We start from the raw sequence: 70520 nt of genomic DNA, 5'->3' as shown, positions 1-70520 counted from the left end.
TCAAGCAATCTAACATGAACGTATCTGGAGCCCAGGAAGGAAAGGAGAGAGAGAGAATGGGTAAGAAAAATATTTAAAGAAATAATGGCTTAAATCTTCACAAATTTAGTGCAAGACATCCATTTAGAGATCTTAGAAGCCCGGTGAACCCCAAGCAAAGTAAATATGTAGAAAACCACACCTAGGCACAGATGGTCAAACTGCAGAGGTAAAGAGAACATACTGAAAGCTTCCAGAGAGGAACAACGGTACAATAATGGCCAACTTCTCAGCAATGATGGAGGCCAGGACACAACTGAGCAGAATCTTCAAAATGCTGAAAGAAAAAAATCCCTATGAACTCAGAATTAAAAAAAATTTTTTGATCTTCTTTTTTCAGAATTCTATATTCAGCAAAATTATCTTCAAAAATGAAGATAAATAAATTTTAAGAAAAATGAGGTGAATTCATTAAGCATCACACTTAACACTACAAAAAATGTTAAAGGAAATTTTTCAGACTGAAGGGAAATGATACCAGATGTTAACTCAGATTTATAGGAAAAGTGAAAATCATCAGACATGATAAATATGTGGGTAAATATAAAAGACTATAAATATTTTGCCTTTTCTTCAATTATTTAAAAGACATGATTATTTAAAGCAAAAATTACAACACTGTAGTGAGGGGTCTATTACATATGTAGATTAATATATATGACATGCAGTGAAAACTATGATGGCAAGTGTAAATGGAACTGTCTTGTTGCAAGATTCTTATATTTTATGTGAATCAGTACAATATTAACTCTAAGTAGATTGTGGTAAGTCAAAGATGTATATTATAATACCTGGAACAACTCCTACAGATGCAAAGATATATAGCTATAAAACTAATAGAGGAATCACAATAAAATATTTTAGAATATTTTATTAATTCCAAACAAATCAGGAAAGGAAGAACAAATGAACAAGGAAACAGATGAAATCAACATTAAGCAAATAGGAAGTGGAAGACCTAAACCCAAATTTATGAATAATTATATCAAATGTAGTTTTATGAATTATTGATAAAATTGATGAATTAAACATTTTAATGAGAAGGAATAGATTGTCTGACTGGGTCTGACAGGACCCAGATATGTGTTGACTCTAAGAGGTGTACTTTGAATCCAAAGAGACAAAGTGAAAGTAAAAGGATGGAAAAATATATACCATTTGTGATCATTAGTTTTATGTGTCAATTTGATTAGTGCCCAGTTATTTAATTAAACACGAATCCAGGTGTTGCTGTGAAGGTATTTTGCAGATGTGATTAACATCCACAATGAGTTAACTGACTTCAAGTAAGCGAGATTACCCTCTGTCATCTGGGTGGGCTTCATCCAATCAGTTGAAAGGCCTTAAGAGCAAAATGAAGGTTTCCTAAAGAAAGAAAATTTGCCTATGAACTACAGCTTCAGCATCTGTCTGAAAGGTTCAAGCCTTCCAGCCTGCCCTACCCTACAGATTTCGTACTTACCAGTCCCCACAAGCACATCAACCAACTGCTTGAAATAAATCTCTCTCTATCCATCTCTCTTTTCTTTTTACACATAAGAAAACATGGATAGATAAAGAAATATTGTTATAGATCTCCAGTAGGTTCTATTTCTATTAGGTCTCTAAGGCAGCATTTAAACACAACACATAGGAAAGCTGGAGTAACTATATTAATCTCAGACAAAATAAACTTCAAGTCAAAGATTATTACTGGAAATAAAAGGAATATTTCATAATGATAAAATGGTCAAAACATTAAGAAAGCATAATAATTATAAATCTGTACTAAGATATAATAATACTTAAAATAATTGTTTATAATCTGTACCAAATCTAGTAACAGAGCTTCAAAATACATGAAGCAAACACTGACAGAAGAAAAGAGAGAAATAGACAAATTCACAATCATAGTTGCAAATTTTATCATCCTTCTCTCAGAACAACTGGACAAAAATTTAGTCAGAATAGAAGATCTGAAGGGCACAATAGACTCCCTCAGTTGAATTAACATTTATAGAATACTACCCATAACAATTGCTATACACATTTTTCCCCCAAATGCCCATGGAACATTCACTAAGATGGATCATATGCTAGATAAAATAGCATCTCGATAAACTCCATAAGACTGAAATAAGATTTGAGGATGTTTTCTGACCAAAATGGGATTAATTTAAAAATCAATAAGATATTTAGAAAAATTCCAAATATTTGAAAATTTAAAAATACAGTTTTAAATAACTTGTGGGTCAAAGAAAAAATTAAAAGGGAAATTTAAAAGTATTTTGAACTAAATAATAATGAAAATACAACATATCAAAATTTGTAGCATGGTATTTAGAAGAAACTTTACAGTTTTAAATTCTTCTATTAGCTAAGAATAATGGCTTAAAATCAATCATCTAAATTTTTACCTTCAAAAACTGGAAAGAGAGGAGAAAATTAAACTGAAAATAAGTAGAAGAAAGGAAATTATAAAGGGCAGAATCTATAAAATAGAAAAGAGATGATAGAGAAAAACAATGAAACCAAAAGTTTTTTCTGGAAATATTAATAACATTGATATTGTCAGTCTCTATCAAGACTGACCAAGAAAAAGAGAGAAAATATCAAGTACCAGTGACTAGAATAATAGAGGAATATCCCCACAGATCCTATAGGACATCAAAAGGATAATAAGGGACTATTATGAACAACTTTATGCCAATAAATTTGACCACCTAGATGGAATAGGCAAATTCTTTGAAAAAAGCCAACAGACCAAAACGGACATCAAAGAAATAGAAAATCAAAATAGTCCTATACCTATCCAGTACATTGAATTTGTTATATAAAACTGCTCTACAAAGGAAATTCCAAGCCCAAGTAGTTTTACTGTTGAGTTCATTACATATGTAAGGAAGAAATAGTACCTGTGGTCTTTCAGAAAATGTAGAAGAAGGAACACTTCTCAGTTCTTTTCATGGGTCCAACATAACCTTGAGCCCAAATTTGACAAAGACAAGAAAATTATAGACCAGTATCTTGCACAAACATATATACAAAAACCTTTAACAAAATATTCACATTGAATCCAACAATATATAAAAAGGATCATATATCTGACTATATGAGGTTTATCCATTTCATACTTGTAAATCTGTTATTATAATCCACCTCATTTATAGAATAAAGGAGAAAATTCATATGATTATCTTAATAAATGCACAAAAAGCATTTGACAAAATTCCACTCAGTCATGATGAAAACTCTCAGAAAACTAAGAAAACAAGAGACTTTCCCAGTCTGATAAAGGACACGATATGAAACCTACAGCTAAAATCACCCTTGTTAGTGAAAGACTGAACACTTTCCCTGTAAGATCAGCATGTCTACCTTTATTACTTCTACTTAACATTGTACTGAAGATCATAGTCACTGCAACAAGGCAAGAAAAAGAAATAAAAGACACAAATATTGGGAAAGAAGAAGTAAAATAATATGTTTTCACAAATGACAAGATAGTTTATGTGGATAAACACCTTACTAGAACTAATGAATGAATTTAGCAAAGTTGCTAGATACAAGGTCAATATATACACATAAACTATATTTCTACTTACAAGCAGCAAACAACTTGAAAAATTCCACTTAGTATTATAAATAACAAGATACTTAGGAAAGTCTTTAACAAAAAATATGCAAGAATTGTGCACTGAAAATTACAAAATATTCCTGAGTGAAATTTAAAAAGACCTGAATAAATGGAGAGTTATATAACATTTATAATTGAAAGACTCAATCTTGATAAGATGTAATTTTTGCCAAGTTAATATGGAGATTTAATGTAGTTCCATTCATAATCCTAGAAGGGTTTGCTAATAGCATTTTATAGGCTATTCTGAAATTTATATGGAAGTTCAAAGGACCAAAATAATCCTAAAAAAGAAAAACAAAGATGAAGAGTTTATAGTAGATTACCTTTTTTTTTTTTCGGTACACGGGCCTCTCACCGTTGTGGCCTCTCCCGTTGCAGAGCGCAGGCTCCGGACGCGCAGGCTCAGCGGCCATGGCTCACGGGCCCAGCCACTCCGCCGCATGTGGGATCTTCCCGGACCGGGGCACGAACCCGTGTCCCCTGCATCAGCAGGCGGATTCTCAACCACTGTGCCACCAGGGAAGCCCGGGAAGCCCTCTAGTAGATTACCTTAAGATTTATTATAAAGCTACATCAGGGACTTCCCTGGTGGTCCAGTGGTTAAGAATCTGCCTTCCCATGCAGGGGACGTGGGTTACACCTCTGGTCGGGAACTAAGATCCCACATGCCGCAGGGCAACTAGGCCCGTGCGCGGCAACCACTGAGCATGTGAGTCACAACTAGAGAGAAGCCTGCGTACTGCAACAAAGAGCCCGCATGCCACAACGAAAGATCCCACATGCTGCAGCGAAGATCCCATGTGCTGCAACTAAGACCCGAAGCAGTCAAAAACAAAATAAATAAATAAATATTTTTTTAAAAGCTGCGGCAATCAAGACAGTGTTGTATTGACATAAGGATAGACAAATTGATCAACAAAACACAATAGAGATTCTAGAAACAGACTTGCACTCACACAGTTAATTAATTTTAAACACAGGTGTCAAAGCAATTCTATGGAGAAAAGAAAATATTTCAACAAATGGTCCTGAAACAACTGTACATGTTTCTCCAGAAAGAATAAGCCTCGACACCTGAACTTTATATCATATATCAAAAAATTAGAGTTGGGGCTTCCTTGGTGACGCAGTGGTTGAGAATCTGCCTGCCGATGCAGGGGACGCGGGTTCGTGCCCCAGTCCGGGAGGATCCCACATGCCGCGGAGCGGCTGGGCCCATGAGCCATGGCCGCTGAGCCTGCGCGTCCGGAGCCTGTGCTCCGCAACGGGAGAGGCCACAATGGTGAGAGGCCCGCGTACCGCAAAAAAAAAAAAAAAAAAAAAAAAAAAATTAGAGTTGGATCATAGACCTAAATATAGCAGCTAACACTACAAAGTATTTTGTTAAAGCAAGCATAGGAGAGAATATTTTTGAGACCCAAAAGTAGGCAAAGAGGTCTTGAACAAGACCCAAAAGTCAATAACCAAAAAAGAAAAAAGTGATAAAGTAAGCTTCATTAAAAAAAAACCAAAAAACAACTTTTGCTCATCAATGAACACTTCTGCTTTCATCATGATGGAGTAATGGGGACCAGATCTACCCTGTCACCTTAAATAAGTAGAAAATTGGAAAAAATATATGGAACAACGTTTTTCAGTTATTAGATAATAGCACAGGGCTGTGATCCTTCAGAGATCGGAAAAAATGAAGTGAGCCCTATAAATACCTTACTTTATTGCCTGGAGGCATTTTCTAGGTCACAGAACAGGGAGAGAGAAGCCAAGCAGTGCCTGGTGATCTCATTGAATTGAGGAGAAATTGACTGGAGGTCAGGAAAGCCAAGGAGCAGAACTTGCAGGGCAGGGTATCAAAGAGGGGGGAGCTACAGAGGAGAGAGAGCTCTGGAGATCTTCAGAGGTGTCCCTTGAGTCTTTGACTGGCTATTGATTTACAATGTGTGAGAGGAAATGACCCAAAGCTAGGGAAAGGATTCCCAGAAAGGAGTGGGCAAAACAATTTCTAGAGCCCACATAGAACTTGGAACATGTGTTCTCGCCAACCAGAGTTGAGAAACCTTATAATGCATGGGACATTGGGTTAAATGCTCAGAAAGGTATTGCCTTAGGAGTGGAGCTAAATCAATTCTGGTCTAAAGGTTGCTGTGGACCCACTTTAAAAAAACTTAGACACAAGTCTTGAAAGGCTTCAACTGATTACAAATCACTTACTTGTGCATCAGAATAAAGTCCAGCACTTAAAGGAATTCAACACCCAACAGATAAAATTTACAATGCCCAGCATTTAATAAAAATTTCCAAGCATGAAATGAATTAAGAAAAACATGACATAATCAGGAGATAAATTGGCCAATAGAAAAACAGAGAAAATAAAATGAACAAACAAGAGTATTAAAAGCATATCATAAATATGCTTCATAGATTCAAGAAGGTAGAGGAAAACTAACATAATGTGAGAAAAATGGGTAATCTAAAAAACCCAATTGGAACTTTTACAGATGAAAATATAATATCTGAAATAAAAAATACTTTGGAAGGAACTAAATGCAAGTTAGACACTGTGGAAAAAAGGAGTAATGAACTTGAAGATCCAGCAATATAAATCATACAGAATGAAACACAGAGAGAAAAATATTGGGGGAAAAAATGAACAGAGCTTCAATGCTCTGCAGAATAATGTCAAGCAATCTAATATTCATGTAATTGGAATCTCATAAGGAGAGGGTGGGGCAGGGCAGAAAAAGCTTCAATCCAATGCAAGAAATAAGAAAAATGAGAGCAGAAATTCCTGAAATAAAAAGAAAAAAAGAGAAAAATCCAAGAAACCTAAAGCTTACTCTTCGGAAAATATTTTGATTTCCCCCTATTCACCCAGTTGGTGAGACAGGGATTCTTGCCCACGAGTTAGGAAAATGGTGGAACATGTAACACCTGACACCAGACAGATGCAACTGACAGGAGTTTATTAGTCACATATACTCACAGTCAGGGGGAGGAGGACACTGCATGCTATTCAGGGCTGCATAGGGGTTGCACCTGGGAACAGTGAACACCAGGGGCTGTTGGGAGGCAGGCTTTGCAGTACCAAGAAGTTGAGGTGCCCCATGATTCCTAGGATGTGATTGGTGTGTTTGAATAATTCTACCGGCTGTCAGGGAACTGAAAATTACTATTCAGGGACAAATAGGAACTGTACCTGGTCCTCTTGATAGGGTGGGTTGTTTGGCTAGAGGACCTTTTTCACAGGAACATAGTGGGAAGGGGAAGTTGAGGTAGGGCCAGATGAGGCCCTCCTGATTTCACTAGGTGTCAAGGCAGCACATAATATTGGACCTGAATTTTAGGCCTTACACCATAGAAAGATCAACATAATTGATAAAACTCTAGCCTGACTGATCAGGAGAAAAGAGAGAAGACACAAATCACCAATATCAGGAGTGAAAGAGGGGAAATTGCTATAGATTCTACAGACATTTAAAAAACCTAAGGGAATATCATAAACAACTGTATGCCAATAAATTCAGCAACTTAGATGAAATGGACATATTCCTTGAAACACAAGCTACACAAGTCACACAATAAGAAATAAATAATTTTGGGCTTCCCTGGTGGCGCAGTGGTTGAGAATCCGCCTGCTGATGCAGGGGACACGGGTTCGTGCCCTGGTCCGGGAAGATCCCACATGCCGCGGAGCGGCTGGGCCCGTGAGCCATGGCCGCTGAGCCTGAGCGTCCGGAGCCTGTGCTCCACAACGGGAGAGGCCACAACAGTGAGGCCCGCATACCACAAAAAAAAAAAAAAAAAAAAAAAAAAAAAGAAATAAATAATTTTACTATCCCTATATCTATTAAATAAATTAAATTAATAGTTAAAAAAAAAACCTTTCTATAAAGAAAACTCCAAGAATGGCTTCACTAGTGAATTCTACCCATAGGTGTGCTGGTAAATGTTTCACCTGTGATTTTCCAAAGGGAAAAAAATTCCCTGGTTTGTAGCATTTGCCAGTTTCCATGGTGTAAATATTCCCACCATGACCAATTTCAGGTTACCAATGTGACGTCACTGATCATGGAGCTGGGGAGAGATGTGCAGTAGAACACCACATGGATAAAATAGTCATAAATGTCCTCAAGAACACTGCTACTAATAAAATGTAGCAAAAATAATTAAGACGTGATCACATTCAGGACTTATTATCTTTGTTTTTAATATAATTTATTTAATTTTTAATAATGGCTGTGTTTAACAACAGTTCACAAAATTCCTAAAAATTTAACAATAGGCTATCATGAGCCAGTACAAGCCAGTTCTGGTATACCGATGATTCTACTAAACATTTAAGGTAAAAATAATACCAATTCTATAAATAATTTTATAGAAAATAAAAGAGGAACGAACATTTCCAAACCTTTAGGAGGCCAGCGTTACCTGGATACCAAAACCATACAAAGACATTATAAGGAGAAAAAAAAAAAAGCTAAAACTACAAACCACCGTCACTCAAGAACATAGATACAGAAATACTTAACAAAATTTTGGCAAAGAAATTTCAGCAATATGTAAAAAGAATAACAAATCATGAACAAATGGCCTTTTTCCCAGGAATTCAAGGTCGTTTTAATATTCAAAAGTCAATCTATGCTTTATCATATGTGATAGACAGAATATCCATTTCTTAATCCCAGAACCTGTGAATATGCTGCTTTCTGTAGCTTAAGAGATTTTGCAGATGTGATTAACTTAAGGATTTTGAGATGGAGTGGGATTCTCTCCTAGAGCCTTCAGAAGGAAGATATCCCTGCTGACATCTTGACTTAAGCCCAGTAGGATCCATTGTGAACTTCAAACCTCCACATTGGTAAAATAATCTATCTGTATTGTTGTTAAGCCACTGTTTTTAAGCAACAGTAGGAAACTAAGTAGAAAACTAATGCACCATTTAAACAGTCTTAAAAGAAACAACATACAATCATGTCAATTGAAGCAAAGGAAGTTTTTGACAAAATTCTACATAGACCCATGATAAAATTTTAGCAAACTAGGAATAGAAGGGAACTTACACAACCTGAAAAGAAAGGATGTCTATTAAAAAAAACCTAAATAAAGATGTTTAAAAATTTTAAAAAAACAAAAAAGAAAACAACAAAAAAATACCTACAGCTAACATCATAGTTAGTGGTGAAAGACTGAATGATTTCCCTCTCAGATCTGAAACAAGGCAAGGAAATCTGTAAAAACTATTCCCCCCTCCAGTTTTATTGAGATATACTTAGCACATAAGATTGTACTAGTTTAAGACGTATGACATAATAATTCGATGTATATATTGCAAAATGATCACCACAATAAATTTGGTTAATTTATCCGTCACCTCACATAGTTACATTTTTTTGCTTGTGATGAGAAATTTAAGAACTACTCTCTTAGTAACTTTCAAATATACAATACATTATTGTTAACTATAGTTACTATACTGTGTATTACATCCCCAGAACTTATTAACACTATAATTGGACATCTTAGCCACCTTCACCATTTTTCCCATGCCCACCCCCCTTTTGTAAATATTTCTATTCAACAGTGTACTGACGATCCTAGGCAATGCAATAATTCAAGAAAAAGAAAAAAAAGGCTTGTTGTTTTGAAGGGAAGATTCAATATTGTCTTTGTTTACAGTCAACATGATTGTCTATCTAGAGAATATTAAGGAATGTACAGAAAAGCTAGGGTACTAGAACTAATAAGTTAGTTTGGCAAGATTTCAAGATACAAGTTCAATATACAAAATGAATTGTATTTCTATAGACTAGAAACTAACAACTGGATATTTACATTAAAAATAACATTTATAATAGCATAAAAACATGAAACATTTAGGGGAAAATTAGCAAAATTTATACGGTAAACTGAAAACTACAAAATATTGCTGGGAGAAATTAAAGAAGATCTAAATAAATAGAGAGATAGACCTTGTTCTTGAACCAGAACAATTGATATTGTTAAGATCTCAATTCTGCCCCCAATTAATCTATAGATCTAATGCATTCCCAGTCAAAATCCCAGCAGGGTTTTTGAGAATTTCACAGCTGATTCTAAAATTCACGTGGAACTGGAAAGGAAAATAACAGCTAAAAAAATTTTATGATAAACAAAGAACAAAGTTGGAGGAATTACCACCTGATTTCAAGACTTACAATAAAGTTACAGTAATTAAGACAGTGTATTATGGTGTAGAATAGAGATTTGGATCAGTGGAACAGAGCCTAGGGGGATTCACTATAAAGGAGCACAAGGGATCTTTTCAGAATGATGGAACTTTCTAGATTATGCTTCTCATGCTGGTTATATGACCATACACATTTGTCAAAATTCTTGGAATCATATGCCTTGATAAATCTGATAAAAGGACACCATTAAGAAAATTAATAGGCAGGCCACAGCTTTGGAGAAAATATTCAGAAAACATATAACCGACAAAGGACTGACTACAAGAATAAACAAAGAACTCCTATGATTCTATAATGAAAAGACAAGCAAGTCCATTAAAAATGGGCAAGAGGCTTGAACAGGTACTTCACAAAAGTCGTAGGAATGCCAATAGCACACGAAACATTGCTTGACATCATTAGAGTAATGCAAATTACAAGCAGTGCATACCAGCCAGCACGGCTAAATGTTAAAAGCCTGACAACCACCAAATGTTGACGAGACCACAGAGCAACTGGAACACACACACGTTGCTGGTGGGAATGCAAACCAGTACAACTGCTCTGGAAAAGGGTTTGACAGTTTCTCATAAACTTAAACATACACCTGCACACCTACTCTTTGACTCGGTAATTCCCCTCGTAGGTATTTATCCAAGAGAAGTGAAAATATATGCCCACAAAAACAAATGTTCATAGAAGTTTTATTCACAATAGGCACATACTGGAAGCAGCCCAAATGCTTACCAACAGGAGAATCACTAGACAAATTCGGATACATTCCTACAGTGGAGTACTGGTCAGCAATGGAAAAGAAACCAACTACTGATGTATGCATCAAGATATATGAGTCTCAAAAATAATATGCCGTGAGAAAGGAGCAAGGCACTCGGGAGTACATATGGTATGATTCCACTTATGTGAAGTTCTAGATTAGGCAAAACTATTGTTAGCTACAAATTAGATCAGTTTGGGGTGGAGGTAGGTGGTGGGATTGACTGGGAATGAACATGGAGAACTTGCCCGTGAGATGGTAATATGTCATATTATGACAGGGATGTGGGTTACTTGGATATAAACATTTATCAACATTATACAGCTATATTTGTACATGTTAACGTATGTAAATTTTCCTAAAAGTAGTCATGTCAAAAAATAATAAAAATTGAGTGGGTGAAAATATAGTGAAAGGAAGAATGGCACGGTGAGATAATTGTTACAGCGAGGCCATGTGTGCATAGGGATTTAAATTATACCATTATGTTTACTCTGTGTATTTTTGAAGTTTTCCATAATAAAAAGTAAAATAAAATAAAAGGAAAGAACAGGATAATGATACCTCCTGGAGCTGTTGTGCGTTCATTTAAGCAGTGCCAGGGAAAGGGTTTTGGAATCTGAGAAGTATGTTTTGACACGAGCCTTCTCCACCAGATCTGCCTTTCCCTCCCTCTCATTTACTCGCTTTAGTTCTTGCTGTCTGCTGCGCTCTTGTTCTGTTTTCTCCTTCCTGCCGCTCTGCTTTCTTTTTTTCTTTCCCACCTGCCTAGCTCCCTCCCTTCCCCTGCCTGCCCATAGCCCTCTGTCCACTGATGCCTCCAGATCTACTGCGCTGGGGCTCTGGTGGCTGCAGACTGGGTGAGGGCGGCAGCTTGAACACGTGGGTGCACAAAAGCAAGCAGCCAGCTTGGGGAGGTCAGGGAAGGTGCTACTTCTTGCTTTCTCTTCTTGCTCCCCGCAGCTGGGCCACCCTGTGTCTCCCAGGCTGCTCTGGTTGCCTTGCAGCCTGAGAGCCAGCGTTCTAACCAGATGGACAGGCTGCCATTACCCTGACAACGTCTCCTCTACTTGGCTTCCCTGAAAAGTGTCAGATTTGTGGGAAATTTGAGTCAGGTTCCCCAGCCCTAAACCTTTACCAGCTCATTTCCTTTCTGGAGCTGCCCTGCCCTACTCCGACCTCCACGGGGTAACTGCCTCACGGCTGCCGTCAGCATCTCAGCACTTGTACCCTGATCTGTTCTTGCCAAGCCCCAGATGAGTGCCTGGCGATGCTCTGGAAACTGTGGGCTTCAGGGCAGAATCCACAAGATGCCTACAGTCTGCTCTTTCTTTTGTTCTGTTTTAATCATCTGTTAACTCAATGGATATTTATCAGGCCCCCACTGTGTGCTGGGCGCCGAGTGAGACGCTGATGGCCGTAGAGCTGGTCTGGTGGTGGGAGGAATGAAAGGTTACAAGGCAGCGTGACGGGGTCAGCCACCAGGGAACTCGGAGGACCGGGGTTGGGGGGTGGGGGTAGCGGGAGGGGAGGGGTCGCTTGGCCAGGATTGGGGTGACGGGGTGTCAAGAAGCAGTTCTTGGAGGATATGCCAACTAAGCGAATACCCAAAGTGGGTGGAGTGGCAAAGAAGCAGCATGTGAAACAGCCCCAGGGTGAGTGCTCCTTGCAGGGCCTTCCGGGAGCTGCAGAAAGTTCAGTCTGGTTAGACTTTGGATGTGTGTGGGGGGGTCCAGCCCACACGTGAGGCCTGAGACCCCCCTTCTCCCCGGCCAGAGCTGCCGACCAGCCTCCCCGGCGCCCCTCCCCGGGCATTGGTGCTCCCGCCTGGACCAGGAGGACTCCAAGGTGGCTGGCGCCGGCCTCCCCTGAGCAGCACAGGACTTGAGCAGGATATGGTGCCCATCAGGGGCCTGGGCGCTCTCCGTCTTCCTCGGCCATCCTCTCCCCGTGGAGCCCTCAGTGACTCAGGCAGAGCTGACCTCGCCTCCTTCCACGTGACTCACGCCTTGTGCCTCTGTGGGGTCAGGCAGCCTCCTCTGCCCTCTTTGCCTTTCAGCGAATGCTCTGGCTTCCCTTCCAGTTCCGGTTGCAATTCTTGTTCAGGTTCCGGCTCTGGTCCTGGGCTCAGCTGTACCCACAGGTGGGGCCATACACGGAAGCCAGGCCTTGCCAGGAGAGCCGATTCTGACCTCAGAGCCTCCTCCTGGGGAGGGGCCTCCCCCCATCCCTGAGCTAGGTTGGGGGCAAGGGTGGCCATGGGGTGATGAGACAGACCGTGGATGAACTTCTCAGAAGTGGAGGCTGGAAAAACATGGAAGATATGGAAGGAATTTTTAGTGACGTCACAAAGGTAGCCATTGGACTCTAAAATCAGTTAGCATGCTTGGCTCAGAAGAAAAAAATTTAGCAGTATAGTTTAAGGGATTAGAAGGGGAGCTCTGGAGTCAGATTATGTAGAATTCAAAACTCAGTTCTGCTACTTATTAACCTTGTGACCTTGGGCAAGTTACTTGACCTCTCTGTGTCTCAATTTCCTCCACTGTAACATGGGGAGAATGACAGTACCCACCTGGTACTGTCATTACGGGAGCGCTGAGTCAGATAATTCATGTTAAGCATTCAGCCTAGTGCCTGTTACATGGTGAAGGCTTCATAAATAATAATAATAATAAATAATAATAATGCTATTTATAGGTATTATTCTCTCCAGCCCCTCTGATAGACGGGTGAGTGACCCTTGCCTGACACCCACTGGGGGCTTCACAAGGGTTTACTCCCCCCTCCCCCCACCACGGGGTGAGAGAGCAGCAGAACGGGGGTTCTGCTGAGATGTATGCCATCACTGGTTAACAGCCGAGCGACTGAGGGCAAGTTGCTCAACTTCCTGGTCTTAACTGGTCTTAATTTCCTCACCAGTGAGATGGGGATAATGCTGTCTCACTTGTGACAGGTAAAGTTTGTATGGCATGGATGGATAGCACAGAGCTGAGTTTCAGCTCTGCTGTGTGAACTTGGGCAAGTTGCTTCACCTCTCTGGACCTCTGTTTCTTGGTACTATGTACCAGGGAGAGTTGTGCAAGTGGGGATAACCTATGTAATGTGCCTGGCAGAGAGTATGACTTCAATAAAAAAGTCGCTAGTATTGTTATCCTGATGATGAAGATGGGGAAGAAGTTCAGGGTTCTGGGAGGGAACTGGTTGCTTCTGGGAGGGAACTGGTTGGATCTACGTGTTCCTTGGGAGAGAGAGCTACTGATCGCAGCCTCAGAATGAGATGTGCATCTCGCTTTCCTTCACGTCTTCCTGAGATGTTAGCACTGCCTGAACCAGGGCAGGTTCACGTTCAAGCTGTGTGGAAGAGACGGGGAAGGAAGGTGACCTTGGAGCTCTTAAGAGCAAACCCAAAGCAGAGGCTTCTCTGTGGCCGACACCCCCCTCACTTTGTGGGGCTTGTGCTGACCGACCCCCTCATCCCCTCCAGGCCTCCCCGGCTGACAGGCCGTGCAGGGCAGCCGAGTGCTGCTGGACCAGCCCTGCCACACCCGTTCCATCTGCTCTCCAGTTTGTTTGTTTGTTTGTTTCCTTTCCTTCTATCTTTCACAATTCTGGGGAAATTAGTTTCTAGAATTCAAACAGCCAGGAGGAAAGCCGGAGGTTATCCAACACATTTCCTACCACAAGGCAGGTCTGCAGCAATCCCATCCCCCCATCCCTCCCCAACCCCGCGCCCCCCAAGTCCTCTAAAGGAGATGGTGTCTTGGGCGAGGCAGACAGCCTGTGGTCTGTCTGACCTCTGTCCCTCTAGCTGGGCTGTTAGCCTGTGCCCTCTCGTTTGGCCCTGTAGAGAGGTGGAAAGAAGCTGGCCAGCCTACATCCAAATAACCCTCCTGAGGTTAAGAAGGGTGTTATTAAGGCATCCCTTCTCCAGAGTAAATAATCCTAGTGCCTTTAACCCTTTCCTCTCAGGTTCTGTTTTCCAAGCCTCTAATTATTTTCATTGTCCTCTCTGTAGTTTAGGATGGCACCCTATAATCATAGAATTTCAGAGCTGGAGGTTTCTAGGAGAGGTGTGGAGGGGAGCCAGATGCAGAGGGTTCAGGCCTCTCCTTGCCCAGTCGCCAGAGTGGGCAGCAAGCCCAGGAGGCTCCCCTTCACGACGCCGCTCCCCATCCCTCTCCCAGCAGGGGAGAGCCCTGCTCATTTGTCCTTAAAGCAAAAATTGATCGCGCCGTTCTGGTGAGCTGTGCGCTGTCTAGGCATTTTCAAAATTGTGACCTCCTTAACCCCTCCGCTGTCCTGCCAGGGAGCCTCATTTTGTAGGCAAGGAAACTGGCTCTGAGAGATTAAGTAACTTACCCAAATTCACACACGAAGAAAGTCCCAGGCCCCTCCATCCAAACTCCCTTCTCCTGCTACTCGCACCCCAATCCCAGTGGCGCCCACAGAGTCACTTCCCACAGACCTTTATGGAAGCATCTCTCTCCTGGAGAGTCTGTCAGGCTCCAAGGAGGCCAGAGCTGGGCTGCGGCAGGAATTGTCAGGATTCTCTCTCTCTCTCTCTCTCTCTCTCTCTCTCTCTCTCTCTCTCTCTATATATATATATATATATATATATATATATATATATATATATTTATATAAAGAGATTCATTTATATATCTTTATTTGTATATGAAGAGATTTATTTCAAGGAATCGGTTCATGCAATTGGGAGCTGGTAAGTGCAAAGTCCAGAGGACAGGCTGGCAGGTTGGAAATCAGGTGGGATTTGATGGCACAGTTTTTGAGGCAGAATTTCTTCAACAGGAAACCTCAGTTTTTACTGTTAAAGCCTTTCCACTGGTTCGAAGAGGCCCAACCACATTAAAGAGGTTAATCTCCTTCACTTAAAGTCAACTGACTGTAATGTAACCGCATCTACAAAATACCTTCACAGCAATACCTGGATTAGTGTTTGAGTAAATGACTGGGTATTACAGCTTAGGCAAGTTGACACAAAAAGCTGCCCATCACACGCTCCTTTATGGGTGTTGATGGGGAGAAGTTGGCTTGATCCAGCGGGCCTTTTCCCCAGAGTCCCAGGCAAGTGCTGGGAAGGTGCCAAGGAGGGCAGAGCCCTCTGTGAACCTCCCCATTATGAAGGTGCTAGGTCCCGGGTCAGGGTTACCCCACCAGAACGCTTCCCCCTGGGGATGTGCTGCCTTCATCTGCTTGAGAGCTGCATTGAAGACCCAGGGACTTTTCAGGGGGCAGAAGGCTTAGAAGGAGCAAAGGGCAATCCTCGGAGTAGGAGCAAGAGGACTGTTGCCCGAGTCCCAGGGACCGGGTAGGCCAAGAGCCCTTGAGGGTGCGGACCGTGTCTTATCTCTCTGTATCCCAGGGCTGGGACCATGGTCCGCGGGAGACGTGCTACAAATGTCTGTTCCTTTCTTTTCATCAGCCTCCCCGGTAGGTGCCTAAAACATTCTAGGCAGGTGGAAATCAGACCTGTTTTTAAAGTTCTTCCAATAAGAAAATTTACTGATAACAGAAATAGTATTTCCCAGTCTAGAGAGTTCTTCTTCTTCTCCTCCTCCTCCTCCTCCCCCTCCCCCTCCCCTCCCCCTCCCCCTCCTCCTCCTCCACCTCCTCCTCCTCCTCCTTCTTCTTCTTCTGGTCAGAGGGTATAACCTTTTCTTTTTAAAATAAATAAGTCCTGGGCTTCCCCGGTGGTGCAGTGGTTGAGAATCCGCCTGCCGACAGAGGGGACACGGGTTCGTGCCCCAGTCCGGGAAGATCCCACGTGCCGCGGAGCGGCTGGGCCCGTGAGCCATGGCCGCTGAGCCTGCGCGTCCGGAGCCTGTGCTCCGCCACGGGAGAGGCCACAACAGTGAGAGGCCCGCGTACCGCAAAAACAAAAATACAAAACAAACAAACAAAATAATAAAATAAATAAGTCCTGGTGATGTAAGGTACAGCATGGTGACAGTAGTTAAGAATACTGTAATCCGTATTGGAAAGCTGTTAAGAGAGTAGATCTTAAAAGTTCTCATCACAAGAAAAAAAATTAGAGAGTTCTTCTCAATATAAAATCAAAACGCCTCCAGTTTCAGGTCAAACTCTGTAGGGCTAGGATGCAGAAATGAGTAAATTAGACTTCAGAGATTTTATTGTTGCTCTGAAGTTTGAACCACCACAGCCTTCTGGCTGCTGTTTACAACTAGAGGCACACCAAAGGACAGAGACACCGGCACTTCAGAAGCCCCGTGCAAGCACTAAGATTGGACCAGAGCCCTCCTCTCACAGACACAATTGCCCCTCATCTTGTCTTTCACAGGGCTTGAGGCTCAGATAGACTCAAAGAAGAAGTTCCTGCAGCAAACAGTCCTAAAGCTTGAAATCAAATGGCTAAGGGATCTTGTGAAATCTTTTTCTTTGCAGGTCTTTTAGAGGACGTTTCTAGATATAGCATTTCTCAGAGGCAGGGAATGGACCAGCTGGCTGCTCCCTCTCAACCCTGGGATTCCTAGGGAACAGGAGGAGTTTTCTCCTTTTAAGGGGTTTCGTCTTTCATTTGGAGGTGATTGGTGAGAGAATCAGTAGGTGTTGCCAGGGCGCAGCAGTGGGTGGGTGAGGCTGTTCCACCCGCTGAATGAAGGGAGGCTTCCAGGAGGGGAATAGCTTGGAGATGCCTCATGAAACAAGCCTGGGAGGAGGCTTGGGGTTGGCTGGTAGGTGGGTATCGGAGGAAGGCACTTGGTGGGGGCTGGCTGGAAGGGCAGGCCTAGTCTGAAGAGGCAGGATTCTCCCCAGCTTCACGGGAGTCCTTCTCTGGAAGCCATACCTGTCAGCTCTTCTTACCTCCTAAACCTTGCAAGGGATGGGGTAGGGGATGGCAGCCAGTGACATTCCACCATCACTTGGTATGGGGAGAAGTGTTGCAGCAGCAAGGCTTTAAACTAGACCAGAGGGAGAACTGGATAAGATGGGAGATGAGTGACTGAGGGGCTCCAGGGACCCCTTTCTTTCAAGGCCTTTAAAAACAAAGAGGTTTCTTCTGTTCCCAGCACCCCCCTCAACTCCAAGCCACAGTGATGGCTATGACAGCCTTTGGGGGCTTTTTGCCAGTTTGCACGTGACACGTAGGTTCTGTGAGCCATCAGGAGATACCCTTTCGTGGAAACTGTGCAACTAGATTTGGGATTGAAGAGCAGCCAGACCCCAGCAGATAGTGTAGAGTGTAGTTTTGGGGGGCACAGTGGCAGAACCGGAGTGAGGGGTTTGGGGGAGCTCTGGGAGCAATCATTCTCCCATGGACGGTCCCCAGTGTCCACAGCAGACCTCAGTACTCCAGAGGGTAGAAATCCTTGCCTCTCTATTTCAGCCCTGGGACTGGTGGGCATGGAGTCATGGGGTCCCCGGAAGGACAATTGTTTCTTTGGCTTCTTCCCTCATTCAGACCTTGGATTCTGGAGGTTGCCAGGAGACTCTACCTAGACCTAGCGTCCATCATATGCCTTTGGAAGGAACACCCACACCAAGGGAAGGAAGGGCCAAAACACCAGTAAACCAGCAGTGACACAATTCAACTGAATAAATCTGCTGAGTCAAATCGAATGCTGCCTCTGTCTGGCCAGGGAGGATGCTTTTGTGCATGGGAAGTGAGCCATGCTCAGCCTGTTTGGAGGAACCAGCCTCTCTCAGCAAGGCCTGGGCTCTCCCTCCCACCGCTGGGCAGCCCCAAACTCTCACATGGATTTCTCTCATTCACAGACATGCCAGATTCAAATGACTGACTCACTGGTTTGCTTTCCCACCGGACTGTGAGCTCCCCAGCCACGAGATCTGGGACTCATTTACGCCTGTGTGATCAGTCTTGTTTAGAGCCTGGCATATGGTAGGAGGCTGGAGAAATATCAGTGTGAATGAGTGAGTAATTAACCCCATCGGGTGGTCTGAGCTAAATACCTCTGAGTAGGACAGACAGGGATGTAACAGGGTTTCAGAGGAGGGAGCCATCACTGTGGGCCTGGGTCAGAGGGAAAGCCTCGTGGAAGAGATAAAGTAGCCTTGTCTTCTATTGCCTTAAAATCACTTGAGCCCGCTTTGCTCCCTCAGGATAACTGAGAGTTGAAGTCTCCAGCGTCCCTTTTGCTATCCTCCTTCCTACATGAATTCCTCTACCGCAGTCACCAGCTGATCCTCCGTGATGTGCTGCAGTGACTCACAGTGGCCTGGCGGAGCAGACTGTGTTCATCTCTTCCCAGCACACCTCACGCTGGGAGCTTGAAACTGGCCAGGGAGGGAGAAATTGGCAAAAACTATAAACCAGTGCTATTTCACCCTAGAAGAGTTAGTTGCTAAATGTTTATCAGCACATTTGCCTACCTACTACCTGTCCATCTCCTTCCTTCTTTTCTCTTCGCTCCTCTTCCCTCTCTCCTTCCCACGAATCTTCCTTCCTTCCCTTTTCCCTTCCTTTTTTTTTTTTTAATCAATTCTTTTATCCAGTTCCCCACCTACCTACTCATCCATCCAACCACCATCCATCCGCCATCCATCCACCATCCACCCACCCATTTCTCACTTGGATCCATCTAACTTTTATTTCCTTTATTCATCCATCAATCCATCCATCCATCCACAAATGCTTTCTGAGCATCTTCTCTGGGTGGGCCTGTTCCCCAGGCTCAGAATCTTTCCCAGACTCCTGGAAGATAGGTGCATGAAGGACCAGTCCTCAGGAGGACTAGCAGAGGCCTCCCAGCCCAGCACCCCACGGTCAGCCGGCACTGCTGTTGGGTTCATAACCAGAACACTTTGGTTTCCCCTTTCTGCTTCTCCTTGCCCTCTCTGCTCTTTGCTCCTCATAGCCTGTTCTCACAGGGTCCAGGAGACACTAGCAGGGGAAGGAGAGGCATGTCCCCATCTCTCACTCCCTCCACACCTCAGGCAAGAGCCCAGTGGAATTGGGCCTGACTTGGAGAAAGGGTTTCCTGCCCCCAAAGTCCCCACGAGCTCTTAGACAACCTACCAGTGAGTTCAGACAAGATGGGGGGGGGGTCCCCTGGGGCCTGAGAACAGAGACATGAGGTGAGAGGGAAGCCCCATCATGAAGCAGCACCCTCTGCCCCCAACACCACCCCAGCCCTGCTCTTAAATCTCTGGCTGCTCTGTGAACCAAGCTTGTCTCTCGTTCCCAGGGGCTGTCATCACAAAGGGTTTGCTCTTCAGCCTGGTGAGCCAAAGGGGCTGTAGGGCTCCCAGAGCCCGACCTGGAGTCGAGGGGAAGGAAGGGGAACCCACTCCCCTGCACGCAGTCCAGAACCTGCCACCTCAGCCACGCCCATCGCCTGCACTGCCCCATCCAGCCCGGCCTGGGAGAGACACGGCCCTTTACTCTGTGCGGGAGTGTAGGCTTCCCAGAACCATGGCAGAGGGTCGCAGCCCAGAGGGCACTAGGTGGCATGTCCTGGCAGGAGTGGAGGGTCCCCAGTGTTCCTGCAAGGGGCTCAGAGAGAGGAAGAGGCTAGAGTCATTTTTCTCACTTCTTCCCCTGAGGTCTGTGTTTATATGACAGTCGTACCCAAACGTCTCACTTCGGAGAGTATCTGAGTCCACACTTCGCTGGCCTCTTTTCGGAGGGTATTGCCTGTGGCCTGGAACAGAGAGGGCGGGCAGATTTTGTTGAGTCACACAGCATACCTCCTGTGGAGACAGATGAGAGTGAAGTGTTTGGGCCCCGAGGATGCAGCCCCCTGTCCTGGCACTGCTTGCATTCCTGTCCCTCACTACTATTTCTCTGTCCTTTGGATCCAAGCAGGTTCTTTCTACCTGCTCTGAGAGAAAGAACATAAGGCTGTATGCACCTTGTTCGCGCTGCTGGGACAGGCGTGACTTTCCGAAGCTGTCTTCCACTGCGATAGTCAGGTGGCTGATGGGACCTTAGCATCTCAAAGGCCTTGGGTTCAAATCTCAGCTCCACCAGGACTCAGCTGACTTAGGCCAGAGAGTTACCTTCTTAGGGCTTCAGTTTTCTCATCTATTAAATGGGGATAATTAAACAGGTTGCTGTAAGGTTTAAGTGAGCTCATACAGGTAGTGTGCCTAACACAGTGCCTGGAAGTTGGCATGCAGGATTAAATGATCAGTAGCCATTTCCCTCCAAATCCTAAAATCCAAATCAGACTGAATCCATCATTCCCTTTAAGATGAGAAGCAACTCCATCGTCTCAGGGCAGCAGGGGATCTTCCTCTGAAACCTGGGCCCTCAAATCACGAGGTTATTTGGCTTGTGTGACCCAATTAATAGCCCTCTGTCCTGTGGGCCTCCGCGGGCACCTCACCTTCTGTCCCGGGGGCTGCTCAGCTCAGTGAAACCTGTGAGGACAGAGGCTCCCACTTTCCTGATGAGAAGAAAGTGAGTCAGGAGGAAGCAGCCCAACTGGTTGCTGAGCCGTGGAAAATAGTTAAACTGGGGGAGAGAAAAAACACTTGTTTAAAAAATCAGGCTAGGTATGAATGTGTAGGGTGTGGCCCCCTGTATAATTAGCTGCTCTGGGAGCTGCCTGCCTCTCCGGGCCCGGGGCGCGTTGAGTCAGGTTCGCCTGCGGCCCCTCCTCTCCGCTCCTCTTCCCCTCTCCCTGTAGGTGTGTCTTGGGCTCTGCGGCTGCCTGTCCCACTCCTGCCAAGACGCCGTGTGAGAGGTCACCCACCGCACCTCCAGCAAGCCCGACACAGACCAGCCAGGCGACCCACAATGGAAGCTGCAGATGCCTCCAGGAGCAATGGGGCCAGCCCGGAAGCCAGGGGTGCCCGCAGCTCGCTGGGCCCCAAAGGCAGCCCGGAGAATGGGGCCAAGGCCGAAGGCATAGAGGCCAATGTCACCAACGGGCACAGCAGGGAAGCGGCCGAGGGCAAGAGCCTGGGCGGCTCCCTGAAGCCAGGCGAGGGAAAGGGCCCCCTGTTCTTGGGCAACAAGGGGCGGCGGCCCATCATCCAGTTTGTTGAGTCTGTGGATGACAAGGGCTCCAACTACTTCAGCATGGACTCTGGAGAAGGCAAGATGTCCCCCTATGCCAGGCTCCAGATGGGGGCCACCAAGAAGCCACCCGTCACCTTTGCCGAGAAGGGGGAGCTGCGCAGGTCCATCTTCTCGGAGCTCCGCAAGCCCACGGAGTCCATCACGGAGCCTGGGGACCTCCAGCAGAACAGCTCCCCCCGGGCCGCCTCGAGCAAACTCCTGAGCTCCAAGTCGGGCTCCGAGGAGGTCCTGTGCGACTCGTGCATTGGCAAAAAGCAGAAGGCCATCAAGTCCTGCCTGGTGTGTCAGGCCTCCTTCTGTGAGCTGCACCTCAAGCCCCACCTGGAGGGCGCCGCCTTCCGTGACCACCAGCTGCTCGAGCCCATCCGGGACTTCGAGGCCCGCAAGTGCCCCCTGCATGGCAAGACCATGGAACTCTTCTGCCAGACGGACCAGAACTGCATCTGCTACCTCTGCATGTTCCAGGAGCACAAGGGCCACAGCACCGTGACCGTGGAAGAGGCCAAAGCCGAGAAGGAGGTAACAGCGGGCCCCTCCAGGTCTCCCCTCCCTTGGCGCGTCCTCTCACCCCGTCTTCTCCACTGGGGTTCCCAGGGTCTGGGGCTTAAGTCTCTGCTGTCCCTTGTCCCCTCCCGCCCCCAGGCTGGGAGTCAGAGACGGTTCCCCAATCCTCTAAGGCCTCAGGAGACCAGGCATCTCCTAGATGAGCAAATGGGGGCTCAGCAAAGATGGGGGGCTTGGCCAAGGTCATAGGATAAATTCAAGTCAGGTCAGGGGATAGCCCTCAATCCTGGGCTCTGTGTCTAGCTGGGTCTTTTCCTTCTACCTTCCTTCCTTCCCTCCCTCCCTCCCTCCCTCTCTCCCTCCCTCCTTCCTTCCTTTCTTTTTTACTTAAAGGAGAGAGAATTCTTCCCACCTGAGCAGGGCTGGCTCCTGGGATGAGTCATGGGTGAGGAGAAGGGAATTTGAGGACCACTTCAAGGCCCTTTTTTTTCCTGGCTTCAGAGTTGGCTTTTGCAGTCCAGTGTCTCCTTCTTGTTCTATCTGATCCCCCAGCCGGTCTCTTGACTCTCCCGGTGGCCTCCTTTATCCTTCCCTCCGCTGGGCCCCGTGTGCTCTGTGTGTGTGGTTGGACGTGGACATACCTCCGGCCGTAGGTGGACACTCTTGGCGAGGGTTGGAGTGGGGGTGTGTGTGTTATATTCAGTTGTGGATGTTTGCATATGACTGTATATGTGATGTGTTCAGTGCGCTTGCATTCTGTGTATGTGATCCTGCATGTGCTTCTGTGGGGAGGAGCGGGGGCGCGTGGAAGCCTGTGAATGCGGACACCTTACACCTGGAGAGGGTGAGCTGGACCAAAGGTTCAGCTGTGGCTGTCGCTCCTGACTCCGGAGATGCTGGGCTGGTCTCCCTGCGGCAACACAGCTCGGTGACATGGGCGGTCTCCAGCCGGCGGTCAAGGCAGGGCACCTGACTTTCCGCACCCCGCGGACCGGGGCAGCACAGGACACCCTCTGGGCCCGGCCTTCCTAGCTGGGAGTCTGTAGGTTACTCTCTCCTACCCACACCCCTGGACAGGAAGGATGAGTCAGAGATGAGAAAAGACTCAAAGATCCTTTTCAGAAGCCTCTTTCGGCCCAGGAAAAAGGTGATCCCAGTTTCCCTACATCCCTGACCCCAGTCTGGCATCAAGCTTCAGATAGGGAGATGGAGATGGGGCAGGGGCCACGGACCCCGCCTCCAGGACCTCACCTAGGAAATCTATGCAGAACGAGGGCCGATCATCCTCAGCCACCGCAACCAAGAAATTGCAGAGCCCCAGGCTGTGTTTTAGGAGACCTGACTTCCAGCCCTGGTTTTTGCCTCTAACCATCTGTGAGATGGTGGACAAGTCCCTTCCATTCGCTCAGGCTTGGTTTCCCTTCATGTGAAACTAAGGGATTGGACTAGATTGGAAGTTTTCAAATGACCCCTGGAGCCCTAGGATTCTTGGGAATGTCTTTGAGGTGCCAGGGATGAGGAGGAGGGGGTCGAATTGATGCCAAGGAGTCAGGGGACCCCTGTTCCCACCCCCAGTGCAAGCAGCTCATGCTCTTATTTATCTGTAGGGTTTGGCCCCAAATTTCATCTGAAACAAGGGTATCTCCACCTAAGAAAAGCCTGAGTGCCCCCAGAGGACAGGACGGTCTTGAGCAGTTTTCTCTAGTGGCGCCTGGGACTCGGACTTCACGTTCTAGTACTGGGACAAGACTCAAAGACACAGTTCTCACCCTTGAAGGCTCATGATGTAGGTCAAGAGGCAGAGCTCAGATGCACAAACAAGCCTGGGGCGTATCCCCCCAGTTACACAGCAGTGGCTTTAAGTAAACATCAACTTGCAGAGGACAGAACGTCAGACTGGAGCGTTAGCGATCTCGTCGGCCTGCTCTCCACCTTGCATCCCCATTCACAGGCCCAGAGAAAGGAAGAGACCTGTCCAAGCTCAGTGTTTGCGGAAGAAGTTCCCTGAGTCCTCGACCAATGTTGGAGAGCAACTTAGGGGAAGGGTTAGGGTTCCTTTGAGGGGGCTGGGATTACAGGGACTCAGGGGAAAATGTCTGATTCACTGGAGTGACTTTAGGGGTGGGAGCTTCAGACTGTATATGTGTGTGTGTGTGTGTGTGTGCGCGTGTGCGTGTGTGTGTGCATGTGTGTGTGCACACCAGCATGTAGGTAGGCAGAGATGGGTGGTGCCAAGCAGCTGAGTGGAGATGGAGATGGAGTAGAGCACTTTGTCCCGGTCTGGCTCTGCTGGAATGTCAGACGTGAGGGATGTTGGCACAGAGCAGTGTTAGATGGGTTGACAGATCAAAGTGGACTGACGTGTCAATCCTGGCATCCTTTGGAGGCAGCCCCTGCAGACTCAAACGTGAGGGCCTCACATAGCTTTTTAAATTTTTTTTTTTTAAAGAAGATGTTGGGGGTAGGAGTTTATTAATTAATTAATTTATTTTTGCTGCGTTGGGTCTCTGTTTCTGTGTGAGGGCTTTCTCTAGTTGCGGCGAGCCGGGGCCCCTCTTCATCGCGGTGCGCGGGCTTCTCACTATCGCGGCCTCTCTTGTTGCGGAGCACAGGCTCCAGACGCGCAGGCTCAGTAGTTGTGGCGCACGGGCCCAGCTGCTCCGCGGCATGTGGGATCCTCCCAGACCGGGGCTCGAACCCGTGTCCCCTGCATCGGCAGGCGGACTCTCAACCACTGAGCCACCAGGGAAGCCCACACACAGCTTTTTCCAAGGAGCCCCGTCCAGAACCTCCTCTGCGGCCTGGTTGGTGAGGCCCAGGTGAGGTGATCGCTGACCTATCTTGGTTACTTGCACAAAAGTGTAGACAACACCCAGGGCTGCGGTGCTCATCTCTTGGGCCTCGGATCTTGCTACAGACTCCGAGAAGAGGCAGTGCTGGAGAAAGGCCACTTGGTGTGCCAGCATGACAACCCTTCCTCTGCTGACCCAAGATCAGAAGGTTTCCAATTCCACTCCGAATGTCACAGGGAAGGTCCCCGGATGTCCTGTGGTCCACCCCTCTGCCTCCGGGCATTTCCCAGGCTGGATTAGACTGATGAGATTGCAGCGTACATATCCATCCTTCCCTGTGTCTCCTGGCCCTCCCTTCTGCCTATCCCAAGGGCCTTCTGCTGCATTGGGTCAGGGTGAAGGATTCCTGGCCACGGCTGCTTGCTGCAGGGCGGCCTGCCTGTCCTGGGTCCTCTTGGGCTCTGGGTGGGCAGCCTGGCAAGGCGGCGGGAGAAGTGCTCAGGCCAAGCATTGCTCTGGAGGGCGAGGTCCTAGCTCGTCAGCGCGGCTCAGATTCCATGCCTCGGTCGTTCTCCTGACGCCATCATTTGGCTCGGTTCCTCTCTGTCACCATGGCCTGTGGTTTTGCTTCTGGTCTCGTTGCCCAATTCTTCCTTGAAGAATGAATTGCCAGCCTGCTGGGCATGGGCAGCTGCTGCTCATTGAGTTTTGGGAGCTGTGCTGGTCTGGGCTTTGGGGGCTCTTTGGGTGGTCAGCCATGACCGGGGTTTGGGAAGAGGAGCCAGGCGAAAGGCCTATAGGGTGCGGTGGCGGGTGCTGGGACCATCCTCCCCAGAGAGCCTGGGGGAAAACTTCTGCTCTGGGACAGGGTGGGTGAGAAAGGAGGTAAGATGAACTCTGTGGGTGCTGGGGAGGAAAGGACAAAATAAAAGAGGTACAGAGACAGGAGGCAGGGAAGGAGAGTGCCGGGGAGGCAGACAGGAGACACCCCTGTCTTTATGGAGTACATCTATGTGCCGGGCGCTAGCCTGAGCATTTCCACGGTTCCTCCTGACCATGGTCCCACGGGGTGGGAGTAACTGCATCTATTTTATAGGTGAAGAAATGGGCTCAAAGATGCCAGGAACCTCACCCAAAGTTACAGCACTGGGAGGTGGCAGAGCTGGGATGCAGTTTCATTGTGGCCATAGCCCAGCATGTTTTCTCTCCACCATTTTAAATGTTGTTTTTATAGGGTTGGCAGTGGCTCCTTGGGGTCACCTGGGAGGTTCTGATTCAGGGGGTCGGGGCCTGGGATCTGTATTTTTAAGTCACCCTCAGGGATTCGAATAAGTAGTCAGGTTGGAAATCAGGAATCTAGTCCAGTTTTACCAGGAAGAAACCGAGGCCTGGGAGGTGGGGTAATATGTCAAGGGCCCAATGCTGGTCTGGAGACAGTCTGGGTGATGCTCTTCCCACCCTGTCCCGTCCTGACACCCAAGGGAGCCGAAGGACCGGTGTGTCCCAACTAAGCAGAGTCATACTGGGCTGTCTGACGTCTGTGTGGAAATGGGGAAATCTCTCCAGCGTTTCAGATTCTTATCCATATAATCACCATTTGTCTGAAAGTACAAATCTGGCAATTAACTGGCTCATTTGGCAAATGGCACAGCCAACGGCCTGTGTGATTAATTCAGACCAGGGGAGGATCCCTCGGGGCCCCGTCTCCTCTTCCCTGGGGGCAGCGCAGGCACGTTTCCAAGTGAGCGCTCAGGTGCGTCTGCACCTGAAGGCCCCGTCTGTCCCGGCTGAGACACCACCAGCCACTGGCCACCCCTCTGCTCCCCCAAGGCCGGAAGGATTTCAAGGCTGTGTGGCTTACACAGGCCTGTCCCAGGCAACCGAGCGAGAGGCAATGGACATGGAGGAGTGTGGGAGAAGGAACGAAGAAGGCATTTAGGGACAGGCCTGGGCAGGCTGTAGGGAGTGAGCTGGGGAGAAGGAGGAAGTCGGGAGGGAGGTGTAGACGGGTGGAGCTGATGGGAGCTGAGGCCCTGTCAGACATCAGGAGATTTAATCAGGTTTCAAGGGAGGAGGGAAAGAAGGAGAAAGCGAGGCCTCAGGGGGTGATGGGGAGGGTGTAGGGAGGAGAGGAGAAGAGGCAGAATGGATGAATTGCCCCATCCGTGAGGTGGAGGGGCTTGGGCAGGAGTGAAGGGCACGGATGATGTCCTGGAAGGTACAGAGGATAGCCCAGAGGTTGAGGCCATGCAACAGAGCTGAGTCCTGTTGCTGTGTCGTGGTCTTCCCACTTCCTCGCCGGGAGAACTCAGGCAAGCTCCTCAGTGTTTCTGGGCCTTGCTTTCTGCATCTGTAAAATGGGGATATCCTGCTTGCCTCCCCAGGGGGCTTTTGCAGATGAAAGGAGAAATGCGGGCACATAGTGGATGCTCAGTAAAGCAGCTAGGCTCCTTCCTTCTAAGGTTGCAGGAGAACCCAGTATTTTGGAGCCTTCCCATGTTTTATTGTTTCCTATATCCTGCCTTTTCTGGCTTCTGTGCAACCCTGCCAGCAGGGAAAAACTGCCAAGGGCTAAACAGATGCTGGCTAAACAGGGTTTCACCCCAAACCCTCTTCTCCTGATAGGGTGGTACTCATCCCAGAGGTGAGAGCAGACCCTTCTAGTAGCACAGAGTTCCCAGGCCAAGGTCCCTGGTGCCCTGCAAGTCTGGCCTTGCAAGGGCCCCTCCCAGCCGATGTCGACTTCCCTGGTGCCCCAAAGAAACCAGGAGACTAGTCTCTCCTCCGCCCTGACTGTTCCTGCCCACTGCTGCAGACAGGGCGGCTCCGCTTTTGACCCTTCTCTCGCCTGTTTCCAGATCAGCTGCCTCTCCCTCCGGCCCTCCCAGGTCACTGGCCGACACCTCTGGCTCTCGTCTGTGTGCCCCCCGCTAGCCTCCCTCTTCCCTGCCTCTCTTGCTCAGGATGGAGCCCAGGGGCGGACTCCTGCTACCCTTGGCTGAGGTTCTTCATTTTTCTAGAGCCCATGGACTCTCCCTCCTCTGTACTCAGTGCCTTCTTCCTCCCTCTTGCCCAGTGAGTCTGTGCTCTGCTGGTAAGACCTTTCCTCACCTTAATCCCCATATGCCCCACAGCTGCCAGCAGGTCCCATGAGCACCTCCGCTCACTCCGCTGGCTCCTCACCTTCACCTTCTCTAGGCAAACCTTCTCCCCTCGCGCAGGGGGTTAGCCTGCCTGCACCAGCCCCGTTATCCTACCTCCTTTCCACTTTCCCCAATATCCTCCAATCTTCAGCTCCCCACCATCTAAGCCTCTACTTGGCATCTGCAGCCCAATGTCTTGACCTAACCTCCCTTCACCCCCGGACGATACACTCTGTATCCCGGCTGTGTACGTAACCACTCCTGGGCTCCAGCACCACGGCACACCCCATCCACACCGCTGAGCTCCACCAAGACCTCACCTGTTTGCACCTGCCCACTCCCCTCACTTACCCGTGCCCCGTGGGCCTGCCCGCCACCCTGTCCTCTCCCCTCCCAGCCCGGCTCCTGGTCCATGGAAGGTGCCCCACCCAGCAGTGGGGACGGGACCACTCGTCAGCGCTTTCTCTGTGTCAGGTGCTCTCTGAGAGCCTCACTTACCTGATCCCAGTTCATCCCACACCTGGCTGGGAGACGGCCCTCATACTACCTCCAGGAAAAATGGAGTGACCGAGGCCCCAAGTTTGGTAACTTGTGAAGGCCACCTGCCTAGAGGTGGTGGTAACTGGATTCAAAGCCTTGGAGCCCCAGTCCTGGGCTCTGGGTGGGCTCCCTCCTGGATCCCCCAGGCTCATTTCATGGAAGAAATGCCCTGCGCCTGCCCCCCGGCCCCCCAGGCCTGGGGGTGGGAGTGAATGCACTTTTCTTCTCTGCTTTCCTTGTTCTGGGTGCTGAGGTAGGGTGAGAAGCCCCAGTGCCAGCCGCTCTATTGCTGAGCTGGTGAGGATGTGTCAGCTGCCGGGGGAGGCGGCTTCCAGCATCCCATCCCCCTGGGGCCTTGCTTGCTGGGGGTGAGGGGCTCTGCACGGACGGGAAAGTTGCCCAGCACAGACCCACTGTCTGGCCTTCAGGCTGCTTCCTCACAGCTCAGACCCACCTACCAGTCCCAGGCTTCTCAGGAACCTTCCAGGCCGCCGGCTCTGCCAACCTCGGAGTTCCGCCCGCAGAGAGTCTCCACTGCCCACATGGGGTCTGGGTCCCTTGGCTCTCCAACCTCCCACCACCGTGTCTATTGACAGCTGGCTTCTCCCAGCCTTTGTCCAGAGACCAGGCCAAATCCTCATCTTCCTCCGCATCTACTCCTCCTCTTAAACATTTTCCCTCCCTGGTGATGGCATTTTCCGTGTTGTGGGATTTCCAGCACGTAGCTCGTGGGGCACATGCTTTCTGAGAAGAACTTAGAGTCTCTGGTCTGGGGAGCCCAGGGGTGTGGGCAGAGCAGGTAGGGTTGGAATCCCGGACTGTCTGTCTGGGGGCTCGGCAGCTCCTGCTCTAGGCCTTCCCACCTTCTCCACCAGCTTCTCGGCCCTCTGGGCACTTTTTCAAGAAAGCCAGGACACTCTCTCCTCCATCAATCCACTCCCCTGGGTGTCTGCACAGGGACCCACCAGCAGCCCCCTGGCCTGGGAGAGTATCCAGGAGGGGTGACGTGTGCGCCCAGCTGCTCAGGACTCCTTGCCAAGAGAGCTCACATTCCTGGTGGTTTATGGCTTCCACATCTTGACTCTTCTTGTGGTTCCTCAAGGAGATGGCGGGAAATGGGTGGGACTCTGTGTTCAAAACCCAGCGTAGTGGGGAGACCGGTGAGCACCCCAATGCCTTGGTCTCCTGCCTTCAGGTGGAGATCACCCACCTGTCTTCCAAGCTGGCAGGTGCTTTGGGGGCACTAGTGGGGAACCCACAGAACAAAAGAGGTGCCTCTTGGCTCAACTGGATTGACCTTAGCTTCACGGCTCCACTTTTGTCTCTGTTGTAGCTGTTTTTCAGAGAAGGACATTCCTCCAATGGAAGGAAACTATTATCCATACTTTCCGTGTCCATCAGAGCTCATGTCCCAGCTCATTCCTGATGCATCCTCTTCCCAACCCACCCCAGACCCTGACAGCCCATGTTCTCTTCCTGAGCGGGGGTGCCTAGAACCTCTCCTTCTCTTCTCCTATCCGCCCTCACCGCCTCACTTGCTGGCCTCTCTCCTCCCCCAGGGACCCTGAATAAAGTCCCGATCTTGTCCAAACTGCAGACGTCACTCCCTTTCCCATAAACAGGTTTATAGCTGTGCCTGTCCAGACAGAGTCCCCGCTGGCGGCAACCCAGGCTCCTGCTTGCAACACAAGCCTCACGTCATATCACAGAAACGCTGCACACGGTTACTGCCATGGGACACTCCCTGGGCTGGGCTCTGCTGAGCTGGGCTGTGTCCCCTTTCTCCCCTAAGCTGCTCCCCAATGGCCCCAGGTCCATTGAAAGGAGTGGGAACCCCATAAATGAGCTTCCTTCCTGCTCACGTTGGGTGGGAAGCCTGGCAGAGGGTCAGCCTTATGAAGACATGGCTGGGCTGCCCAGCCCCAGAACCCTGAGTTTACAGTGAGATGGCATTTGACTTGTCACTGGATCCTCGGTGGCTGGCGTTGGTGCCTGGCATTTCCGACGGCCTGATGAGTGTTTGCTGAATGAACAACGGAAGGGCTGAGTGGTGGACCCTGCTCGAGTTTGCCCCCTGGGTGGGCCCACTCCCTGACTCTCTGGTTCTCTTCCACCTCTTCTCCCTGACCTCTCCTCCAACTCTGGCTCCTTCCCTGCAGACAGAGCTGTCACTGCAGAAGGAGCAGCTGCAGCTCAAGATCATCGAGATCGAAGATGAAGCTGAGAAGTGGCGGAAGGAGAAGGACCGCATCAAGGTGAGCGGCCCCCAGGGCTCTCCCTGACCTGTGCTGCCGGGAAGTGGCAGGCCTGTGCTCCAGCTCGGGGTCTCAGGCCCGCAGTTAAAACCCACACTCGTTTCTTCTGGGTTCTCTTGACCCCTTCTAAGTGTGGGCCAGGCATCCATGTTGCCCAGCAACTAATGCTCATTTTACATCATCCCAGCAAATAAAAACCCTGGACCAACTTGTCCTCCAGTGTGGCTTCCAATGTCCACCGATGTCTGTTCTGCCCACCAGGCTACACAGCCGCTAAATGCATGCTATTTTCCCTTTACTTGTGTCAGTGCGGCTAGATGTATGTCTTCCATGGTTTGAATGCTTGGAAACTAGAACCTGAAATCACTGACTCTTGACCCTGGTTACATAAACAGCTCAGTCATTCACTTTCTGAATGATGTTTGGGTCTGGTTGAAGTTTCAATGGACACACCCTGACTCATCTGGGAACTTCTGGGCCCATGGAGTTACCCAAGGGTGGAATGATGGTTTATGTCAACCCACCAAGGGGGAGGAGCTGCTGATAGATAAGAAAAGGTGGCCTGTTAATAAAAACCCTGGCCATCTCTATTAAGAGATGGCATCCCTCAATGATGCCTTTGAACAGGCATTTCTTGGTTGAATAGGCTTGCAGGCTCAGGGCAGTAGAAATGCCCTGACTCTATGTTGGGAACCTAAAGTGCACCCTCTAGGGAGATTTTTAATTACTGAAACTGTCCTTCCTCTCTCCCCTCACTCTGGACGCAGAGCTTCACCACCAATGAGAAGGCCACCCTGGAGCGGAACTTCCGAGAGCTGATGCAGGACCTGGAGAAGCAAAAGGAGGAAGTGAGGGCAGCACTGGAGCAGCGGGAACAGGATGCTGCAGACCAAGTGGAGGTGATCGTGGATGCTCTGGAAGAGAGGGCCAAGGTGCTGCAGGATGACAGGCAGACCAGGGAGCAGATACACAGCATCAGTGACTCAGTGCTGTTTCTGCAGGTAACAAGTAACTCCTCTGTCATTCAGTCCCTCACTCCTTCTATCCACTTATCCAGACCCTCATCCAGTGTCCTTCTGTCCATCCATCTATCAATCTACCATCCACCTATCCACCTCCCATCATCCATCCATCTATCCATCCATTCATCCCTCTAAGCTCCATTCCATCTGTCTATCTAATTTTTCCATCCAAGCCATTTCCTTACCTATTTTAAAGATGGCACACAAATATCACTTTGTCCCAACTTCAATTGATAAGTACAAATAGTGCTCCAGGCTCAGTAGGAAACAGTTCTGTGATCGATTAGTGATGCCTGCACTGGGTATGGGGGTGTGTAACATATAAGCGCTCCATATTTGTTATCCTTCATCTTGTCTGTCTGTCATTTCCTCCATCCATCCTTCCACCTGCTTGACTGTGTTGGGTACTGCATGCCCAGTACTCTATTAGGGGCTGTGGAGAATAGAAAGGTATAAGACATGGTTATTGCCCTCAAGGAGCTGCAATCCGGCTGGGAAGATAAGACACGTACAATTAGAGAACAATATAGAAGAAGGTGTAATTAAGTGATAAAGCCTAGGGTTCAGGAGATAAGAGCCTGTGGAAGCTCTGGGAAGGGCAAACAGGCTGGAGACAGCTTTGTGGAGGCGGTGGAATTTGAACTGGGTCTTGAAGGCCCATTAGGATTTGAGATGAAGGGATTCTCCAGTGAGAGGGAAGGGAGGTGAGAAGTGACAAAGTGTAGAGGCAGTGAGTGGGCATGTGCAGGAGGAGAAACCACCATGACTGACCCATACACTAGTAATTTCTTGCCTTTCTTTGGTGCTTTCACACCCAAAGACTTCACAGCTTGTGTCACACCCATAAACGCCTATGAGGTAGGCACAATGCATCCAGTTGAAGAGATGGGAACCACGGAGTCACAAGTCTCGGTGCTAGTGCCATTAGGGATATTAGCATCTAGTGGATTTTAGTTGAACCCTTTCATTTTACAGAAGAATAAGAAACAAGTGCCTAGTGGGGAAAAGTGGGACTAGTTAGTTAGCAGAGCTAGATCTAGAACCCAGCTCCTCTGCCTCCTGTGCTGAGCCTTCCAGATGGACCATGAAAGCCCCGTGCAGAGAAAGGTCCCCATAGCTCCCGAAGACCCAGAAAGTTAATGGCTTCTTTCCTTTCCTGGTAGGAATTTGGTGCCTTGATGAGCAGTTACTCTCTCCCGCCGCCCCTGCCCACCTATCATATTCTATTGGAGGGAGAGGGCCTGGGGCAGTCGCTGGGCAACTTCAAGGACGACCTGCTTAATGTGTGCATGCGCCACGTTGAGAAGATGTGCAAGGCGGACCTGAGCCGTAACTTCATCGAGAGGAACCACATGGAGAACGGTGAGTCCCCTCTTGTGGGCAGGCCCCAAGGCCGTGGATGTTTCCTCCCAGGTCAATTCCTGCTGCCTGGTGCAGGCCGACAACGAGCCAGCTGGCCCCTCACTGTTCCCAGCCACCCATCCCACTTAAGGGTGTTTGGACTAGGATTCAGGGATGGTACCCCCCCTCCCTGGAAGTTGCTGCCACAGTTATGCAGCTATTACAAGGGGCCTCCAGGGCAGGAAGCATCCCAGGCACTGGCTGCACAAGTGTCCTCTCTGTGGGTTGTCCATCAAACTCAGGGTTTGGTTTCATTCAGCTCTGCGTCTGGTTGGCGGACCCAATCCAGCAGCTGTGTAGATGCTGCAGCTTATAAGGGCCAGACTCCAGCCCGGTGGCTTTGCAGGTTCCAGTGGACATGACCTTGAACTGCGTGTGTGCTTGGAGGGAGAACCTGCCTGTCACCATGGCCGTGCTGAGCAGTGTTGAGCCCAGAGGTGGACTTGGCCTGGTGGCCCAGCTGGAGATGGTTGGGCACAGAGCGTCTCGGTGACTCACCAGCTCCCCTGAAGTCAGCTTCTCTACTGAATCACTCTGTCCTCTGCAGAGGCAACTGAGTCATCTCACAGCACCCTAACATGAGAAACTGCCCCTTTAAGTGCTTTTCCACCAGTCCCCACCCAGTCTCTTTAGGGCCTGAAGCTGGACACTTTCCCCAAGCCCCGCCCAATGGCCCAGGCCTTGAGGTTGCAGCCTAACTAGTGACTTCTAGCCCCAGCACCCCGAAGGCAGTGACCCTGGTCTTTGGTCTCCGAAGGGAGCATGTGATTCTATGGGGTATGAGAAGGGGGTAATAGTGTGCAGAAGGGCTGGGTCTCAGGGGGCAGCGTCTGTATATCTTGGGGATGGTGATGTCACATAGTGTCCCCGTGAGATGTGAGGGACATTCAGTCACACCTGAGGACAGACAAGCCATTTCAGCAAGACCATCATTTGGCTTCAAGGGGCACCTGGGTCCTGCAATCCTAATGACCATGGCGACCATCCGGAGGGGACGGCTCACAGCGATTGGGTGCTCCCTGGATGCTGGCTTTGTGTGAACGCCTCCCTTACATTATCTTAGTCTTCCTGTGGGATGAATTGCACGTCACAGATGAGAAGGCTTAGGCTTAGAGAGGCTTTTCAAAGGTCACATGGCTAAGCAGGGGGCGAGCTGGGTTTCACGCTCTGCTGTTCAGCGCCTCCACCCGGTGTCTTCTCATCTGGGAAGCAGCTGCTGCTGGTGGCCGTGCAGAGGAGCTGGGAGTGTGACGATCATGACCCCTGGGGTACACACCTGGTACGGGAGCCCCTCTGCTGAGGTCTGGTCGGACCGATGAGGACAGCCCTGACTGGGTGGGGGTGGTCCCCCCCACGGCCTGCGGCCCACCCACTATGCCATTTCTAGGTCATGATTGTGCTGGCCATGGCCTCTGTGCAAGTGGGGCCCTGTGCCCTGTCCAAGGTGTGCCGGGAAGCGGCTGCCAGGAGAGGATGGGTGCTACTGATGTCAGCAGCCCTGCACCTGTGCCTGGGGTCCCGGGCCTCCATGTTGGCGTTTTGGCACTGCCGTGTGCTTGGGAGTGTGTCTGGCTGTAGGAGGTGGGGCGTGGGTGGCCGGTGAGTCAGACCTTGGAGTGACCGTCTTCTCTGCCTTGATTGCAGCCTGCCCACCGGACAGACCAGGGACTCAGTCCTCACCGTCAAAGGTGTGGGGTCTGAGACGCACCAGAGCCTCTTCATCCTGGGCTTGGTGGGGACGGGGTGGGGCCAACATCACGGAGGATTTCTATTTGTCGTGAAGTGCCTACTGAGTGCCAGGCCCCTGCCTGGCACACGTGATGGAGATGAAGGAAGAGCTTCCTCACTCCTCCTCTTGGCCGGGAGAGAGGGAGAGAGAAGAGCAGAGGCGAATGTAGGAGGCTGGGAAGTAGCAGGAGAACGGACTGGGGCAGAGGGCAGTTGGGGAAAGGCAAACTTGGAGCCACAGATTTGTTTGGGTTCAGGGGTCTGCCAGTGGGTGTAGGGGGGAGTCGGTTAGGGCTAGTTACCCCTCCTGAGTAGCTCACTCTCCCCTGCACGGCTCCACAGCTGGATCCCTGGCCATGGAGGCCAGTGCTGGGACTTCATTCCATCTCCTTCCTGGGCTGCCAGCAGTGGCTGAGACAGAGCCAGGAAATAGGGGTGAAGGCTCAAGCCCCACATCTGCCCTTATTGGCCATGTGACATGGGGCAGTGGCTTCCCTCACCTCCTGAGCTTCAGTTTCCTTATCTGTCACCTTGGCATCTTCATACCAACCCAAGGGTCGATGCCCACATCAAAGAAGAAGTGAAACTCAGCAGCACCTCGTAAACTGCAAAGTGCCTTGCACACGTCTTCCTCACAGGGGCCAGTCCCAGGGAGGGTGGATGGCCCACCACACAGACCCTCTCTCTCGCCCCCCAGGAGCTCAGGGCCGGAGGGGATGCTGGGCAGGGGGCCACCTTCTCCAAGGTTGGGGACCTCGCCTCTCCCTGGGACAGAGGGGTTATGGGCTGTCTCAGCGACACCCTCAGTGGCTCAGCTCATCCTCCCCACCCGCCCCTCTGCTGACCCGGCCTCTCTGCTTCCCAGGGGGTGACCGCTACGCGAACAGCTACAGTAACAGCTACACCAGCGAGTGGCGTGCTCCAGACACCGTGAAGAAGTACTCCATGTACCTCACATCCAAGGGTAAGGGAAGGGAGCAGATCCTCCGCTGAGGGGGTCGTCCGGGAGAGGAGCAGCCAGGTTCCCCTGGGGAGTGACCCTCGCGGATAGGCCTGGGAAGGTCCTGGCGCCTGCCTGCTCCCCGGTGTAAGTAGCAGCACCTCCTCTCGCCCTCTGTCTGGCACCTTCTCTTCAGCTTCCCTGCTCTGTGCCCACCCCTCCCACCCCCGTGCCTCCAGCCCACACCCTCCTTCTCTTTCCTTCCGGAGGGGCTCCTGGCTGCTGGCCTCAGCCTCTCCCATCCACCAGGCTGAGCTGTGTTTTGCTTCTGCTGAGGTTTCTGTGGTCCTGAGGGAGGGCTGGCTTCTCCAGAACCATCCTGCTCCTCCAGACAGGGGGACTGATGGCTGCTCTTTTAAATTCCTCAGCCCCGCTCTCCCCCATGCACGCCAGCCGCTCAGCCCTCCTTCCCAGGCCCTGGCAAGGCGCTGCCTGCGGGGCGGCAGCCCAGCTGGGCCTGGGTAGAGAGACCAGCGCCCGCCTGTCCTTGCCCTGCGGTAGCCCGTCACATTCTTTGGCACCAGCAACAAACCACAGCAATGCCCGTGACGTAAGGGTGGGTGTGCCCGGTGGACAGAGGCATATGTGCAAGTGTGTGTGTTGTGAGGGGCCGGGGGTCAGGACAGGAGAGGGTGTGCAGGGAAGGGAGAGAAAGGAGACGTGGGGAAGACGCCAGGGCCTGGAGCAGGGAGCCTCAAGGCCCTGGGCACTGATCCACACGCCTCAGATCCGGTGGGAGGGGCCCAGCGGAGATGAGCTCAGCGGACAGGAACCTTGGCCTCTCCACCCAACTTGAAAACAACACCTGGGCTTCTGGCAAAGAAGCTGGACCTGAGTACCCAGCCCTACATTCCTGGTGGGGGCCCGGGCCTGGCCGGTCCTGCTCCCTTCCCTCCCCCAGGGCGCTATCCTTTGGGTCTAGTTCTGTGAGAGGGTGAGCTGCATTAACCAGCCCTATTCCAGCATCACTGGCCCTGGCCCAGACCCTCTGGCTCCCCGGCTTCTGAGGATTGGACCCTGGGGTGGTATCAAGTCTCCCGACTGGCCCCTGCTTGGCTGGCCTGCTCTGTAGAAGGCAGAGAGGAGAGGAGCAATAATGCAGGATTGAGGAAAGAGCATGGAGCCGCCCAGATGTCACCCGAGAGCCCGGGCCTGGTGACCTTGGGCTGGTCACTGCCCCCTCAGTATCCTCATCTGAGAAGAAGGAGGTTGGACTCAGCTGTCAGGAGAGCTTCTAGCTCTGTTACCGTGAGTCAGGCTGTGACATTTGTAGGGAGAAGAAATAGGTTCCTCCGGTGTCTCTGCCCCTGCACTGGGGACGGGAGGGAGGAAATCTGGGAGCCCCGGGCTCAGGGTAGAGGCAAGGGAGGGGCCGAGGGAGTCAGCAAGGAGATCAGGAAGCAAGGCCACCAAGGGGTAGTGGCCTGAGTCTGGGAGCTTTGGGGCAGTGAGACTTCTGGGAGAGATTAGCTTCCAGGCTCCCTGCAAGAGGGGCCAGGGGCTCGGTAGAGGGGGCATGGCTGTGATGGACAGAGGGTGCAGGGCGAGAGGGATGGACTGCAGGCGTGCGGGTTTAGAGGAGGACCAGCTGGGGCTCGGCCAGAGAGGGAGTGGGGCTGGTTAGGCGGGAGCCAGTGGAGGACCCTGACCGATGCAGACGCACGTGGGGAACGTGCTGTCTTCATCCGTGGAGTAGGGCTGTGGAGCCTGTTCTGTCTGCCTTCCTCCCAAGACTGTCGTGGAGCCCGAATGGGGGAGGGAGGGGAAACTCCTATGCCATTTAGAGATCGTCCCTGGGGAGAGCATCCCCGTAGCGGGGGAGGTATTTGTGGCACAAGCTCATCAGACCCCTCCAGGCGGCAGCCCTCATTCGGTCAGGGGCCCTACACTTCTGCCCCACGGTGGCCATGGCCCAACTTCCTCACGGGCACCCCATTTCCCAGCCTCTGGGGTCTCAGTCACACGGGGCCTGGCCCAGGAAGGCTCTGGTGACCCTCAAAGGCCCTAATTAGGGCAACCATACATCTCAGTCCATCTAGGACTCTCCAGGTTTACACCCGGTACCCTCAGCATAACTATTCATAGCACCCTTTCACGCTCAGAGCCATTCTGAGTGGAAGGGTAACTTACGTGGTCACCTTATCCTAGACCCAAGGGAGCTGGCTTGGTGGGGGCACAGGCCCTGGCACAGGCAGAGGTCACTGTCTGGGGGCAAGGAATCCTGCAGTACACCCCTCAGGTCAGAACCACAGGCCCCCGACCGAGCCAGGGCCCCCTTTCTGCGATGACAGCCCCTGCTCGTGTGCTTCACAGGTGGGGCCAAGACGTCGTACCAGCCGATGTCTCCCAGCCGCTCCTCCAAGGAGAAGACTGTCAACAATCTGTATGGTACCAAAGGTAGGGGGCGGCTCAGCTGGGGGGTGGGCAGGGCCTGTGTGGGAGCCGAGCAAGAGGGGCTGCGGGCTGGGTCAGGGGCAGGGCGCCTGGGCTCCCCACGTGAGGTGAATGTGGGGAGCTGGGCTGGGGTTGGGGACCCAGAGGCGGGTGACAAGGGGTCCTAGTGGGCTTAGGGCGTGTGAGCATGTATGCGCGTGTACGGGCACGTGTGTGCGTGTGTACGCACGTGTGTGAGGACTTTCCTCAGTCGTCAGGCTGAGGAAAGGCAGCCGGGCACCTCGGCATCCCTGGAAGTCCCTGAGTCCGTAGGATCTTCTCCCTGAAGGCTGAGTCAGGGGGAAGTGAACACCGGCCTTAGGTGTGGGGACTTCCCTCAGCAGATGTCGGGGCAGGGGACCACAGAGGATCTCTCCTGATTTGTGTACTCCTGGGTTGGAAAGTCATACGGTGGTTAAGACAAACTAGGGGAGCAGGAAACGAGAAGTCAGGCATGCTATGAAATGGGCCGTCCCTGGAAACCCAGGAGGTATTGTTGCCAGGGAGATGTGTGGGCGACTCATCCTTAAGACCCAGGAGGGGTGGAATGGGGGTGGAGACACGGCTTTCCCAGGGAGAGCTGCTGAGCGCAGGGTCCCCTCTGCCCACAGCGCTGAGGGCACCGCTGCGCCTAGGGCAGGGCTGACCCTAGATGATCCCAGCTTCTGGGGGCTCCTGCGGGGGCTGCCACATGCGGGGGGGGGGGTTGGAGGGGACCGGGCCAGCTCTGCCAGAGCCCCCCTCGGACACAGCACCGGGACGTCTGAAGAGATGAGGAAGGGAGTTGGGGCTCGGTAGTGAGGACAAGGCCCCCGGAGATCTGGAAGGTCAGGGGCACCGTGGGCAGGGCCGTGCCCAGGCCTCTAGGTGCAGGACTGGGTTCACCACCAAGCACAGGAGACTGTGAGCTCTGTGAGGGCAGACGCTGGGTCTGCCCTGTTCCCCGCTGTGACCCCAGGGTCCAGAAGAAGGCGGGGCTCAGCAAACATTTGTTGAATGAGACCAAGAGGGGACCAATGAATGGGCAAAGGAAAGGGCAAGGCGGATGGCCCCTTGGAGGCTTGGCAGGCATGCTCAGTGAAGGCCTTGCTGCAGAGTCTGCCCGAGATCCCTGTGGGAGGGGGTCCACGACGGGGCAGGCCACCCGCCCCAACCCCATGTGACCGCTGACCCGGCTCCAGCCCGCAGGCAGCAGCAGGAGAAAATCGCCAGGGCCGGTGGGCTCCGCTGTGGAGTGAGCTCGGCTAAGGGGGAGTCCCCCACGCTCTGGGCTGCTGAGAGGGTGCACTGCCCACAGGGGCTCTCGGAGGCCCTCGCGGTGCTCCTGCTGTCCCTGCCACACCGTCCCCATGGCCTCTTTTTGTCCACCTGCAGATGGACTCTTGGAGCCTGTTCAACCTGGCGAACAGAATTTCAGGGCTTGTATCAGCTGCTTCCACCTCCAAGTTTTAGCCTGTGTTTGTATTTATCTGTTCCTTTACTCACTCATCCATCCATCAGCTGTACAGTGAGCACCTTCCAGGAAGCAGGCTGGGTGCCAGGCACTGAGTGTGATGCTGGGCCAGATGGGCATTCCACCTGCGCCCACAGAGCCCGGTGGGGGACGTGGACCATTAAACGTGCAGTTACAATGCGGTACGGGGCATGGGGCTGAGACACATGCCGACTTAACTTAGGGGAGGTGACAAGGAAGCTGACACCTGAAGACCCGACACCTGAATTTGCTAAGCATGGGGGAGCAGGTGGGCTATTCTAGGCAGAGGATCTGGTCTGTGCAAAAAGCCTGGGGCAAGAGAGAGCCTGGTGTGTGTCAAGAGCTCAGAGTGCAGCCTGGTTGGAACGTTGAGTGATGGAGGCCCACCTCCAGGCGAAGGCAGAAAGTGGAGACAGTGGGGAGGGGTGAGGGCTGTGCTAAGGACTTTGTACCTTAATCTGAGGGCAGCGGGCTGTTATGTAGGGCAAGGACCTGACAACACTTTATAGTTTAGAAGGACAACTTGATGGCAGGAAGGATTGGCCGGAAGTGTGACCAGGCCCCGGCAGTATCCTGGCTGGAGACGTGCGGGGGCTGGAGAGATCCACAGAAATGGCCTTGTCCCAGCCTCCGTCCCCCATGCCAAGCTGTCCAGGGCTGATGCCTCTTCGTTTCCCCACCAGGTAACTACACCACCCGGGTCTGGGAATACGCCTCCTCCGTTCAGAGCTCCGATGACCTGCCTGCCGTGCAAGGCAGCTCTTCCTTCTCCCTGAAAGGTGAGCTCACCCCATCCAGAGTGCCTTGGACTCTACTCACACGTTCTTACCTTGTAAGGATCGGAGCCCTGCCTCCACGTCTCTGCTGTCAGCAGGGCTGGGCCGCCACACGCCGGTCCCTCAGGATGTGCTGTGATACAGGCCTCGGTGTCAGGGAGGTGCGGACACACGACACCCTCTACACCCCCCACCCCAGATATCCCCGGGGTGCTTCCATCAGGCACCGAGTCTTCCTACTGCAGAAAGTTTATTTAACTCAGTCACCCAGTGACTCCCAGCCTTGGTTGACTCTAGAACCCTGTGACCACACAGCACCTGTCGGCATCCCGCGGAGCCAGAGTCCTGCCGAGTCCCTGCTGGGAGAGGCAGATGAGATGATCTCTAAGGCCTTCCAAGTCTGATTCTGCCCCCCAGGGCTCTTTGACAAGGCTGACCCCTGGGGATGGGGTCATCCTGAGGGGCAGGCCTGAGCCAGGCCCCAGCTCACAGTGGGGCCCACGGCCCTCCCATCTCTTCTGAAACGTGCATGGGGCAGCTCTGGTGGGCTGAGGTGGGAGTAGGCCTGTCTGCCTTCTGGCTTGGAGACATCAGGACTGGGAGACAGGATAGGCAAGCTGGGTGGGCTCAGGCGGAGGGGGTGGGAAAGGGGCAGGCGGACCTCCCGGCAGTGGCCTCGGATGGTGGCTTTATCATCTAGCATTCCCTTCCGGGCCGGATCCCAGCCTATACCCAGGGCTGGGATTCTTGGATCTACCAGCAAGGAGATATGACTAGAGGGTCCCAGCCTGCAGGACCCCCAGGCCTGGGGAGTTCTGGGACTTGTCTTGGCCTGTCTGGCTTCCAACAGACCATCCCTGCTCTCTGGTCAACCTTGGATCAAAGGCCACCCGGCAGGGAAGACGGCCACCCTTAGGTGTGATTTGGAGCTTTCACGCTCCCTAGCATCTCCCCGTTGGCCTGCAGTCTCCCCAGGCAAAGACCTTGTCCTAGGAGAGCCTCTCCTCAAAAACACCAGGACCCCGGGACACCTGTTGGCACCTTCACGCAGATCAGCTCCCCAGATCTGGTGGGAATGGCCTATATGGGGGTTCTGGGCAGGGACTGCCTGCCTGGGAGGACTGACCCCACTGACTCTGGGGTGGGGGGAGGCAGGGAGTACACTCAGGCTGCCAGGGAGGACTGAGTGAGGGCTTTGAGAGGGGCCGTGCCCATGGGACGTGTGACTCCCTCTGGCCCCTCCTGGGACCAGTGCTAATGGCTCTCTCTCCCAGCAGGCACTGGGAACGTCCCCTTGGGACAGGCTACCACAGAATTTTCTAAACCACTGGATGGCACTGGGCTGTTTAAATATCATCCTGGTACCTGCCTGTTTTACTCCCCCCCCTCACCTTCCCTCCCCCACCCGAAAAGCAGGGCAAATGGGACACTCGATGGGGCTCTCTGCCACCTCTAGGGTGTCCTGGTCCCGCCTCCCCGGAGCCTCCCAGAAGAGGATGCATGCCCCTCGCCCCCTGCCAAGCCTAGCCCACCTGCCCCTGGATGCTGCCTGCTATACAGGCTGGTCTCCTGGACCACAGCACCCCTGCCCCATCCCCATCCCCACCCTCTCTCATGGCTGGCTTGGGATCTTCTTTCTGGGAACTGAGAAGTGAGACCTGAATTCCCCCCTCTCAACCTCCCACTCAGGACCTGAGGAACCCTCTCTTTCCAAGGCTGCCTCCATCCCCAGATGCAGGGAGACAGCCGGGTTCTCTGCTGTTTCCACCCCCTTGCCAACACGGGGAAGGGCCGGCCTCGCCGGCAGCCTGGCAGTGCTACAGGTGGTTTCTGGGCCTGACCAGCTCATCCGCCTTTGAGCAGGCCGGCCTGCCCAGGGCTGCCCAGCCTGCAGGGCTCCAGCCTGCCGCTGCCAAGGACAGACCCTGTTTATTTCTTGAGCTCCTCCATGTCTAGGTCACGGCCTCTTCCTTGCCAGCACCACCCCCAGTCCCTGCAGGCTGAGGGCTGACGCTGAGAGCACTTTTCACAGTTCTGGGGACTGGAGCTCCTTACAGACCCGCTGGGCTGAGGCGGGGGTGGAGGAGATACGCTTGGGCAGCTCTGCCCCGGACCAGCGCCTCGAGGACCCCAGGCTCAGATGGCGCCCATGTGCTCCAGGCCCCCTCGGGCTCGCTGGTTTAACCCTGGACCGCAGCCACGTTGCTGCCCCTCTCTGGGCCCCAGCCTCCCGCTCGTGAAGCAGGGAAGAGAGAACCAAACTAAGGCAGACAGAACATGAGGATGGGTTTTGGAGTCCAGCAAACCTGGGTTCTAATTCTGACCATTGATTATTAGCTGTGCGACTCAGGGCAACAGAAACAGGGAAGACCTATGCGAGTCCCAGCACAGTGCCGGGCACGAGTGGAGCCAATACATGGGGAGCCTCGTCCACACAGTTGGCGGGGGTCGGGCGGGGGAGCTGGGATGAGTGCCTGATGGTGGAAATCCTGGCAGGTCGTGCTCATAAAGTGGCTTCCCTGGGCTTTGGGGAGGGGAGGGGTCTGTGGGGTGAGCCTTCAGGGTGGGTGGGGGAAATCCCAGCGAGTGGTGTGATCCTGACCTGGATTTGGGGTGACACTCCCCTGCCGCCTGGCCCAGCCCACCTGGCCTGTTCCTCCTCCTTCTGTCTGCCTTGGTGCCCCCTCCCTTTGGGCCACCTCCTCAGGATTGTCCATTGCAACCCTCCTGGCTCCTGCATGCCTCCTCAGGGTTGGCTGCACTTGGTAAGGGGCTGGATGGAGCTTGGCAGTCACTTTGGAGATGGCGTCTGCCGCCCTGGCCCTGGGCCCCTGACCGCCAGCCCACGCTCCCTCTGACCGGAGCCTCTTGTCTCCCCAGGCTATCCTTCCCTCCTCAGGAGCCAGAGCCCCAAGGCCCAGCCCCAGACTTGGAAATCCAGCAAGCAGAATTATCTGGTGAGTGAGGAGAGCCTGCCTGACGTGAGCATGAGCAGACTGGGTGCTGAATGGGGCTCCCAGGAGCAACTGGTCAGGGTCTGTGGGAGGATGGTGACGTCTCCAAGCCATGCGATGGAGGTGGCAGTGGCCTGAATACCTGTGTACGGCAAAGGGTAGTAAAGAAAGACCCAGGGCTAATAGGCAGGGGGCCTGGGTAAAGATATACTTTTTGGGTCTCGATTTTCTAATCTGTAAAGTGGGCAGCCCAGGATTTTTTTAATGTGCGAAAGGTCGTTTGCTGCCTATGCTTGTTGAATGACGGCCAAAATGCTGAGTCCGGGGGACGGGCATCCTAGAGATGAGTCTCGCTTCCCTGGGAGCCAGCTCTGACAGCATAGAAGCCATTGGGATGATAGCGTGGGTAAGGCAGAGGCTGCAAAGTTAGGAATAGATATATTTAGGGTTCGATAGCTCATGACCCCGAGCTGGGGCATCAGAGAGCAGCACGAGAGGACGCATGGTCTTGGGGTCCAGCCACCTGCTGACTGTGGGGTCCTGAGTGAGTCAGAGCCCTCCCTGGGACTCTATAATGCGGTGCTGAGATGGGGTTGAACTCTAATACCTTTAGACCTGACATGCCTGAGCCCTGCCCGAGACCTCAGCGATCAGGGGTGGTCCTTCCTTCACGTGCTGTGCCTTCACTTCCCCAAACGCTCTCCTCCAAGGCCCATGCCAGGCCCTGCTGAAGGAGTCAGCCAGCTGCCTTGGGATGGGGGTGGCATCTGCTGGGCCCAGGGGCTGGAACCCCCGGCTCCCTTCTGTCTTTGCATTTGGAGGTCAGAGCATGGAGAGGTGATTTGCTTCAGGTCACAAAGAGTGACTGGGGCTGGTCTAATTGGAGAGAATCTTTAATTTGCTGGCGATGGAGCTAAGTGATGGTGTGTGTAATCTGAGCCAGGCCCAGGGCCACTGTAATAGCAGGGCTGCAAAAAGCAGATATGGAGAGAAAAAGGAAGCTTTCTCTTCCTGGACTCGGTCCTTCTCCTCCCTCCCACTACTTTCCCTCCCTCCCAGAGCCCTGATCCCAGCAGAGAAGGCTCATCACCACCTTGAGATGTCTGGCAGGGCAGGGTTCTGGGGTCCCCAGCTGGCACCCAGCACCGGGGGAACGGAGGCAGGTACTAGCGTAGGAAGAGGCTGGCCTGGGGTCTGGCCCCAGTCCGCTCACCAGCTTGCCATGCGAGTCATTCTTCCCCTGTGCCTCTGTCTCCCAATCTGTCACATAAGGCAGATGGCCTGGATGCTTTCATAGCTCTTCCAGCTTTCATGTGCTGTGACCCTGAGCCAGGGAGGGAACGGGGCAGGGGATGGGGGTGTGTGTGTGCAGGGAGCGCCCTGCCCAGGTGCTCTGTTTGTGCCCGCCTACCACCCTGGACTCTTGACAAGACAGCTCCATTCACTGACCTGTGATCCATTTGGTTGACCCAGCCTTCCTATAAGAAAGGCTTCAGCCATTTCTGGGTCTATTCACTTTGCCTTACTGACTCCTTTGGGGTCCAGGCCGGCACCTGGGGATTAGGAGACCTGGTCCAGGCCCTGCTCTGCCACTGAGTAACTCTGGCTATGTCTTTCCCCGCCCTGAGTCTCCATCTCTTCCGCTGTTTAATAAGTGTGTTAACCAAGGCCTGAGCTAAGTTCCCTCAGCCCCCGCATTCCACAGGCCCCCAGTCCTGCTGTGCACCAGATGTAGGCAAGGAGCTGCTGTAGATACAGGTTTCCAGGCAGGCAGGGCCAGGGCAGGGGCTGGGATAGCCCTTGGGGTCTCCTGTACTGGGGTCATTGGGGTGTGAGGCGGGCCCAGGCTCTGACCCAGCTCAAGGGCGAAGCGGCTTCTGGAGGCCCTCTAGGGGCCAAGGGTGCTCGCGGGGGCAAGCAGCGGCTAAAACGTGCTCTTCCATTGCAGACTGGAGGGCGATTGCTCAGGGCCCTGATGGAGTGATTGCGAGGAGAAGGGAGTGCTGATTTTGTGAAATTGCTGCGGGATGTAACACACAGGCTGGCAAGAAAGTTGTCGCCGGCTCTGTCCTGAGAGATGCTCCCTGAATCCCTATGAGGGTTCTGGGATGAGAGAGGCGGAAGGTCTGGGGTGGGAGGCCCCCAGTCTGTGTTGGGCTGGGGCGGTGGTTTGCCCTCTCTGCACCCCTTCTGTCAGGGAGAATTATGCAGAGAGAGCAGAGACCAAGTCTTGAGACTCAGAAGAGGTGCGTTGACATGGGTGGGGCAGGGGGTTGAGCTCTGGAGCCAGGTTGCTGGGTCTCGAATCCCAGCTCCTCTGCTTGCCAGCTGGGTGACCTTGGGCAAGTTGCATAGCCTCTCTGTGCCTTGTTTTGTTCATGTATAAAATGGGTATGATAATAGTAACCCACTTAATTGGGTAGTTGTGAAAATTCAGTAAGTCCGTCTATGGAAAGCCCTCGTACCAGTTCTGTAGGGTAGAGAACACCGTATTAATGGGAGCTGCGCTGGTGCTGGGAGGGGCTTCCTGGGTGTGGAGAGACGGGTTGACGAGACTGAAGTTCAAGCTCACCAGTCGAATGATGGAGTGAATTCTAATTAGGATGTGGACCCGGAGATTCTGATAATACTGGGGCCCAACTCCAATCCCAGGGTAGAAGGAGCTTGTGGGTTAGGCCACAGGCCCCTAGAATTATTGGGGTTCAGACCACTGCTGCTTCCTGGGGGCGGCTAGGGGGTGGGCGTCTGGCTGGTAAGCTCGAGTGCCCTCCGACCTCCCTAACTACTCCTGTTTCCCCCGCAGTCTCCCTTCCGGCCCTTCCACGTCAACAAAGGCGACGGGATCAGGTCCAACGAGGCCCCATGAGTGCCAGGCGCAGAAACGAGGCTCCGCCGCCCCTGCCCTCCCCAGCCAGCCCTGCTGCCCTTGCTGCCCTTCTCATCTGGGTGGGAGGGGGCCTGGCCCTCCCCCTCCTCCCCATCAGCCACGCTGCATCCGGGCCCCCTCCTGCTCTGTGACTAAGGATCACCATCTTTCCTGTGCTCAAAGGCCAACTCTCACGAGGGTGAGAGATAAGGCTTTTCTCCCCTAACATGCCACATTCCCCCTTTTGGGTGGGATCCTTGGCGCCGGTAGTGGGTGCCCACATGGTACCAGCCTGCTTCCCCCGCTCAGGCCCCTGCTGTCTTCAGGCCTGTTGGCCCTTTCTCTCCAAGGCCCCTTACCCCGTGATGCTGTCAGTAGGTGCCTGGCCATGACAGTCGCCCATCTCCCATCCACACGGGCCCACTTCTCCCCAGCAGCCTGGCCCCCTAGGGAGAAGACTGGCCCCATGTGCCCTGCTCTGGTCCTACCTACCCAGGCTCAGCCTGGCAGGGCCTGCAGCCCTTGGCCACCACGGAGGAAAAGCTCTCAGTGTCTTGGCATCACCCTGCCCGGCCTTGGGTCTCCCCACATCCGCCGCGAGTCTGTGGTCCCTGAGGACGGGCTCTCCTGGCTGACAGGATGAGCTGCACCAAGGCGTTCCTTTCTTCTACCTGCTGAGATAAGCGATTCCCTTGATGTGATATACTCCACCCATGAAAATAGCTGCCGGCCCAGCTGCTCCGAGGCAAACGTTTCATTGGTTTCATAATCGTGTTTCTCCCTGACAATAGGCTGGCGCCAGTGTGGCTGGGCTGGTAGCCGCGGGGGCTACGGGGGCTTATTTACAATGTGCCTTACACCCTGCCCGCACCCCCATCTACTGCCCCCACTAGAGTCTCCCTCTTACCTCTCACTACCCTCCATGTTACATGTTGTCATGGGGCCCAGGGCCTTGAGAGGAGCTCACACCAGCAGCACCAAGGTGGGGTCACCCCTCCTCTCGCCGTCCCCCTCCCAAGGGCCTATGGGGGCTACGGGGACCGGGGTGGGGGCCAGCTGGCAGGGGTGGGAGAGGGAGGGAGGGAGACATTCAGCTTGGGCTTCCCCTTCCTGAATAAACCATTGATCACTCACTTCTTTGTATTGAACAAGCGTTTCCTTGAGGGTCACCGGAGGGACTGTCTGCAGTTCTTCTGAACACACTTTTTCCGCCTCTGATGAGTACGGGGTCATCTCCCCTCTTTCCTCCAGAAGACGTGGTTCTTTTGGATCTCCCTCCCACCCCTCCCCATGCCCACCTGAGTGCCTAGCGGGCAGTGCAGGACGCTGGACCTTTCTGAAGCGGCCTTGGCTAACAGTGAGCCGAAAGGAGAATGGTGCAGGTGGGGTCTGGGGGATCACCTGAGTACCCTGAGGGCTGTGAGAGCTCAGAGCCCCTGGCCAGCCTAGCCCAGAGTCCCCAGAGGGGAGTCAGGCCCAGGAGTGGCTACCCACAGGCCGGGGTGGAGGCCAAGCAGAGGCTTCACACCTGAGAGCCTTCTTAGTAGAGGGAGGGCTTCCTGGGCGGGGGAGACCACAGCCGAGGCCTGGCAGGGGAGCCCCGCTCCCGAGGGCAGCGCCTTCCTGAATCTGGGCCATGGGGAAAGGAGATGAGGCCTTCCAGTGCCTGGGAATCCAGATAGGGCTGGAGAGGCAGTCAGGGAAGGCTCCCTGGAAGAGCCAAGCAAAACAGAAGGAAGCATGACTTGGGAGGGAGGGAAAGAGGGTGCAGGAAAATTACACCCCTGCCCCGGTATGGCTGGGACCCCCCCCCAGGCCCCTCCTTTCTCATGTCCTTCTTTGCTCCCCACCGGGGACCAAATGATCCCAGGGAAGCAGCCGCACGCACCTCAGTAAAAGAACCTCAGTGAGCTCACTGCTGGTCCATCGTGAAGGGGCAACACCGTCCTCTTCCCCTCCCTGCGCTCCTGGGCTGAGCAGCTTTGGGATGCCACCCAGCAGCCAGACTTCCCGGAAAGGGGCTCCTTGGAATCGGGAGAGATGGATAAGAGGGTGACCGGGAGGAAAGAGGGGAAGGAAGGAAGGGAAGGTGAAGGGAGAACCTTCTGCCATCATCAGGAAGCAGAGCCGCCTGCGCGTGGAACGCTCTGCCACCTTGGCGCCCTCCCTTGTGGTCTGGGAGCACTGTCCTCGGCCTTGGCTGCTGTTCCCCGCAGCCCCGGGTGCTGGTTCCGTGAGCAATGCCCTCTGAGGAGTGTTCCCCTCCCAGCAGGTCCATCTCAGTGGCACCCAGTGCCCCGTGGCCTCCCCCATCTTCTTTAGGACCTGCAGTCCCTGTGGCTGTCATGGTGAAGAGGGCCACCACCCCCGCCCCCGGGCTCCAGGGGCGCCCAGATGCTCTGAGAAAGGGCCTGTCTGCCCACATTTGGGGCCCTTCCCCAAGCCCGCCAGCTCGAGGAGAGGAAATGGATCCCGGTCCTGCTGAATTCTCGGGGCTGAGAGCCATGGGGGAGGCTGGGCCCCTGCCTGTCTGAGGCCTGGGCCTCCACAGGAGCAGCCACCTGCAGCCTGGAGGCCCTGGGCCCTCTGCTGGGACCTGGGTGGGGACGTACCCCCAGTTCCATTACTGCCAGAGCTGGGATTAGAAAGCAATCAAGGGAATCCTTTCTTCCCACTTCTTAGAAAGCCTCCCTCCTCAGCATGAATGAAAACCTTGGGACTATCACAGGCCCCAAGTGGCTCAGGGAACGGGAGGGGAGACGTCCCTCCCCAGAACGGGAGAGAAAGGAGAGAAGCAAGACTCCATTTCTATTCTGGTTTCTCTCAGATCCATGCTCCCCTATGCCCTGTCCTCACCAGCTCTGTGCCTTAGGTGATTCCGGGGTTGCTGTGGGTAGCCTGCCGGCACAGGGAGGAGGACCCATGGGGTCCGGGCTGAAGGAGGCAGCACGGCAGAGCTGGGGCTCAGCAGGGAGCTGGGCCGGGTAGTTGGGATTTCTTTTCCTGACTCCATCACTTTGGGCTGTGTGATCTCTGCTTGCCCTCTCTGGTCCCGACCTTCCTCATCTAAAAAATGAGGTGTTTTCACTGGATCGTTCCTGGGGTCCTTTCCCAGCTCTGTGCAGCAAAGATCATAGCATGAGTGGTTGGAAGGGACTGAAGAATGGAGCTTGGTACCAGCTTAGGGCTCTGATCAGGACCTGGTCGAGAGCCAGGTGGATTGGACTCCCGACTCCCCAAGCCTCCCCTTACCCACCTGGCCGCCCCACTTCACCTTTAGACCCCGACAGTATGGGGCTTGGGCCTTCCCTGAGGAGATGCCTTTCCTGTTCAGGAGGGGGAGGCGGGGGCCTCCGAAGCGTGGAGCTCTGCTCTGGACCTGGATCTTCAGGACCCACTGGAATATGGACTCCGTGATATCAGGGGTTACTCTGTTTTGTTCTCCTAGAGGAAAGTGGGCGTGTGGACAGGACTTGGAGGCGGAGAAGCAGCTATCTGGTGGGAGGGGGTGGCAGCGGGGGGGGGGGATGAAAGAAAAACAAAGGGGAGTTGGGGAGAGGTCCAGTGAGGGGCTCTCTGGGACATTCCATCGCGTGGGGAACGGAGTACAGAGCCTGGAGCCAGACTGCCTGTACTGCTCAGCAGCTGTGTGGCCTTGGGGAGCTCCCTGGCCTGTAGGAGGGTAAATTCCCTAAAGGCATCGTACAGGATTGTGGGGAATGCGTGAAAAGCACCTGGCACAGCAAGCGTCCAATAATTGATACATGATGATATGACTGTTGTGAAATCATCGTCCAAACCTGAGAGCAAGCTCGGTTTTCTGGTCCTTTCAACGTTCTGCAATTGGACAGGGGGTACTGGCAGGCTGCTGAGCAGTTTCTGGTCTCCTGACCAGCCCCAGGGCTTCCTGCAGTTCTGAGATACGGCCAGGAGGTGGCAGCATTTCACCACAGTTAATGGGCACTAAGCCTCCCTCCCCGAGCCCTGCAGTCAGGAACAGCCCCTCAAAGGGAGCCCCTTTCTTCCCTCTTTCTGCATTAGCTAAATAGACCCTGAGGTCCTAGGCTGTGGAATGCATCACGACAGCTGAGCAGGAAGGAGGGGCTTGCTGTTCACCCCATCAAACCCTGTCCAGCCTGGCATGAAGGTTGCAGCGTGGTGCACGGGGAGGGTCCCCTCCACGTGGGCACTGCTGCCCTTGCGCTGTTTTTGTGGGCCTGAGGAAGGGGGCTGGGTGGGCTGGTCAGGGTCACTTCTGCAGCCCCCGAAGGCGGGACTCTGTACAAGGCACATCCCCAAGTGAAGTGTGAGATGGAAAGTCAGAGCCCTTGAAATCCAAAGTGAGAAAAAACCGAGGGGCTGCGAACTGCAGAGCCCATCGATGTCTGTCATCCTCAGATTTCCTGCCCACGTGGAACGGGGGGATCTTGTACATTCCTCCTGATCAACTATGTGGGGAGGGCAGAAGCCTCAGGAATAACTCTGGAGAGGGGTGGGAGCTTGGAGGCAAAGATGTGGGCTGAGCTCCTACCCTGTCCTCGACTTCCCACCAAACCCTCACATCACCTCCCAGGAGTGGCCCAGGCAGCTTTACCTTTCTGAGTGTTGACTATTAAGTTTGACAATGAACTGTTGTCCAGCCACACGATCAAGAGAGATAAATGCTAATTGCTGGATGGATGTGTTAACTCCTGGCTCCTAATTCGTCACCTTGCCTAGGCTGAGGCTGAGAGAGGCAAGGGAAGGAGGAGGAGCTGGGGCCAGGACCCTGGGAGCCGCTAGACCCTCTTGCAAGAGGATGTGGCAGTGGCTGGGTGAGCCAGGACCCCCTCCCCAGGGGATGAGAAAGATGTCCTGGGTCCCTGAGGCTCTCCAGGGAGAACAAGGAGCCAGGTGAGGGAGGACGGGGAGGTCTTCGGCTAGCTCATGCTTATTAGGAAATTAATCCCAAGTAGACAATTTGTTTCCCCACTGGCCTTGCGGTTGGCCTTGGGGAGCAAACTATTTCTCTGAGGTTGGTTGCATCCTCATGTTAAGACGCTCAGTGGACTGCAAAACCCATGACTGATGGGCAATTTGCTGAAGGCGGATCTGGCAGTGGAAGGCGTGGGACTCACGATTATTCCTCGAGAGATGAGGTTGTGGGTCTTTGGTGGCTCAGGTGGGGACCTGCCTAGAGTAAGATCTGGACTATATGACGCGGCGCAGATCCAGGTGAGAGCAGAGGGGCAGGAACGGGGATTCGTGTGGCAGCAGGACTGGTGGGAGCTCCTTTGCTCATTCCCAGTATTCGTGGCATCTCAAGATCCCGGCCCTCAGTTTTCTCATCTGCGAAATGGGGCTAGTAATCGCAACCACCTGTGTGTTTTGTGAGAATTAAATGAAAGGAAGGAAAGCGTTGCCACAGTTCCTGGCACCTTATCCCTCGAGAAATAAATGTTCAGTGAGTGGGTGTGGGGCTTCGCTGTTCTCTTCTGACCCTGCTTTTGCTGCTGCTGGTGGCAGAATCCAACCTCACCATTCCAGGGGAGGGCCTGCCCATCCCTTAAGACCACCCACTCTGGTTTCTGGGACGAGATGAGTCCAGGCCCCTCCTTCCCCACCTGGGCATGCAGCCATGGGTCCTCTGGCTGCATCTGGCAGGGGAGGCAACCCACGCACAGGAAGCATGGAAGCTAGTGCGTCTCCTCCCAGCATGCGGGGCCGGCCGCTACATGCATGAGTGGCCGGGGTAATTAATTTACACATTTCATCCTGCTTAAACTAATAAGCTTCTATATCCTCCTTCTCCACGGAGCCTGAGCCTGAGCCTTCCTGCTGGGCTGTCATCCCGGCCCCAGGGAAGCTGTCACATTCCCCACTGCTGTCCCATGGGCGGGGCCCAAGGCTTGGAGACCCTGTGTCCACACTTCTGAGCGTGCTGGTCCGGGTCAGCCTCAGAGGCCGTCTCAAGGTGCCCAAGCAACCTCAGACCTGTCTGGGAGTAAAGGGAGAACTGGGAGTCCCTCCTTGCAGCCCCCAGCCCCGCAGGCTCCCCTTCCTGAAGCTGTGGGGTCTGGTACAAAGATGACTGGGGACATGAAGACATCCTCTGGGCAGGGATAAGAAATAGCCTCCAAGAAAGGTGGTGAAGTGAGGATAGTGTCGGGAGGATAACGTGTATCCTATTCTGTTCTGTTAAGAAAGAGAGAGAAGCACATGCGTGTTTGCTTGCAGGATAAAGCCTGGATGGGTACCCAGGAGACTGTTTGCCCCCAGGGAGGAGATGGGCTGCGAGGCAGTCAGAGGGAGACTTTCACCCTTATCCTTCTGTACCTCTTGAGTCCTGAGCACTGTGAATGCATCACATATTCAAAATGCGTCAGCTGTTCAACAACAGATACAAATGTAATGGAAAAACCCCGTTTGTATCCCGCATGTTTGTTGGATACTCCTGTGTGCCTGGTGGTGAGGCTGCAGGAGGGCAAGTCATGACGCTTCCTTCAAAGATGGGGTGGGGAGCGAGGAAAGTCCTGGGTGATAATGACCATGGTGAATGGAATGCCTGAAAGCCCTTGGGCTCACCGACGAACCCCAGTGGGTAGTTCAGGAGCTGCCTGGAGGAAGGGGTCTTGCGCCATTTTGAAGGTAGTGCAGGAGTCCACTAGATGGAGAGGAGAGAGAAGGGCTAGACGGGCTTGAAGTGTGAGTTCCTATTTTGACGGCAAAACCCTGGGGTGCATTCGGGCCCTAGCGTTCCCATCTGTGACATGGGAAGAATCCACTCAGGGAGCCAGTAAGGAAAGCGATTCCAGCCGCTAGAACTTCAGTGATCACCAGCCCCTCGTGGTCCTGGAGTGCAAGCTGTAGGATCCAGGTCTGTGCTTCACAGACAGGCTTTCTCCTTAGCTGAGGACGGCGGGCCAGCTCCTCCTGGCGGCTTCCTCCTACTTAATGGATTCCACTTGTACGCTCCGATTCCAAATCCTGCAGGATTTAATATCCACTCTGTAATCTACTAGCACCAATAGGCATTATGTAACTAAACCTTAAATTGAAAACGCTAGGCTTCCATTTTCCCCACGCTGCTAGGAGAAGTCAGGGCTCTCCTCGTCCGACGTGATGGACTCTTGCACTAATTAAAGTGCTGTCTGTGCGGGCACACAGCCTGCTCCCAACACACCCCACAACACAGCCTGGGGTGACCAGCCAAGGTAGGGTCCTGGGCTGGCCATCCTAGTGGCTGCAAGATTGGCCCTGTGTCTACCCCAAATATCACTTGCTTTAAGCCCATTTCATTTCCAGCTCACTGGCTGTAATGGCCATTCACACATTCACTCACTCACTCACTCATGCATTTATTATGCACTCATGGCAGGCACAGAAGTGAAAGATGCTAACACATAGTCAGGCTCTTCTCACCTCCTTCCCTCTTTCACTGTGACAGCTGCATATAATGCTAATTCCCAGGCCATACCAGTTCATAGAGGAACCCAGAGGAACGGACAGCAAGAATAGCTAATGTTATAGATGCTATTCTTCTACAGATATCTTCTTCATGAGATAACTCTCTTTTTAAAAAAGTAAACTTTTGGGCTTCCCTGGTGGCGCAGTGGTTGAGAGTCCGCCTGCTGATGCAGGGGACACGGGTTTGTGCCCCGGTCTGGGAGGATCCCACGTGCCGCGGAGCGGCTGGGCCCGTGAGCCATGGCCGCTGAGCCTGTGCGTCCGGAGCCTGTGTATCCGGAGCCGGTGCCCCGCAACGGGATAGACCACAACAGTGAGAGGCCCACGTACCACCAAAAAATAAAAATAAAAAAAGTAAACTTTTAATTTGGGGATGCCTGTAGTTTCACATGCAGTTGTAAGAAATAACACAGAGAGAGCCCGTGTATCCTGTGTCCAGTTCCCTCCATCTTGCACAACCTTAGTACAGTATCACACCCGGGATACTGACAGGGATACAGTCAACATACAGAGCATTTCCATCAGCAAAAGGATCTTTTCGGTTGCCCTTTATAGACACCCTTACCTCCCCCTTCCTCACTCTTTCCTGATCCCTGCCAACCCCTGATCTGTTCTCCATTTCTATCATTTTGGTATCAAGAATGCCAAATGAATAGAATCGTAGAGTGTGTAATCTTGTGGGATTGGCTTGAAGGACTCATTTAATCCTCACAACACCTCAGCAATGTAAGCATCCCTATCCCCATTTCATAGAAATGCAAGTTGAGGCCAGGGAAGTAACTTGCAGAGGCAGAATTCAAGCTTGGGTCATCCTGACCCCCAAGCCAGCCTCTCAGCTAACACAGAGCTGCAGGAATTGTTGCAAACAATAGCCCTCGGGTCTGCCCATGTCAGGGGAGCTCCCTCCGCATCCAGGACACAGCTGGAGGTCCTGGCCCCGGGTTGTTGGGGGTCATGGTCGTAGCCTGTCTAGCGCAGCCTGAATTCTCAAGAGCAGGCATAAGGGAACCCCACCCCAGGACCCCTGCTGTGGTGAAGAGACAGAGGTGGGGCTCCCTCCTCGTCTGGAGGGGCTGGCAGAGGGGCTCAGGTACGCTGTCCCGTCTGACGGCACGACAGGCTGACTGCGCTCCTCGGGGGATTATGGGGGAGGGGTTCCTGCAGTGAAGTCCACCCCTGCTGCCCCCCAGGCCTCCCAGCCCAAGATTGGGTCTCACAGCCCACTGGTTGGGTCAGCCTTGGGGCCACAACAGGTCAGCTCCGAAGCAACGTCACTCGCAGAGCTAACCAAGCGTGGGATTGCTCAGATTGTTACAATGAGCAGCTCCCCGTGTACCCCCCCTCCCACCAGCCAGCCCCAGGCTCCTCCGGCTCTCGCCTGGCTCTCACCTGGCTCTCGCTCCTGCCTTAACCCGACCTGGTCTCAAAGCCACATGGCTCCCACATCACAGTTGACACAGTTGAGGGCCTCATCTCCCTGTGGAGGGCTCAGCCCCTGATTCCTGGGGAGGGGAATCTGGCTCTCTCTGTATCCAGCGGGGGGGCCGGATGGACCAGTGGGAGTGGTCACTCCCCAGGCTCAACCCCGGAGCGTGCTCAGCAGGGCAGGGCTGGGGCTCGTGCATGAATGTGGCACAGAGGGGACCTCTTCTGGACCAGGGTTGGAGTTGGCAGCAGTGACCCAAGCCCCTGCACATCACGAGTCTGCTAGGGGACAGAACCAGGGCCAGTGGGAGAGGTTATGATGAGGGAGGCAAGTTTTGCTCAATGAAAGAAAGAATTTGCAGTAACTAGGAATGTCCAAAAGTAGAGCAGCCGGCTTTGTGAGTAGTGAGGTCCCCGTCAGTGAAGGCATGCATTCACTCCCTCATTTAACCCCTGTCAATTGTCTGCCTTGGGAGGGCAATACACCACTGTGGCTCTCAGCACCAGAGTCCCCCAGATGTGGAGTCTCCCCGCTCTGACACTCCACAGTCTTTAGCAAGTTCTCTGTGCCTGTGTTGCCTCCCCTGCAAAACAGGAATGATAACAGTTCCTTACGTGTCTCAGTGGGAAAATTGTAAAGACTCTCAGCCCCATGCCTAGCACCAGCTAAACACGAGCAGCGTGTGTTATTTCCCAGGTGCCATTACCTCTATTCTATAGATGAGTTAAATAAATTCTCTGCGACTCAGTGCCTGAGTGGGGGTTTGAACCCAAGCTGGTCTCATTTCAGAGCCCATGGTCCCCCCCCCTCGACCATAAAGCTATGCCAGTTAGGTGTTAAAATCTGAGACTAAGGGACTTATATCTAGAGTATATAAAGAACACTTATGGGATTCCCTGGTGGCACAGTGGTTGAGAGTCCGCCTGCCGCTGTAGGGGACATGGGTTCGTGCCCCGGTTCGGGAAGATCCCACATGCCGTGGAGCGGCTGGGCCCGTGAGCCATGGCCGCTGAGCCTGTGCGTCCGGAGCCTGTGCTCCACAACGGGAGAGGCCACAACAGTGACAGGCCCGCGTACCGCAAAAAAAAAAAAAAAAAAAAAAAAGAACACTTACAACTCCATAATAAAAAGACAACTCATTTAAAAAGTGGACAAACTATCAGAATACATATTTCTCCAGGGAATTACACTTGGCCAATAAGCACATGAAAAGATGCTCAACACTGTTAGTCATTGGGGAAACGCAAATCAAAACCGCAGTGAGATACTACTTCACGTCCAGGAGTTTGGCGATAATCGAGAAGACAGATAATAGCAAGTGTTGTCAAGGATGTGGAGAAATTAGAACCTCATACACTGCTGGTAAGAGTGTGAAATGGTGCAGCCACTTTGGAAACCAGTCTGGCAGTTCCTCAAATGGTTAAACATAGTTACCGTATAACCCAGCACTTCCACTCTTAGGTATATACTCAGGAGAATAGAAAACACACATCCACACAAAACCTTGTATGCCAACATTTATGGCAGCTTTCTTCATTATAGCCAAAAGGCAGAAACAAGCCGGTTGTTCACCAAGTGATGAATGGGTGACCAAAATGTGTGTATCCACACAATATCATCCAGCCGTGAAAGGAATGGAATCTGGACACGTGCTACCATGTGGATGAACGTCGAAAACCTCAGGTGGAAGAAGTCAGTTCCAAAAGTCCACCTAGTATGCAATTCTGTTCCTACAAAAGTCCAGAATAAGCAAATCTGTGGGGACAGAAAGTAGGTTAATGGTCGCTTAGGGACTTGAGTGGGGCTGGGGGGATGGAGGGGTGATGGCTGAAAGGTACAGGGTTCCTTTTTGAGATGATGAAAATGTTCTAAAGTGAATTGTGGTGGGGCTTGCACACGTTTGGGAATAAACTAAAACCCATTCAACTGTAGACTTTAAATAGGTGAATTATAGGGTATTTGGGTTGTATCTCAATAAAGCTGTTCAAAAAAGAGAAATAAATCCATAGAAAAAAACTGAGGCTGAGGGGCGAGGTATAGGTGGAGACAGAGGCTGGGGAGTTGCTAACGGAGAGCTTGGTGGTGGTGGTGGGGGGTGACCTTGCTCAGGAAGCATTTCCCAAGGGATGGATGATGGACCCTTGGGGAATGCCTTCATGGAGGAAGAGGTGTCACTCAGCCGGGTGAACCCCTGGGAGGTGTCGGGGCAGGCAGAGGGCTGAACCGGTGACCTCTGGTGGCCCTCAAACCCTCCAGCAGGAGAGGGCTGGTCGGTGTTGGGTAGGGGGGGCTGGGGTTCTGATGAGGTGCCTGCAGCTCCAAGGAGCAGTGGCCCTGCCCACACATCTACCTCCAGCTGGAGGTCATCACACCACTGATGTGACCTTGTGCAGAGGGACAGAACTTGACCCAGTCAGTGTCCCCCTGGGTGAAGCACAAATGATGGGAGCTTGAGTTTGGAGGCAGAGGACCTCTCTGACCTCAGGCTCCTTATCAGTAGTCTGGGGTGGTCATTTCCCCCTCCATGGGTTGCCCTGCATGAAATTAGATGCTGTGTTGAAAGCACCTGGTTAGGAGTTCCAGTGATGGGTGAAAACTGATCTCAGTTGGTCTTGGCATCAACCCCGTGAGTAGACGGGGCGAGTATTACATGAGGTATCACAGGGGTCACGTGTCTTGGTAACTCGTCAAAGGACACATTGCCAGGAGGGAGGACAGAACTGGACCCTGCCTCTGGGATGCCTTGCACCTGACAGCGCAGCAGGGCTCACACCTCTCAAAGCGCTGTGGGCAAATACTCTCATTTCACCTTCAAGACAAGCTTCCGTGTAAGTAGGATGGGTATCACTAGCCCCATCTTACAGGTGAGAAAACTGAGAGTCAGGGATGTGTCTCCCAACATTATTCAGAGCACCCGGACTCCTGACTTGAAAGCAATCACACCCATGATCCTGGGGGCTTCTAGACTCCAAGATGCAGCAGATTAAAGGCCTTGCAATGAAGGTGGAGCAGGGGGAGGTGCTGAGGATGGAAGAGGCCGAGGCCGAGAGGTGGGTCTGTGCTAGGCCAAGGGTGGGAAGCTCTGGCAGCCCCTTCCGTGGACCCGTCTGCCTCTCCCTGTTCCGGCGGGAAGGAGGAGACAGGAGGCTTCTGTGCACAGGGAAGGTGGTTGCGTGTTCAACGGGAATCACACAAGCACTCTTGATAAACAGCAGGTAGCCCCGCTCCCCCTAGCTAACGGGATTAATCTAAATGCACACAGACGCAGCTGGGCAAAATCAAAACACAGAACCCAAGCTAAATTACACCACTTAGTGGCGGGGCCCTCAGAGCCTCCGAACGTGTCACCTGACTTGCTCACCTGCAGCTCACCTCACGTGTGATGCTCATGTGTCAGGGGGACCCTGGAGGGGGGCCAGGGACCCGGGCACTCAGGCAGGGCTGTCTCCGAGGGTCCATAGCCTCAGGTGGGTGGTACATCCTGGAAGGCTGGGGCAGCTGCCAGGCCTGAAGAAAATGGAGAGGCCAGGATGCTCCTGTGACCAGCATCCCACCCGCTGGTCCTGCCTGATGAGAGTCCTGCCTCCCAGGGAACCTGACCCCAGGATGTCCACACAGAGAGTGTCGGGTAGCTCCGTCCAGCGGTCTGGCATCCTAGGCTTTATTCTGGCCTCCACAGTGAGGGAAGGGAGACGGAGGGGAACTCTTCACCCCGATAGCCACATTCAATCTCACTATGGCTATTATAACCCCACTTTACAAATAAGGAAACTGAGGCAGAGGTAGGCTTCAGATCTGTTGGGATCCAGAGCCCATGCTCTCGCACTGCCTCAAGCTTCTTCCCTGGTCGTAGCTTTGATGAGGAACAAATCTATCCGGAGTCTGCCTTGGGCTCAGATGGGCTCCAATCTCAAGGTCAGGGCAGAAGTTGCTTAACTCCCCAGGGTCTAGAGCCCTGTTTTCCTTCGCTTTAGCTTAGGACACCTTGGTAATGTCCTCTGGCTGTGGGTGTCTAAACCCAAAAGCTGCACAGGGAGGGGACTCTAGGGGAAAATGAGAAAGGCAGTGAAAATGACTTTCTGGGCCCCTCACCCTGGGAGAGAACTGTGGGGGGGGGTCATTATGTCCATCTCTTGGCCAATGAGTGGCAGGCAAACCCGCAGGGCAAACCCCCCTTCCCTTAAATCTTAGGAATAATAAATCCATTGCGCACATCAATTGAGCACATACTCTCCGCTAGGATCTTTGCTAAGCCCTTCGAATCCGTTCTCTCTCCTAATGCGCCCAGCAGCCCTAGGGGGTGGGTATTATCTTCATTATAACAAGAAAGTGGCACAGACCCCGACGTCCTGTGACCTCTCTCCTTCCCAGGATTCGGTCACCTTAGCCGGGTTCTCCCGTGTGACCCACAGAAAGGGCAAGGTTGGGGTGTAGTTCCTGCTCCCCCCAGCTACCTGGTTCCATGGCCCCGGGCAGCCCGGGGCTTCTTTGAACTGGGAATTCCTGGCTGGTAAAACAAGGAAACCGCCATTCCCCCCTACCTGCATTCCTACCTTATTGTGGGAATCACAGGAGAGAAATACACCCTGGTTTTCATGCTGTGAGGCTCTGCATAAACGTTAGTTATTGTTCCACACCCCAGAGCAGGCCTGTCCCAGAGCTCCTCATGAGGTCGTTTTTTTTTTTAAAATTAATACTGTTAGGAATGAAAATTACTACTAATAAGCCCGTTGCTTGTCCACGTACCTCTGCGTGGGGACCTCGATGTCCCCAGGACACAGCCTCTGCCCAGGGTCTAAGAGGAGGGGATCGTGCCCCCCATTCTACAGTGGGGTAAACGGAGGCCCCTGGCAAGAACAAAGGGTGGCCCCAGGTGCCCCAGGCCTCCAGGGAATGGAGATTTCACTTCGGATCTGGGATTTCCGGTCTTCTCCCTCCTGCTGTGAGGGCTCCCAGGCCTCTCCCAGAGTGATTTACCGCAGCAATGCGCACAGCCAGTGCTGTGTCAGCGCCTCCCTGCCCTCCTACCTCCCTCGCTGGTCTCTCCCAACCCCCACGTCAGCTTCTCACCTGTTTCTCCCGAAGTTGCAGCTCACCTCACTGGTTCTCCCCTCCCTGAGTGAGTTGCCCAAGGCTGAACTGGGCCTACTTTCAACTTCTTTCCAGGCTGAGCTGTCCCAAGCAGCTGAGAGATCAGAGGGTGGGGGAAGTGCTAACGGGGAGCTCTCCCTGCCCTGCCCCACCCCTCCCGTGGTCCCAGGAGAGCTGCCCTGAGGCCCTTGGTGGAGAAGGAGGGAAGGGGGCCTGGAGGCTTCGGTTCCTGTCACCTGTTCAGTGGCAGGACCAGCTCTGAGCCTCGGTCTGTGGGACTCCCAGGCTTATGTTTTCCCCATCTCCAGGGCTGAAAAAGCCTGGACACTGGGACTGGGGGCAGAGCTGTCCCCTCAGGGCCATGCAGACCCCTGTGCGGAGGTCCTGGTGCTTTGCCACCAATTGCAAGGCTCCGGCTGCCGCCATGCAGATTCTAGATCCTTCGGGGAAGGAAAATCCAGGGGGAGTGAGCTTCTAGACTGAGGAGTCAGGGGACGGAGGCTAGAAGCAGACACTGACTCCTTCCCATGTTCCTATCAGAGCTAGTGAAGCAGGAGACCAAGGGCTTCTGGGAAGGCAAACAGGGCCCACGAGGGGGTACTGCCCAGAAAAACATCCAGATCATTAAATAGTTAAAAACAATAGAAAATTTATGAAAACCCGGAATTTAGTGTATTGTTCACTCATTTTCTAACATGGAGAAAATGGAAACTCAGAGAGGTTCTTTAACTTGCCCAAGGTCACACAGCTAATGGATTCAGAAAATACAGCTCTAGGCTGGTGGGCTCTCCGTCCTGTGCACAGAAGCTAGGGGGTGGGCCAAGCTCTGGCCAGTCCCTGGCTACACTCTCCCTGCTGCCCTTGCCCCTTCCAGCATCCCCAACTGCAGGAGGCCTGCTCTGCCCTCAGCTTCTGAGCTGGGCCAAATTCAGAGTGACCCCACCAAAGGCCTCCCTGGGGTTTAAGACTACGCACTGCTCCTCCCTCCACATCCAGGACCTGGGTGGGCCCGGGGAGGCTGGGGAGGGCCTGGCCTTGCTATCATAACTCTCACTTCTGGGACCCAGAGGGTCAAGTAGGCATTTTGGAGGCAGTGATTGGTAGAGAAGGAACTTGGGGAACAAAAACGGGATGCTGAGGACTTAAGGGGGTAAAGGGGGCTGTCCTCCCAGGCTCAGCTGGTATCTTTGGGGGCTAGCTCCTGCCTCTCAACCCCTCCCTTGGCCCCTAGCCCATTTCTGGGACAATGAAACACTAGTGCATTGGGCCAGCGGGCCAGACCCTCCACCTAATTCCCTTTGGCCTGATCCCCACATGCTGACTTCAGGACGAGCCCAACCAAAGAGGCTGGCCCTGGCACATCTTCCATCCTGTGGACAAACTTGTTAGTTACGTTGATGGGTGCATGATTAACAGCCAACTTGTTAATCAACCACAGGCTATGCAACTTAGGTGCGGCTGTCTCTCCGTAGAAATCCACCAAGGTCCCATCCTGAGAGGCTAGCCTGGCAGCTGGGGAAGCAGGTGGTGGCAACGGGGGCGTGGGCTTGAGGGTCCCTCCCATCCAGAGCCTCTATCGACCCTCCCTGCCCTTGTAGGAAACTTCTTCTGGCTCTCTGGGGTTTCCACGATCCTCCCCTCACCCCATACCAGACACCCAAGGCCACCCTCGCTCAAGGCCATCAGCTGCCAGGTGCCTTGTGCAAATCACCTCAGCCCTCTGAGCCTCAGCTTCCCCATTTTTGGTCTCCCAGTTGAGAATATGGGTGATTTCTGTGAGAGCACCGTACAGTCGGTAGGGTGCCAGAGCTGGCTGGTATCGACTCACAAGAGTCAGTTGTTAAACTTTCAGTGATTTTTGCCAGCTGGTTGATAAACATGGCCATTATTAAAAATTAAACTATATAAACTTACAATTAAATAAGTTACATTAAACACAAAGGTAGTAAATACTCAAAACTCATTACTTCCTAATTACTTTCCTATTATCTGTGCTCTTGAGGTTATTTACCTCGATTGTATCTGTATGTTGGACATGCTGTGTAATGACTCACTGCTAAGCATCTCTTTCCAACTCCACAGTCAATGACGTCACCTTGGTAGCTTGAAATCAGCCGGAGTAGGGGTATTCGCAACATGGAAATTGGCAAATGCCGTAAGTCAGGACTTCATTTATTGTTTTGTTATTTGTTTAGACTTAAAAACAGTGATGGAGAAAATCTTAATGATGCAGATTAAACCTAAAAGTATGTGGTGTGTGTAGCTATTACACTGTAAATAGCACAAAAAAATTGAGGAAATATCCTTGCAGTAATTGAAAACTATTATCCGATGCAGCAAAGAAGTCACATCATTGACGAAGGAGGTTCCCACAAATGTCTCTGTCGTTTCACTTTCTTTTTACCCATTAATGTAAATGCAAATATTAACCAACATTCATGTGAGAACTACACTCGTTTGTCAATTGCAGCCATAGGTTGGCTACGGATAGAAGAGTTCTGCAAAAATCAGCAGAAGCATTCTGTGAAAACCAGTTGGATATGTGGAATTTACAATAAAGAGTGTTGTATATTTTATTACTTTTGTAAAATATATGCAATGCACCCTTTATATCAGTAAAATCACACCCATGTTCATACACTTTTCTTTTTTCCTGGAGAGCCAGTTGTTAAACCTTTACCAGCACACCACTGACTGTACTTATGGGAGAGGCCCTCATCTCCTTCCTCTTTGCCCCTCACTCTGGCTCTAGGACTTGTATGGTGTCATCAGCCTTTAATGGCTGCACCAGATGTGGAGGAAGGGGCTAGAATTTGGCTGTCTCATCCTCCTCCACAGCCCCCTCCAGAGAAGGTGGATTCCTAGTTGTTCCCCAGGAGAGAAGATGTCCTTGGGACACATCCCTGGGCAGAGAGCGGAAGGACCCAAGACCCTGGAACTTGCCTGCTCTGCTTTCGGAGGTGTCTCCACCTGCTGGCTGACTCCATCCAGAATCAGACCTCTAACACTACCTTGGGAGGGGCCACCATCATCTTTGTCTGGATTTCGACAAGAGCCTCCTAACTGGTCTCCCCATTTCTGTCCTTGCCCCCTTTACAGTCTGTTCTCAACAGACAGCCAGAGGGATCTTGTTAAAAAACAAAATCAGATCATGTCCTCCTCTACCAGAAGCCCTGCCGTGGCTTCCCTTGAAACCTCTACAACAGCCCTGCATGACCCAGCCTCCTGCTACCTCATCCGTGTCTCCTGCCGCTCTGCCCTATTCCACTCTCTCTCCGGGTTAGCCGAGCTAGCCTCTTTGTGGTTCCTCGTGTTCACCAGGCACCTCGCCTCTTAGGGACTTCGCACTGGCTGTTTCCTGTTTGGAATGCTCTTCCTTCAAACATCTGCTTGGCTTGCTCCTTCACCTCCTTCAGATCCACTCAGATCTCACCTCCCCATCAAGGCCATCCTTGATTCAACACTCTCGCTCCCACTCCAGTGCACCTGATCCCCCGCCCCTTGATCAATTTTTACTTTTTTCATAGTGTTTCCCACCTTGTAATATACGAATTTCCTGATTACATCTGCAGTGGAAACTGAGTATCACGGGGGCAGGGATCTTTGCTTCATTCACTGATATACTCCCAAAACAGTGCCTGCCACAAGGCAGGCACTGTAAATATTTTTGAAGAAATTCTTTGTGAGAGGAAGGGCAGCTTCTCAAAGGAGTCTGTACAAGAGCAGACAACCCTTCCTTTCTCGATTGATGTGGGGATGGGAGGCCTCCTGCCTCAGTCCAGCCCAGCTTTCCCAGCTCATCTCCTAAATCAGAGCCTGTCTGAAAGCAGTCAGGATTCTCCAGAGAAACAGAACCAAAAGATGTATGCATAGCTATAGCTAAAGAGATATAGAAGGAGAGTTATTATAAGTAATTGGCTCATGTGATTATGCAGCCTGACAAGTCCCAAGGCCTGCCGTCAGCAAGCTGGGGACCCAGGGGAGCTGGTGGTGCAGTTCCAGTCTGAAAGCCAGCAGGCTTAAGACCTAGGAAGAGCCGATGTTTCCATTCAAGTTCAGAGGCAGGAAAAGGCGAATGTCCCAGTTCAACAGCCATGCAGCAGGGGTTCCCTCTTACTCAGCCTTTTTGTTCTATTCAGGTCTTCATCTGATTAGATGAGGCCCACCCACACCGGGGAGGGCAATCCGCTTTATTCAGTCTGCAGGTTCAGATGTTCATCTCATCCAGAAACATCCTCACAGACACACCCAGAATAATGTTCGGCCAAATATCTGGGCACTCCACGGCCCAGTCAAGTTGACCCATAAAATTAACCATCACAGACCCTTCATCTCACAGAGAAGAAGGAGAACGGGATGCAGCAGACTGAGTAACACACAACCTTCTACCAGCTGGGCAACGCTGCAATTAACATGGCTTGTGAGTACCACCGTTTCTCTTCTCCTGCTCTCCAGGGACCTAGAAACTGGGTAATGAGGAGAGGAAAGGAGGCTTAGAACAACATTTGTGGCCTTGGCCTAGTCGCTGTTTTCTCATCTGTAATATGGACTTGTACTGTATTACGCATCTCACAGCTGTAAGCCTCAAATGAGAAAACGCTTTGTCAAATATAAAGCCTTTTGCAAGCTCAAGCTATTCATCTAGCAAACTCACTCCTACTCATCTCTGACAAGTCCGTATCCCTGTCAAGGGAAGTGTTAAGCCCGCCTTCTTTTCTATAGTTTCTCGTGTCCTAAGAGGGAAGTGCACGGGACAAGGCATGAGTAGGGCCAAGGTCTTTGAAAACAGCAGCAGTAACAGCACATGTATTTGAGAGGCTAAGTTGAGAATTGGTGCTTTCTCTATCTTGTGGCAGGAGAGAATCATCCGACTTTTGGTTTTCTCCACTCCTGTGCCATTGCCCATTGGGAAGGGCTGCACTTCTGAACGTGGCTGATGAGATGTGTTATCAGAGGAACTTTCCGTCTGGGGGCCGTGGAGGAACAGGTCTGTTCCTGGGTGAGTTGTGTGCAGGCGAGCCTGGCAGCAAGGGGGTGAATGGGAGATCTGAGCTCCTATCTGCCCAAAGAATGTCTCCTCTTATTGGGGTTTCCCCACCACCATTAGCACATCCCTTTCCCTTGGTCCTGTATGGTTGGGAATCAGAAATGAGAAGGCACTTTCCTTTGCCTAGATCTCCATTCTGGCTCCTCCATCCAGTTACTGGCAGAGCCAAAGTTCAGGTAGAAACTTGTCTGGCTGGATTGCCAAGATTGCTGCGGCCATCCACTGCCTGGCTCTGACAGCTGTTTGGCAAGATGGAGCGTGGATGCCAGGGCTGTGGTAATGGGTGCCAAGTGGCACAGGGCATTCCCAGCACAGGGGCCTATCAGGGAGACAAGTGACTGATGGGAAACTCTCATTGGGATGGGATAAAGTAAATATCCAGGAGACAGGAAGGCAGGCAGTCTTTGCTCTCCTGTCCCCTGCTGACAGCAGAGAACATGGGCATACCTCACCCTTGCCCTCTGGGAGTGCCATGCCCCAATGTCCATCACTGGATACTCTCTATGTTTGGGGCTTCAGGTCAGGGGGTGGATATGGAGCTGATTGGTTTCATGACACAGTTTCGGTGGAGCTGATTCATTCATTCATTCAACCATTCACTTATTCAATAGATATTTATTGAGAGCCTCTTCTCTGCCTGTATGATGGCACTGTTTTATTTTTTTATTATTTATTTATTTATTTATTTATTTATTTTCGGTACGCGGGCCTCTCACTGCTGTGGCCCCTCCCATTGCGGAGCACAGGCTCCGGACGCGCAGGCTCAGCGGCCACGGCTCACGGGCCCAGCCGCTCCGCGGCATGTGGGATATTCCCGGACCGGGGCACGAACCCGCGTCCCCTGCATCGGCAGGCGGACTCTTAACCACTGCACCAACAGGGAAGCCCTATTTATTTATTTTTTAAAATATTCATTTTCTTTATTTTTTTTGGCTGCGTCAGATCTTACTTCTGGCATGCCGGATCTTTCGTTGCAGCGCGGGTTCTTCGTTGCGGCGCGGGGCTTCTCTCTGTTTGGGGTGTGCGCGTTTTCTCACTCTAGTTATGGTGCACGGTCTCCAGAGCGTGTGGGCTCTGTAGTTTGCGGCACGTGGGCTCTTTCGGTGAGGCATGCGAGTTCAGTAGTTGTGGTGTGCGGCCTTAGTTGCCCCAAGACTTGTGGGATCTTAATTCCCCAACCAGGGATCAAACCCGCATCCCCTGCTTTGGAAGGCGGATTCTTTACCACTGGACCACCAGGGAAGTCTCTGGCACTGTTTTAGATGTGAGAATCCAGGTCCCTTGTGTCATGGAGCCTACAATCTAGTTGGGGAGGCAAGGGCATACATGTGAACAAGTGTAAAACTGGATAGACCTGGGTCTGAGCCTTGGACGTGTCATTTACTAGCTGTGTGACCTTGGGCAAGTTACTTAACTGTGTTGAACTGCAGTTTTCTCATCTTTAGAGTCAAGATGATGATAATACGGATTTCAGAGGGCTGTGAAGATGACTTGAAAGAAAGTATATGGGGTACACAATGGAGTACTGACTCATGGTGGATGTACCCATGTATGCATTATTGTTATTGTGAATATTACACATTTAGAAATAGAAGCAGGAAACCTTTCTTTCAGCAAAGTGACACCCAGGAAGAGGTGATTCCAAAGCTGTATCTGTACTGCGTCACAACATTTAGTTGGTAAAAGATCAATTCAGCCAACTCCTTGAGTGTTTGGTCAATAAAGGATCTAACAACTGACATTTATTTGTTTCATTGGTGGGATCAGGTAGTTGTTTGAATTGAAGAAACCAGTTGGTTGTTCTAATTGGATGAATCGGTTCATTGTTCCGGCATCCTGGTGACCCAATCTAAGAATGGTTGTGAATTTATCCAAGGCCCTGGGTGCTTTCTCTTTCACAAGTGAACTTTTGGCCTGATTTTGTCTTCATTTTATAACTGTTAAGAACATGTGATTGAGCGTGAAGACACATATACACACACACAGAAGCCAAGCCAGCTCATGATCATCCCTGCTGAGCTGGGACCAAGAGACCCCGAACTTCATGTTTTGCCAACAGCTTTTACCTCTCCTCAGCCAGCTCTTTTCCACAGCAGATGCCAAAGAGCCAAATGGCATAGTCTGAGCTTGGTCCCTTTCCTGCCAGTCACTGGGCAAGGCCCTGGCTGTTGGCACTCTGCTCTGCTGTCCGTTGTGAGGTCTCATCCACTCCGCCTGGCACGGGAAGGGGAGAGCTGTCGTTGTCCAGCGGGTAGGTGCTTGAGGAAGGAGGCCGAAGAGGCTGGTTCCTGGCAGGCAAACCTGTTGCCCCTAAAACTTGGCACGTCTGGGCGGCTTTAGCGGTCCAGACAGAGAATTAGCACAGAGGAAGTGCGTGTTCCGCGACGCCGGTCTGGCTCCTTGGTACTCCCCGTGGAAAGCACCCATGGTGCTACCTTCCTTGGTCGCAAATTTATGTGGAGTGGGGTAAAGAGAATCCCAGCATGACTATGACCCCAATCACCTGGGAGGTTCCTCCTGGGACATTCTGCCCAGTGCGTGGGGATCCTACATTTTTCTGAGCTTGTCCAGCAGAGGTAATGAACGCCATTTCTCAACTTTTGGAAATTGGCGAGCTGGTGATGTCTTAAGGATGTTTCTTGCCTGCTCCAGGAGAACTGTCTCCCATTGTCACCCCGAGCCCTTGATGGAGTCCTTGGCTGGGACACAGACTGCTTAGCCAGGTGCCTCTCTTTCTACGTGCCGGCAGATGGAGGGCACTGCGTGTGGAACCAGGAGATGGGCATACCAGGGCAGCACTGCCTGCCACAAGCCGTGTGGAATGGGGACAAGCTGCTTAACTTCCCCGGGCCTCAGTTTCCATGGGCCTTATAACTACCGTCGTCATGAGGATTGAATGCGGTGATGCAGGTGAAGGCAAACTACACACTGAGGAACCTCAAACGCAGGCAAGGCATAGAGGATGCTCTCCACGTGCAGCCTTCCACCAGACTAGCGCCCTGTGATCATTTTTCTCATTCGATTTTGTTAGAAAGCTGCTTACTTGGATAAAACCCTCAGGAGGAGCGAGAAGTCCATCCCTGGGGAACCCTACTGCTTCCTGGCCCGTCTGTCTTGATTCAGAGATTTCTGTGTACTCTGAAGCTCTCAGCCACCTCCAAAGCAGTCCCTGGGCAGGAAGGGTGCGTGGAAACAGCCACAGAAACGAAAGATTACGGATTCTCTTTCTATTCCTTTCTTGATTTCCTGTTCTGAGATGGGGCGAAGCAGCCTGATTTATTTTTGACAAACGTATCTGCATTATGAATTATATTGGGGATGGAATTGTTACATTAAATCAATGTTAATTTTTGACTTCTGTTCAAGGCGCCATAAATAATCAACTCCAGGGTGAGGTTATGGACTGAAGTCGCCCAAATTATGCTAATGAGGATGATTAAACTTTTGAATTCTAAGTTTCTGTAAGAATAACAATCAGTTAGCATTTACATTTCTGCCATGCCCTAGGATTTGCAGCTTTTTCTGAAGCTGCTATTAAATATAAATAACAATACCAGTTTTGAAAGCCAAGTTGGGCCCTTTGGGGGCATATTCTATTCTCTTTCCTGGTGTTCTGCTTCTGAGGCTATGGAGAGGGGCTCAGGCTCCGTGTCTGAGGCTAGCAGAGATGGAAGGGAGGATGCCACAGAGTGCCACAGGAGCTGGGCAATTTGCATTTGACTTGGAACTGCAAAGGCACATTCAAGTTCTAAAAGAGACAATAATTCAATTCTGCATTGGTCCATTTGGTGAGGAGCGCCAGGAAGCCCCAATGGGCTTTAGAAGTGCTACCCCCAGTGAGCAATGATTTCGGAGGGATCTGAACTCAGGATGCGGGACCAGTGCTTAGCCTTTCCAGCCTGTGTGCTGTGTGTCTTTGGGGCTACTCCATTAGCTTTCTGTGCTTTGGTGTCCCTCCACAGGCTCTAGGGACCTTTCCTAGGATGCCACGTGATCCCCTAGTTTAGCTCAAGAAAGGGGAAAAAAAAGCCAGTTGATTTCCAGCCTCCTATTTAGCCAACTATTATGAAAGCTGACCAGAGATGCTCATCTCCTGATGTCTGCGTGAGGCCCAGGTGGCTACCATCGTAATGACAGGTCAGCTCTGAGGTTAGGCTGCTGGCTGAGTGGCTGTTGTTTATCCCGGTTTCAATCTCATTGTCATGACAACCCACGCAAGTCACTGTCCCAGCCCGATGCCTCTTGCGAAGGTATGTGAGAACGCCCCGCCTGTGGACCAGGACCCGTCTCTACACTCGGGGGGCGGCTCCTTCCTCTCCTCCATGTATTCAGGGTGATCTTATTTTCTCCACCACTTACCCAGAAATTGTTTTTGAAAAATGTCTCATTTCAACAGAATTTGGTCTAGAGTGATTGGGAACACTGCTCGGCAGGGTTTGCTGCCCAACCCTCCACGTGAGCATTCTCACCGGAATTCTTATTGCCACGGGTTTCTAGAAATGCTGTGGCCGCTGGTGGGAGGGGTGTTGGCAGTGGGTGGGAAGTCTGCCCTCTTGACACTCATGGCATCAGAGGGAAGGCCTCTTGAAAGTTCTGTCCCGTAACATGGTGTGATGTATCTCAGAGGTGAAACCTGCCTCAATGCATCTTCCCAGCTAAGGGGTGCCCCCTCCTTGATAATCTCAAGAGACAGATGGCTGGAGCTTCTGTTGTGCGCTATTGCTCTGCGAAATCCTTATGTCTGTGTGGGGCTGTTTAGGCACCAGCTCTGGATGTTAACATCAGTGAGCTTCGAAAGAACTGCCTTGGCTGAATGGGACTGTCTGGTGAATTTCTCTTCCAGGTCTACAAGTACTTTATGATTCTGAAAGCATATACGTCTTTGACTGAGACTCAAAGGGGGGCTCTTCTTGGAGCTGGCTCTGTGGTGAGTGTGTGGGGAGGAGGCCTTGGCCAGGAC

General features: G+C 52.1%; 1 protein-coding gene across 1 annotated transcript; it reads left to right on the top strand.

Moving 5' to 3' along the window:
* The first annotated feature begins 21377 nt into the window (after nucleotides 1-21377).
* On the top strand, nucleotides 21378-47684 carry TRIM29 (tripartite motif containing 29). The gene is made up of 9 exons (XM_059070622.2): nucleotides 21378-22181; nucleotides 30801-30896; nucleotides 31664-31897; nucleotides 33082-33280; nucleotides 35913-36011; nucleotides 38361-38444; nucleotides 40638-40733; nucleotides 43611-43687; nucleotides 46488-47684. Exons 1-9 carry the CDS (start codon nucleotides 21378-21380, stop codon nucleotides 46548-46550), a joined length of 1752 nt encoding a protein of 583 aa, XP_058926605.1. The 3' UTR covers nucleotides 46551-47684.
* Nucleotides 47685-70520: the final 22836 nt, after the last annotated feature.

This window comes from Kogia breviceps, chromosome 7, assembly GCF_026419965.1.
Source record: "Kogia breviceps isolate mKogBre1 chromosome 7, mKogBre1 haplotype 1, whole genome shotgun sequence".
Classification (NCBI taxonomy): Eukaryota; Metazoa; Chordata; class Mammalia; order Artiodactyla; family Physeteridae; genus Kogia; species Kogia breviceps.
Note: the sequence above shows the minus strand (reverse complement) of the source record. Positions and strands in the feature narration are given on the sequence as shown.

What these genes read in the sequence shown, in the direction of transcription:
- TRIM29 (XM_059070622.2), top strand. Translation starts at nt 21,378, where the DNA reads ATGGAAGCTGCAGATGCCTCCAGGAGCAATGGGGCCAGCCCGGAAGCC. An exon ending in CTCTTCCTTCTCCCTGAAAG is followed by an intron (nt 40,734 to 43,610) that starts GTGAGCTCACCC and finishes TTGTCTCCCCAG; the next exon opens with GCTATCCTTCCCTCCTCAGG. An exon ending in CCAGCAAGCAGAATTATCTG is followed by an intron (nt 43,688 to 46,487) that starts GTGAGTGAGGAG and finishes TTTCCCCCGCAG; the next exon opens with TCTCCCTTCCGGCCCTTCCA.